At 37.4% G+C, this 72,089-nt stretch overlaps 3 protein-coding genes across 4 annotated transcripts in view; 2 read left to right on the forward strand and 1 right to left on the reverse strand.

Annotated features, from left to right (window-relative positions):
• Window positions 1-410: 410 nt before the first annotated feature.
• On the reverse strand, window positions 411-16,559 carry LOC115928724 (trafficking protein particle complex subunit 5-like). Its single transcript, XM_030996565.1, has 5 exons — window positions 16,437-16,559; window positions 9,553-9,641; window positions 8,634-8,760; window positions 7,902-7,959; window positions 411-706 (listed from the first exon to the last, which is right to left on the reverse strand). The coding sequence occupies exons 1-5, from the start codon at window positions 16,500-16,502 to the stop codon at window positions 426-428; spliced, it is 621 nt and encodes a 206-aa protein (XP_030852425.1). The 5' UTR covers window positions 16,503-16,559; the 3' UTR covers window positions 411-425.
• Window positions 16,560-24,339: 7,780 nt separating this feature from the next.
• Window positions 24,340-38,517, forward strand: LOC115928714 (A disintegrin and metalloproteinase with thrombospondin motifs 6-like). 2 transcript variants are annotated; one of them, XM_030996539.1, is made up of 4 exons: window positions 24,340-24,446; window positions 25,458-26,601; window positions 31,324-31,751; window positions 38,056-38,517. In XM_030996539.1, exons 2-4 carry the CDS (start codon window positions 26,505-26,507, stop codon window positions 38,341-38,343), a joined length of 813 nt encoding a protein of 270 aa, XP_030852399.1. In that variant the 5' UTR covers window positions 24,340-24,446; window positions 25,458-26,504; the 3' UTR covers window positions 38,344-38,517. The 2 variants fall into 2 exon arrangements, with proteins under 2 accessions (XP_030852399.1, XP_030852398.1); XM_030996538.1 differs by having other exon boundaries at window positions 24,342-24,625.
• Window positions 38,518-71,561: 33,044 nt separating this feature from the next.
• LOC594564 (A disintegrin and metalloproteinase with thrombospondin motifs 6) overlaps window positions 71,562-72,089 on the forward strand; it is a 38,069-nt gene continuing 37,541 nt past the window's right edge. The window contains exon 1 of the mRNA XM_030996275.1: window positions 71,562-71,786. Coding sequence (XP_030852135.1) covers window positions 71,724-71,786 — 63 coding nt within the window. The 5' untranslated portion in view covers window positions 71,562-71,723. The remainder of the gene's footprint in view (window positions 71,787-72,089) is intronic.

The raw sequence follows: 72,089 nt of genomic DNA on the forward strand, positions 1-72,089 counted from the left end.
ATTCTTGCAATACAAAACATGTTTTGCACATATGTGCACATGAATAGCTGGATCATGCATGTTTACACGTAATGTTGACATACAAAATAACATTTTTAAATGTTAAAAGAACATGCTTTTTTGGTAAACATGTTCTTATCTATTATTTTCATATACATATTTGTCATATTTAATTCATAGATAAAGGTCTAAATGACATTCTCAGGTAGGAGTTTATTTGGTAAAAAGAATATTATATTGCACAGAGATCTGCTTGAGAATAAATTGTAATTGCACTATTTAATATTAAGATTGTCATAAAAGTGTAAACAGTGTACATAAATATATGCAACTTGCTTGAATCGTATATTTAAAACAGAAGCGCACACATACTACAGAACAAAATAAACAAAAACAAAGCAAGCAATTATGACATTTCATACCTTTTAATATTCAAGAAGGAATTTACTCCAACACAACGTGCAATCCAATCCAACACTCAATTTGATCAAGAGTATATATTTCAAATCATTATCTTGTCTTTTGTGAACTAGAACATTAACTCTAGATACAAAAGTAGAGTTAACACCTTTCTGGCTCAGGAGACAATCAAAAGGGCAAGCATAGTGTATAAACAGAAAATTAAAACAAATCAAAATATACATACCTTTATCCTTTGGCACTGAAATGAACCTGTTGATAACAGACTCCTTCTCTATGATATAATCTGGTCAATTGAACAGTCAAGGAGTATATTGAAATTGTTGAGATAAATTCATGTGTAGCACATTATAAATTGAAAAACAAAATTAACATGTAAATATATCCAGAACAAAAATACACAGGGGCTCGGGGTGAATTAGCCCCCGAAATGCCCAAAAGAGCCCCCGAAAGTCATTAGAGAGCCCAAATAATTTTGCATAGAGTTCAATGCAAAACAATTGAAGATTGTAATTTTAATGCAAGCAAGCTTGAAAAGTAGCCCCCAAAATTTGTTTAAAATTTGTTCCCCTGTATCACTTTTATCTTCATAGTACTTCATTAAATTTGTCCAACAGACCTACACTACAGCCTAAAGGTCTTAAGTTCTATTGGTATTCATGGGTATTACAGCAACAACCTCCTACATGTATAACCCTTAGCTAAACTAACCCCAACAAACCTTCTACATGACACAAGACCCATGAGAATTAAAAACTTTGATCAACTTATCGGTCTTCTGACTCATTCCCTAAATTCAATTGTCAGATTAAAGATAAAGTTGAGTTCTGGCGATGCCATTGCATCGTGCAGACTCATACTTCTCCCTTGAATAAGGAACACCAGTGGTTACCTCTACACTACAGTTTTGCATTCTGCTTTAGGTCTGCTAGTATGTTTTCAAAGTTCTAAATCTATGGCAACTAAATATCTTAATGACACCCTAAAAATACAAACAACAGCTCATAATCTTTGCTCCAGAATGTAAACTTATTATTCCCAAATCCAGACTCTCATCCACCAAATAGCGTTTTATACAGTGGCTGCTTTGAAAACATGGAACAATTAATATCCCACCTTCGATTATAGAATTAGACTGTCTCGCCTCTTTCAAAAGATCTCTTAAAACTTACTTCTTCCCTCAGTAACTTAATGCAATTTACCTATGTTTATAAGTCTACCGGTATGTTTAATAATAATAATAGTGGGTTCTTGAATAACGCTCATGTCTGTCAGACTTGACACTCCTGGCACTCCCGATTATTACCCTGGCTTTAGCACGGCTGCCAATACGGCGCTCTAGCATTTCAAGGAATTAATTCCTGCCAGGTACCCATTTACATCACCTGGGTTGAGAGTGGCAAATGGAGATCAATGTTTTGCCAAAGGACATTACTACTGCGGCTGGAATCGAACCGCGGACCTTGTGATCCACAGTCCGGTGACATATCCACTCGACCATGACACCTCTATCATGTTTCTCCTTCATGCTCTATAATCTTGTAAGTGATATGACACTCTTTGTTTTTAGAGCTCCTTAATGATCAATAATATTATTATGATTATTATTATTAAAGAAACTGTCTAAAAGAAATAGGAAAAAGGTTTATCACGTAGCACATAAGTATTGGTGAATATATACTGTGAGGTTTTGGAATCATCAAAATGATAAGAAATTGGTCCACTCTTAAACATTTACCTGTACATGCACTGTTGTGACTGTACACATAGTTTTGTATACAGGACTACAAGAACGTGAAAATGTGGTCCATAACCTTTAGCTGCTACTTGTCATATTCAGAACATGAGAGCATTTGAAGAGCCATCCTTTTCATTGGATCCTTCTTTCTATAATGCCTACTTGTTCACTTTTTACAAATTATGAAAATCACTTCATACACTGTAACTATGAAAAAAGGTCAGTGGAACTTAGTGTAGACATCATGAAAAAATCACACTAAGATGCTGCCAGATGATCCAGACATTTTTCAAAGTAATGATCATCTAATTAATGATTTTACCTCTGTATCAGAATGGTGATCAGTTCTTGGGAATAATTTAATCAGAATAGTGGTTATTATTTCTTCTTAAGAACCAAATCAGGAGGCGGCCTCCAATAAATACTTCAGATGTTGAGATCCTGATCACAAATAGAATTATGACTATGCAAAATTAATGAGTTCAAATACAAACTAATGAAGTCATGAACTTCTTTAACAAGTTTTCAATGGATCAGAAGGTTGCAGCAACCATTCTTGTAATGATTTTGCCATTCTGTCAGTGTCACAAGTGTAAATAATTAAACAAAAGATTGTGCTTTAACAAGTCATATAATCATTATCACTAAACATTCCTGACAAGCTTTAACTTATTTCTCAGCTTACCCACTCTGTACTTCCTAATCATGTACGCTTTCAAACCACACTGATCATTCTCAGAAGAACTATAAAGATGGGCCCTCATAAAATATTTTAAAAACACTTGGCAAGAGATGCAATATATACTGATACTGTGTAGATGAAGCTACAGTACATGTACTACTATGGACATGGATCATTGATTGTATCTTGTCTCATTGTTTCGAACAACACTTTTACAAATATATGGATAACAAATTCTCTCTTGATTAGTGATATCAAATAACATCTATTCAAATGAACCTCTTCAAGAGTTCCATGTCTAATATATATTCATTTGCGCCCTTAAAATGTTTCTTATCAAGATTTTCTCTCACTGTTGAATGTATGGATATTTGCTACCATCATATGTCGTTTACTTTTCGTTACCAACTGTCAGACATCCCAGCATGTGAAGTAAAACTGTCACAATTCCAAAATCTATTTAATTCTAATATGAAACATTCACAGCTACATGTTACGTTAAGATTAGCACATGGGAATCTACTGCTCGAGACTCCTTTTCATACCAAAACACATAAAGATCATCTGATGATTATCTTCTACATTTGGCTATTACATTGGCTACTCATCACCTATGGTCTAAAGTAATCTTGACTTAGTCTTGAAATTATGCCAATTTGCAAGAAAACAGTCTTAAAAATCTTCACCACAATGACAAGGTGCATGGTTTCTTTTTTATAAAGACATCGAAACAAACATGCTTGATAGGCATTGAGTAGACATGTTTGATAAACACTTTCTAATTCCATTTCAAGGAAACTGCTTAAATCTCTCTTATGATTTACCCAGTAAAAAAGAAAGAGCTATAGCGCAAGGTAAACTGGATAATTAGAGCATTAAACCAAGAATATTCATGATTGGATTAATGATCTCTGTGAAATCTAATGTGATCAATGGTTCCCTGAATCTGCTTGCATTGTATGTGAAAAGGTTGATTGAGTCATACTTGGGGGATGACACCACTTGACCAGTTACTCAGAAAAAGTGCTCTAAAAGTTGGCAGGTTTTACCGGAAGTATTGAATTCCCCAATTAGTAACGGAAAGCCAAGTAGACATTAATCTCCTGTTTGGACAATCATAATGAAGATGGTCAAGTAACAAGGATAAACATCATGTCAATGTCATCTAAAAATGGACATGAACCACTTAATGTATGGTCACACATCAAAATGTGGTGCACTTTTCACATGCTCAAACAAAGCCCTACTAAATATTTGAGAGGCGACTTCTGTTATAGATAAAACATCACTTCAGCCAAGAAAATGCAGCATCCTTTAATTATCTGATCACACTTTGTAGGTAGTGTGGGCTTCAAGCGTGGGACTGTGGGCTAGACTGTGGGGGTAGACCACACTATCTCCCACACATCTCCCCAAAGTAATATGCTCAAATGGTACTCAAGAGTCAAGCTCCTTGGAAAACCATTCACACCCATTTAGACATATATGCAGCACCCCCCCCCTACCCCCTCTCCTCCACCTCTACCCCTTAACAAATATTGCTGTGGGTTTTTTTGTTCCAATGCTTAAAAAAATAAGGGGAAATGGCCCTTTTAGACCTTTTAGACAGTTTATTGCATGCCTAAACAAGGTTTTACAGTGTGAACCGACTTAACTTCATACTGAAAGTAAAGTCTGGTTGATCTTCCATCTTCTATGGCTTGGAGTCAGAGATCATCCAAGATTTCATTGAGGTGACTCAGGTTTCCATGGAAAAAACCTTGTTATCTAATTGATTGGAAGCTACACTGCCAAGCCATAACCTTGCTATGGGATATACTGTACAGTGTACACTTCACGTTGATACCAGTCAATGCTGAGCCAAAGTATGATGAAAGGCGAATCTTTTAAAATCTGGGCACTGTTTCACAATTACAGTTTTCACTTCATTTTGTTTAAATTGCTCACAGCCAATCAAATACAGTGACTTCAATAAATTTAAAACTTTTGTAATTTGTTTTGATAACAAGTCTTCTAAAATAGGGTCCTGAACTTGATTTCTTAAAAGAACAGGCCCCATTCAAAAAAAGATTAGCATTATTCCAAACTAAATCTTGGACATGGTATTACAGAAAATGTTATATTGTTCATACCGGTAATTCTTTTTTTTAATAAGAACATTTTTTTAAACAGCTATCCGGTACATGTATGTGGAACTTTAAAGATTTGGGTACATGTACATGTGTAACAATCCAGCAGAACAAATTAAATGTATAAAGTGTATGAAATTGCAGACTTGCTCAATAAAGTGATTGTCAGACCAGAAGTGTTTTCGGAAGCTATTTCAATTCCTTGAATACAAAAATACTAAAATCCCCTGAGGGGCCCCATCTCAGACTGTGCTAGTCCATTCCACTAGCCAAGTCTTCATTATCTTACCCGTACAATGTATAGCAACCACAGGTCATTAGTGGGAACAGTCAAGTGCCTCTTGACATTTCAAGAACTAGATGGAACTTCGACTGCGCGCAGTCGAAAATGATGCCTCCGTCATAGAGCAATTTTACAAACCAAAACAGAAGAAATTTTTCGAATTCAAGTTCAATTGTAATCCATTAACAGGTTCTCAGAATATTGTGATTACAAGGTATTTTTGCATACATAATGAGCCCATGACCTTTGACCTTATGAACCAAAAATCTACTCAGTTCATTGGCTCTGCAAGAAACATACATGACCTAAGTTGGCAGGAATCCATCAATCGGTTCTTGAGATAACGCGATCACGAGCTGTTTTTGCATACATAATGTGCCCTGTGGCCTTTGACCTTTGACCTTGTGACCCCTACATCTAATCAGTTCATCGGCTCTGCAAGTAACATACATGACCTAAGTTTGGCAGCAATCCATCAATCGGTTCTTCAGATAACGCGATCACAAGCTCGTTTTGCATATATAATGAGCCCTGTGGCCTTTGATCTTTGACCTCGTGACCTCAAAATCTAATCAGTTTTTCGGCTTTGCAAGTAACATACATGACCTAAGTTTGGCAGCAATCCATCAATCGGTTCTTCAGATAACGCGATCACGAGCTCGTTTTGCATACATAATGAGCCCTGTGACCTTTGACCTTTGACCTCGTGACCCCAAAATCTAATCAGTTCATCGGCTCTACAAGATACATACATGACCAAAGTTTGGCAGGAATCCATCAACCAGTTCTTCAGATAACGCGATCACGAGCTCGTTTTGCATACATAATGAGCCCTGTGACCTTCGACCTTTGACCTCGTGACCCCAAAATCTAATTAGTTCATCAGCTCTACAAGATACATACATGACCAAAGTTTGGCAGGAATCCATCAACCAGTTCTTCAGATAACGCGATCACGAGCTTGTTTTGCATACATAATGAGCCCTGTGACCTTTGACCTTTGACCTCGTAACCCCAAAATCTAATCAGTTCATCGGCTCTACAAGATACGTACATGACCAAAGTTTGGCAGGAATCCATCAACCAGTTCTTCAGATAACGCGATCACGAGAACGGGACGTACGTACGTACAGACGTACGTACGTACGTACGTACGGACGTACGGACGGACGGACAACCCGAAAACATAATGCCTCCGGCTACTTCGTAACGGAGGCATAAAAATAGAGCCTCCTTTTATCATTCAAGGCACTTCATTCTAGCTCTACATCTTTGAATGCTTGCTTTATACTCTCATGACTTATGATCTGTTAAAGGCATCATTTAACAATGTTAAATCTGAGATGCACGGCCCTACATGTTATAGGTGTCTGTGATATTGAAGCCCTAAAAAAATTGCGCTTCAAATTGATCAAGAAGTGCCTCAAAAAAGTACAAAATCTTTGAGTTTTCAGTTTTACCAAACTTGTTTTCCCCAATAGACTGTAGTGTTATGAAAACCGTAAGGAAAACGCAAAATTTGGTTTCGATTTTCGATCATAAATATCTTGATAAACAGACAGGCGATCGGCTTGTAAAACTAAAAGTCATGGGGTTCCTGACTGACCAAAAGGTTTATAATTATGATTGCAGCATGAGCTTAATCCAGGATTTTGTTTCAGAATCTGAGACAAAGTTACCGGATCCCTTTAACATCATGTCAGGAATCGTCCCCACCACCAATCCCCACATCCTTTTCCTTTTGTCCTTTGCCCCTTTGAAACTTATCAAATTTTTCTTTCAAACTGGACAGTCGTAAATTGTTCACATTTAGGACCAAATCATTATCCAGAAAAAGAGAGGTACATAAATCTACTCTGACGAATACAATGAACCAAAATAAATCAAGTCAAATCACATTCTCACAGGTACAAGTACATGTACACTGTATACTGTAGTCCCATTTACTAATTTATTTGTTAGTGTTGATTTTGTTGTTGTTGTTTCTTTTTATTGTCTTCATTAAAAGTCATTCCTGTGTATTGGAGTATGAGAGCTTTGCACGAAGTCACATCATGGAGTTAGGACCAAATCATCATCCAGAAAAATTAAACATAAATGACTCTACTGACAAATACAATGAACCAAATAAATCACATTCTTACAGGTTCAAATACGTGTATACTGTAGTCCCATATACCAGTTACTTTGTTGTTTCTTCTTTTTATTGTCTTCATTAAAAGCCATTCCCATGTACATGTACCAGAGTAGGAGAGCTTTGCACAAAGTCACATTAAATAACTTTCAATCAATTTATCCAACTTTCAAACCATCATTCTCTCTCTCAAGTCTACATCATGCAAGCACAACAGTATTTTAAAAAGACAAATTGAGCAAGTCCAAGGTATACTATTGCTTTTTTAGTGCAATATCTTGCCAACAATAATGACAATGCAGAAGATCAACCATGAAAGTATCAATTCCTTAATGGTGTTTGGTCTGATACAAGAACCAGTAAAGCCAAGTTGATAAAATCTTCAGATAAACTGTTCACATAACATCTTTGATACAAGGTGACAAATATACCTTGGACTGGCCGAACTAAAGTGTATGCAGAATTATGCAGAATTATGCAGAATTATGCAGAATTAAAATACATCTAAAGGATACAAGTTCTTTCATCATCATTTGCATGTTCCAATTTATCTGCCTCTTTTCCAAAGAGAACCTGTAATGAAGAAAAAATGTTGGGAATATTCATCCTAAATGGCCCACCGGTGAAAGGAGCTGAAATACATACTACATCTAACATACTGTTCATGTTCAAAATTGTATACACAGTGGCCCAAATTCACAAAGGAGGTTTGTCGACAAACCTAGGTTTGTGTGCGTCACATGACGCGTTTCAATGCGTTTCAGACCAAGGTTCAGACAAACCTTGGTCTAAAACATAAACCTAGGTTTGTCTACTACAACCTTTGTGAATTCAGGCCATGAAGTTCAACAATGCAATCTGAATTTTGATTTTGATATTACAATATATTGAGATCCATAACTAGCACCTTTAAATGAAGTAAACTCCTCATACACAGTGCTTAAAGATAGCATTAGATAGGCCTACTTTATTCAGAACCTATTACCCATTTTTAATCTACATGTAGTCTAATACTTGCCCAATAAAGTATGATACATTATTACTTTGCCACTTTCAGAATTTCAAAGAGATAAAATGAAGAGAGTTAGATGCAAGCTACACATTTATGGCTGCAAAATGAGCTTACAAAAAAATAATAATCACTAGGTAAATACACCTTATGGATCTCGTACTACTTCATTATTTTATATCTTTACATTCTCTTCTGCAAACACTGATCAATAAACACTACTTCTGGGTGTCCTTACCTTCCAAACATTAGATTTGATAAAGAGCAAGATGTTGAGCAGTTTGGTTTCCCTTTTCAATCCTCTCTCTCGGATGAAAAGCAAGTCCAGAATTCGAACTCCTACGTGCTGCCCCAAATCAGACAACCTGTTACATGTATTGGAAGAGAAGAGGATCAAATCATGAAGGTATTTTCAAGTACAGAAGTGTTTTCTTTTAAAGAGCATCATAGATTTCCTGTGTGGGTTGTGTATGTGTGTGTGTTTGTTTGTGTGTGTGTGTGAGGGTTTTATTTATGTTTTTTCTGAGCTAGCTCCAACTTATATTTTCTACATAGTATGCACCTTCATGATAAGGGATAAGGAGTGTTACTGCTGTTGCACCTTTGAAAATTAACAAGTGTGTTAATCCTAATAGTACTACAAGTCCATAAGGGAAGTACCTTAGCCATCTGGACTCTTTATCAATTCATGAGGTGTTTCGATAGCCCTTGGATTTGATGAAAAATTATACATCAAGAAGCACTACATGTAAATAAGATTATACATTCACCATTGTTTCTTTCAACAGATTCATCAAAACTCATACAAATTCAGATATTTTCTGTTCAAAATGAATCAAAACATGGATAGCCAACCTGTTTGGAAAACAATGTATGGGTTAACATCTTATTGCCGAATAACATTTCAATCTGAGGAGTCATACATGTATGGGCAAGTGTTTTAAAAGTCCTGCTGCCAAACCACACTTCCCTATTTTAAGATTGTAGATTTTGATCATGATTTACAATGCAATTAACAAACATGCTCCATACAAACTTATGCTATCTTTGATAATGTACTGTATGTACATTTTTTCCATTTGCCCCCCTTGCTATGGTCTTTAGGCAGTAGGCTACTGCATGTAAATTGTATGATAGCATAATAGATGGTTACTCACTTGCTCTGTAGTTCTGGCACCGACGAAACTCTGTTCTGACAGTATTGAACCATTTCAGAGAATAGCAAGGCAAAGGTGCTAATGTTAATCTGTGGGAAAGATTGAAACAAGCAAAACATGGACTAACTGTCAGATAAGCCTTGTGCAACACCAGTGAACCAATAAAGTCTACTACTACTACTACTATGTACATGTACTAACTACTATTACCACAGCAAATTTTGAAATATGAACTATATAATATAAAATATAATAATAATAAATACTTATAAAGCGCACTTATCTATTACTCAAGGCGATATACAAAACAAAATACACAAATCTCTCTCCAGAATTTTAATAACATAATATCATTGATAACTCTGAGAAAATTAAACCGTTTGAAGTAGCCTAGAGTATTGGAGGTATGGCTCCACCGCTTCACACCAACTTTCTTTTGAGAAGGTCTGGATCAAACCAAATTCAACATGTCCACTTTTCACTCTTGAATTACGATTAACACAAAATAACATCAAATTTACACTGTAGGGGTTGAATAATTTAGTTGTTAACTATCAAACAGATGACTACAGGACCATGTGCACCTTGCTGGTTAGCAAGAACACAAATCAGTGATCAATGTGGGGAAGGGACCACTACACAGTACTATGCAGAGTGAATGAGTTGTAGCAAAAGAAAAATTTGAAACTTATACAAGGTGCACTCATGAGTAACCTACCGATACCCATAAATTAAAAAACAAAGTAGCAAAAATCCCATATTTTCCATTACAAAAAACTTGACATTTGCCTCAAAATATGATAACTAACGCAAAGTTTAGGTGCAGCCTGCGCGCAAACATAGACGATAGCCCCTGAAAACCCTGAATAAAGGGTTACAAACAAAACCCATATAATTATGTACATAATCCCATCCATATGCACAGGACTACATAATGTGTGTGCATTCTATACAGATCCAATTACAGTATCATTTTAATATTTGGAGACATCACTTAAAGTGAGATCCAGCCTCAATAGAAAACTACTCTAAAAGAAAGAAAACCAATCAGATAAGCAGACTCGTGAAGTTTAAACGAAATCAGACAAAAGATGACAAATCTATGATTGTTTAAAGGTCGTAATCTAATACGTATGAGCACTTCAAACTGGTTGAATTGACAGTGTCACTATCGTGAAGTGCCTGACAACTTTCCTATTTGTTCCAATACACAAAATGACAAGTTTTGAATAGGGCCCCAATGGAGAAGGCCCTTTGGATAAATACAGAAATTTATGATATATTTGTACACCAAATATGTGACACAACCTCTGCAATATTCTAGCGCCTCTGTATTTAGGTATGTGACTAAAAAAATAAAAATTGTGGGATTACATTGTATCTTATATCATTGGAAAGGGCTTGAAAAACCATTTAAAATGGTATATAAACCATAGCTCTAGGACAAATATTTAGCGAGTTATGATTTTTTTAAGATTAAAAATCTGATTTAATTATCGCCATTGTTTTACCATTGAGACCTCTCAAAATCTGTGACCGACCATGACCAATATAAAGGATGGTCTTATCAAAAATGTAAAAATTATTCATTTTTCTAGATAAAACCTTAAGGAAAGAACATGTGATAGGGGAAGAAAACCAATATTGTATTATTTGATGTACTATAGACCCTTCTATAATTAATTAGTAATTAGCAATTAGCAAATTAATTAGCTAATTAGTCGTTAATGAACTCACTGCCACAAAAAGACAGACGAATTTCCGTAATTTCCTGACAATCAATTTTGAGGAAGTAAAAAAACAATGATCGTATGTTCCGATTTGATTTATATTCATCAAGTAACGAGAAAAATGTATAAATAAACGAATTAAATTAGTTTTAGAACTAGAGTAAAGGAGCCGGTAATCGGCCAGCTCCCGTTTTCGGCCGATTGGTTGGATGCAAGGTAAAATCACTCTAAAATACATCGCATAATAGCATAACACATATCCCGCACATACCATACCATGCCAGTGTCACTGAAGAACCACATTTGCAATGGAAAATATATCCTAAAATATCACATTTTAGCGATGTAATCGCCGGTCCCGCTACCCAAATCTGAAAAATCGAGTATCTTACGCGTGTCTGTAAGAAATATGGGTACCATAAAATGAGCTTTATTTCAAGTATTTTTCAGATTTAGAGCCCGATTTTGTGCTAGTCGCAAGCTCAAAAGTATCTCATAGCATGTATTAAATCAATGCAGCCGCACACCGCGACGCACACACGATATCTCTGTCTAATTCAGATTCCAACTTCCGATCACCGCTGTGCCTGTCTTCGGCCAGGCGAGCACCAGGGAGCTCCGGCGTGGGATACCTGCTCCACCCGCTTGTGCTGTACATCAGCGCGGAAACGCACGGCGCGCGCGAGCGCTTCCTATTGACTTTGTACATGCGGCCGTAAACTGAAACGCTCGGCCGATAACGGGCTCCAAAACAGTTAAAATTGAAATGAATATTGTCATGGCAATTCGTGATTTTTTTCTGGGATTCTTTTTTTGTTTAAATAATAATAATATTTGCTTCATTATTTGAACAAGCAATGATAATAAATAGGAAGTAAAGAGTCCTAAAAATAGGATTTTGTCTTAAGTGGCCGAAAACGGGCTCCTTTACTCAATTAAAACTTATCTTCAGGGAAGATTACGATGGTAAAGATGACAATGAACTTTGACTTGAACAAAAATGCACTTTCACATGTCCGTTTCTGAAAATTCGAAGTCGAGGCGAAAGGAAATTTTTCCAATGACGTCATCAGACAAGCAAGCCTTCTTCTTCACCTCCTCCTGCTCCAACTTCTTCCTCTTCTTCTTCTTCTTGAACTTTTTCCTGTTCTTTGTCGTCTTCTTCTTCTTGTTCTTTGTCTTCTTCATGCATGTCAACAGTCATGACAGTTTCAACAAACTCCCCGATTTGCAACTCTACTAAAATCACATCATGGGCATGGGCGCGGCGTGGCCAATGAATTAGAAAACAAGCTCTCTTGTCTTGAATTCTTGTCAAATTATTTTAGTTTTGATGAATGCAAACAGAATTTATAGCTGTGCTTGGGCTTGGCCTCTATCCACAGACTGAGAGTGAGATCGCCATGGAGGACAGATGCAAAGGACAGTCACAAGCATGACTCATTATAGTCGAATAGACATACCGACTGCCGAGGCCGAGGCCAGCGCCAGGGGAGAAAATAGATTGATGCTCCACCCACTAAGATCATAGACGTTAGACGTTTGGGGAAATACAGCAGGGAAACGGCCGCTGGCAAACCACGCCCCCTTAGAGTTAGCACCGAAACAGTTAAAGAAAGGGACTCGATCATAAAATCAGCTCCGCGACTAAAACAATTTGTTAACACAAAGAGAGTTGTTATTCGTAGAGACTTAACCCCGATCCAAAGAGAGGAAGAAAAAAACTTATACATGGAATTGCAGGAAAAAAAGGGAGAGTCAGCCCGTCAAGGGGATATGAATGCACAGTGGGTGAGAAGGAGGGGAAGGGTGACCAACATCGGGACATATATAGAAGCAGCACAAGCAAAGAGAATGGAAACAAATGTGAGAAGAAAGACAAACAAAACACCCGTAGAACAAGTAAAAGACCTGGAGAGCCGCGAAGACTTCCCAGAAATCAACCAGTAGGTTGTAAACTTAATAAACTCAAGTGCATTTATGCAAATGTAGATTCATTATTGAATAAAAGAGATGAATTTAAATCAATCATTACTTTGTATAAACCACAAATAATTGGCATTACAGAAGTTAAGCCAAAGAATTTACGTTACAATGTTGAAGTAGCTGAAGTGAAGCTAGATGGTTTCGATATTTTTCATAATCTCCACGAAAATGGCCGTGGGATTTGTTTGTATATATGTAAGAGCCTCAAAGCAGAGGCCTATACATGTTTTTCTGTTAGTAGCTTCAAAGAAGCAATTTTTGCCACAGTTGATTTTCAGGAAGGTGGTAAACTCCTTGTAGGTCTTTTTTATAGAAGTCCAAATGCAGATAACCGTGTAAATGATGGGTTGTGTGCACTTTTCCAAGAAGTGGGTCAGAGTACCTTTCAGGATGTTTTGTTAATTGGGGATTTTAATTTTCCAGACATAGACTGGGGATTAGAATCTTGTACAAAGGGTGTAGAGCATCCAGCTCATAAATTTATTGAGAGCACTAAAGATGCTTTCCTAGTACAGCACCAAGTTCAGCCTACACGGCACCGTAGTGGCCAATGTTCCAATGTCCTAGACTTGGTTTTCACAGCTAATGAACATGCTATTGCAGATATTACGACCTCTGCCAGTCTTGGCAGAAGTGATCATTATACATTGATTTTTGACATGAAAATAAGAGGCCAAGGCGCCAAAACTGGAGAAACAAGATACATCTATGATAAAGCAGACTATGATACTATGTATGATAAGATTATGGAAATTGATTGGAATAATGAATTTCGGGATATGTCCATGGAAAAATCATGGTCTTTCTTCAAAACTACACTGTTAGACATCTGTAATCGTTATACACCAAAGAAAACACTAAACGTAGGTCAGAGGAAAAAACATTGGATGAACAGAGAGACTCTGGAAGTGGTTAGAGAAAAACATAGACATTTCAGAAAGTGGCAAGAGATGAGAAGCGAAAAAAATCGGGAAAAGTATTCTAGTGCAGAAATTGAACAGCAAAGACGTTGTTATAGTAGATCCAGCAACCACGCAAGGTGGCAGTGTAGGAAGGCGGTGAGTTCATATGAGAAATATATAGCCTCAGGAGTTAAGAAGAATGCAAGAGCCTTCTGGTCATATGTAAACTCAAAAATAACAACTCGGGAAAGTGTCTGTAATTTAACCAAACCTGATGGGAGTAAAACGGAAACGGATCAGGAAAAGGCTGAGGTTTTGCAAGATTTCTTCTCTTCAGTTTTCACCCAGGAAGATTTACAAGATATCCCTCTCCCTTTAGATGTTGAATTTGACACTCCACTAGACGACATACAGATTACGTCAGGAGATGTGTATGAACTACTGCGTAGACTTAAGCCTAATAAATCTCCGGGGCCTGACAAAATACATCCCCGTCTACTAAAAGAACTAGCAGATGTGTTAGCTCTACCGATTTCTTTGCTGTTCCAAAAGAGTCTTGAAAGTAAACAGTTGCCCCAGGACTGGAAATCTGCAAATGTTACCCCGATTTTCAAGAAAGGTAACAAAAGTGATAGTAAAAATTATAGGCCAGTTAGTCTAACAAGCATTATTTGTAAAATGATGGAGAATCTTGTGCGTAAGCAATTGCTTGACCATCTTATGACGAATGATTTGATTTCAGTTCACCAGCATGGGTTCGTAGTTGGTCGTTCTTGCATCACCAATCTTTTAGAGGTGTTGGACCAGTGGACACAGATTTTGGATGATGGAGGCACAGTAGATGCCATATATTTGGACTTCATGAAGGCGTTCGATACGGTGCCTCACCACCGGCTGCTTCTCAAATTAGAATCGTATGGAGTTCGTGGGAATGTACTTGCATGGTTAGAGTCTTTTCTGAGTGGACGGCAGCAAAGAGTAGTGGTCAGAGGCAAGCAGTCTAAGTGGGGCAAAGTCCTGAGTGGAGTGCCGCAGGGCAGTGTGTTGGGTCCATGTTTATTTTTGCTATTTGTCAATGACCTTCCAAAAGTTGTCAGCTCAAATATTTCAATGTTTGCAGATGACACTAAGTTGTATGTCCGTGCTGATACTGCAGATTTAAGAAAGCAACTTCAAGAGGATCTGTCACGGATGGAAGAATGGGCTGAGAAATGGCAGCTTTGCTTTCATCCTGATAAGTGTACTGTTTTAAGGCTTGGGAAGTTACCGGCAGAAGCCTCTACAGACTATTGTATGAAAAAGGGGACAGACTCTGTAACACTATCTGTTACAAACGTAGAAAAGGACCTAGGTGTCCTAGTAGATTCACAACTATCATTTAAAGATCACGTTTCCCAAACAGTTCTCAAAGCGAATCGAGTACTTGGAGTTATCCGTAGGACATTTATGTACCTAAATACTGATACTATGCCGTTTTTGTTTAAAGGCCTCGTTAGGCCCATTTTAGAATATGGACAAACCGCATGGTCCCCATACAGATTAGGAGAACAGAGGATGTTGGAAAGCGTACAAAGACGTGCAACAAAGATTATTCCTGGCCTTAGAAATTTAACATACCAGGAGCGCTTGACCAAACTCAAACTACCAACTCTTGTTCACAGGCGTAAAAGGGGGGACATGATCGATGTGTATAAGTACGTGAATGGCTTGTACACTGTGCAAGAGATGCCCTTTAAGATGAGTACAGAAGATAGAACTCGAGGTCACTCTAGAAAACTTGAAAAGAAATATTCAAGGCTAGATATAAGAAAATACTTTTTTAGCAATAGAGTCGTGGAACTGTGGAACGGTCTCCCAGAAAACGTTGTGGCAGCTGGGTCGGTAAACTCTTTTAAGAATAGACTTGATAGTCACTGGTCAAAGAGTGTACCGGTAAGCCTGCTGTATGAGCCGGTCTAGGTGTTGTCTATTGTCTCATGTTATCACACAACCTCCTCCCTCCATAAATAGCAGTAATCACGGAAGAATCCTGGATCGATGAACAGGCTTAGACCTACAACATCGTGTATTAAAGTAAAGTAAAGTAAAGTAGACCTAGATTTAGTCTAGGCCTACGTGCAAGTTAATCCAATAGTATACAGCACACACACATACATCCTGGTATGTGGGACTTGACATTGTAAACGCCACGCAAAATAACCTATGTAATGCACTCTAGAAAGTAAAATGTTACTAAATTAGATAATAATAAGGGTCTAAAACGAACCTCGCCTTTCCCTTTGCTCAAGGGCCGGTCTACTAAGCCTGTCTTCTGCAATTTTCGGTCAGCCATTCTGTCGGGTTACCAAAAGATTGACGATACTCAAACGATACCACGTCCTGGATATCGCGATATAAAAGACATTCACTTTTGAGGGATGTACAATTTTCTTTATATTTTTATATGTTATGTAAATCAATGAAGCTGTATGTTTGTTTTTTTTGTACTAAATGAATACAATAAAAATGCTACATAAATAAAAAAAATCCTCAAGTTTTTAAGAAAACAACTACAACAACAATTAACAAGCAAACAACAACAAATAATAATTTCTTCTCTGAACACACGTTTTTAATGTAAAATTTATATGTCTTGCCATGAAAAATATTTCTTATGCTTTCAATCAAATTGATGAACTTATATGGGCAAATGAATGGATGAGCACTAGTAGTAGGTAAATCAAATTACCACAAAATGGCTGAAAATCATTGTAAATGCAGGCAATAATGTCATCAAGCTGGATCGAGAGGGGAAAATATGGAACAAACACCAAGCGAGGATCGAGCCCAGGATCTCTCAAGAGCCTTCGACATAATAGTAGTAAGAACTAAGAAGTGAGGAGATAAAAGTCCACTTATAGTAAGCCTGAAACACCAGTGCTAGCTCTCTCTCTCTCTCTTTCTTGTCTCTACCTTTCTTTCCCTCTCTCTCTCTCTCTCTCTTTCTCTCTCGCTATCTCTCTCCCTCTCCCTGCTTATAATATAATTTATATTATGATTTTGTTTATCTGTCAATCATTCGAATCGCTTTTCTACATAATTTTGTCTTATTTTTTAAAAATGAAGACGCATATTTCTGCCTTCACTGCTGACGGTTTCTGCACGTGTGTCTTCAATCAGTCGTGTCCCACTGATACAGGCGCGTATGCAGGATTTCTTCAAAGGGGGGGGGGGGGGGGGGGGGGTTAACAATTTCAAATCGGGCCGAAAATTTCGCAACGCCTCAGCCTGCCGCTGAATAAGTGGGGGAGGAGGGGGGGGGGGAAGGGGGGGGGGGGGGGTAAGAGGACATATTTGTTTTGTTTTGTTTTGGTCCCGAAATTTGAACATTTGACCGATCAACATTTTGTGCCGTTTGGGGAAGGGGGTAAGGTCATCTTTTTTAAGTCACCGATAAGCATTAAAAAAAACGAGGGGGGGGGGTTCCTCCCAAACACACAGTGCAAACACACACATTAAAAAAATGACCCCCCCCCCCCCCTTGCGTCCGCACCTGATAGCACGTATGTGACTAGCTTCTTTGAGAAGATTAATTTCACCGAGACATCAACGAAAAAAGTGTAATTTTTTTTTCTCGAATATTTGTACATGACAACAAAAGAGTCTGTATTCGGATAGTTTTGTTTGACGTTTGCATACGTCATTTGGGTCAGAGACATTGTCATTGTATGGATTTGGATTAATTGGAAATGCGCTTCATTTTCTATCGGATATGACGAGACAATGCACAAAAGTCATAATGGATACAGAAGTAAGTACCTTATAAATGTAAAGGAGGATATACCTGACAAATTAAATGAAATACATAGAACGAGACAGAACGATTGTTCAGCAGCCAGGCAACAATGACGTCATGAATCCTTTTCACCGAATCATTATAAATTAAAGTCGATTATTTGAGAGTGAAAAGTTTCAGCAATTTCTAGACAATTATTTGGGCTAAAGGATGAAATCTCCGCCCCAGGCAGAGAAGCTCCTGCGAGGAAAGAAGAAACTGAAAACTACTAGAGAAGAGGGAACAAATAGGAGGGGAGAATGAGAGAAACGTGGATATGAAAAGGAATATACCCGGGGATTACCATCAACAAAGCATCAATTCATAAATAAAACATTGAGTGCAATGATATCAGTCAGGTTTCCTCTTTTTCCAAAAGAAATGAGAAACAAGCAGATCTTTATTTTAGTGTTATCAATATATTTTATTATATATCGAGCGTTTGTCATTATTATACAAAAGTCTACTACTTGTTTGGAGGAGTCACAAGAATAAATGATACGCATCATAATAGATATAGGACTACTATCACATTGTAACGTAACAGTAATCGATTTTGTATTTTTTTTTCCTTTTAAATATTAGATCGAAATATGTGACTATTTCGTTTGAACGGTGTATTCAAAATTCAAACGCAATGGTCTATATAAATGGGGGGGGGGTGGGGGGTGGGGGTCATATTAATACACTGGATAAAACGTTTCTTTTTAGGTCTCGTCAAAACGCTATTCTGGAAAGAAAATATGATGATTAAAAATAGACGTTATATTCCCGAATAAATTTTGACAAATGGACATGTTATAACCGGATATAAAATTACTGATTTAAGTGCTCATCATAATTTTTGATTTATGCAATGAATAGAAAATAATTCAACGTACACTATATATAATTACCCAAACGAATTTCGACAAAAGACGCGTTCTTGTTCAATAAGTTCAGTGGAACAGGATCTACAACTGTATCCACATTGTAATCTTGATTTCTTAATTGACATGAAGAAGAAAAGCCTTTCAAATTAATTCCTAATAGACTTCTGTTTACCATTATTCCTTTTTAATTAAATGGTCTCTGAGCAGATCTTTATTTTAGTGTTATCAATATATTTTATTATATATCGAGCGTTTGTCATTATTATACAAAAGTCTACTACTTGTTTGGAGGAGTCACAAGAATAAATGATACGCATCATAATAGATATAGGACTACTATCACATTGTAACGTAACAGTAATCGATTTTGTATTTTTTTTTCCTTTTAAATATTAGATCGAAATATGTGACTATTTCGTTTGAACGGTGTATTCAAAATTCAAACGCAATGGTCTATATAAATGGGGGGGGGTGGGGGGTGGGGGGTCATATTAATACACTGGATAAAACGTTTCTTTTTAGGTCTCGTCAAAACGCTATTCTGGAAAGAAAATATGATGATTAAAAATAGACGTTATATTCCCGAATAAATTTTGACAAATGGACATGTTATAACCGGATATAAAATTACTGATTTAAGTGCTCATCATAATTTTTGATTTATGCAATGAATAGAAAATAATTCAACGTACACTATATATAATTACCCAAACGAATTTCGACAAAAGACGCGTTCTTGTTCAATAAGTTCAGTGGAACAGGATCTACAACTGTATCCACATTGTAATCTTGATTTCTTAATTGACATGAAGAAGAAAAGCCTTTCAAATTAATTCCTAATAGACTTCTGTTTACCATTATTCCTTTTAATTAAATGGTCTCTGAGCAACAAGGATGTCGTTTCATTTCGCAGTATCAAAATTCATGGAATATAAGTAAAGGGAATCAAGTAAAATAAAAATGACTAATAGATGATGATTGATTATAAAAATCCCCTTCTATTTACAAGTAGTTGGTTTACAAATTAAAGGCTTTATGTTGCGAATTGTTATTGTTCTGCCTGACGTTGCCATGCAACCTTAGTTCTTTGCCCCAAAAGAGAGAAATATTGCGTAACAATCCTATTCACATTTCTTTGTCGCTTGGGAGAACGTTTAGTTCTTTCTAATTTTAGATGAAGCGGATCCATACTTAACCACAACAAATAAAGTATGTTGTTAATTGAAGTGGGCTATTTGGAGACCGTGTAGAGTAAACAATGAGGAAACACATACCTTGTAACAAAGGAATTGATATTGTATGATTTTGGTACCCTGTCGCAGAAAGACAACTGAGATCTGAAGGAAATCTATGAATAAAATATCAAAATATAAAGGTGTTCGAGGTAGAAAATAAAATCGTCATCCAAATGGATTATAATTTGAAAACTTGAAATGCAGTTTGTTCAGCAATAATGATCCCTATGTGCCCCTAAATTACTGTCCCTCGTCTAACTGGTCCTACGGTCATTAGTCCCAAATAAGAACCAATGGTCCTAGATCCTACTAATCCTATACGTACCATAGAGAGAGAGAGAGAGAGAGAGAGAGAGAGAGAGAGAGAGAGAGAGGAGGGGGAGACGGGGGAGAGGGGGCGGATTGAATGGGGAGGATATGGGTCAGGATATGATCCCAAGGGCAGTTGTTCTGTAAGAAATGAAGAAGAAAATGAAGATGGAAATTTCGTCACAAAAAGGTATCAATGTTTTGATTTGTATGATCAACCAAGCGGGCAAGGAGTCGTTTTCACCACTGGAATATAAGGGCATTTCTCTATTTGGGATAGTATTCTACCTTTCACATGTCATTTATTTGTAATCTTGAACATTCAGTGTAAGTTTCCTTGGATTCTGTGAGAATTTATTTTCTATAATATTTTACCAGAACTCAAGTCTATCTTAAATGACCTATGCAGAGAGTCTAAAGGGAAATAGGGGCGTATCTACATCATTTTGAATTGGGTGTAGCCGACCAAATTTTATATGGATCCAAATGGTCAAATTTGTTTTGTTTTTTAATAAGCAAGAATAAATAGGAAATAAATTCTGTCATATGCCGATAGCCCATATAATTATAATGAATATGATAAATTGAAAATTAACCAGCAGATATATTTCAATGGGGGCGTCACGCCCCCAAGCCCCCACCTCCACGGCGCCAGTGAGAGGAAGCTGAATATTAAGCTACTATGTAATCCTTGTTTACCTGATGACTTTGCAACAATTACAACAAGGAGGATAACGTCACGAAGCTGGCGTGTCAAATTCTCTGAAGAAAGATTCTCGCCCATCTTATTGTTAAAAGTAACTGCTTTGTTACATCCTAATAAGATCTGAAACCATTGCGAGTCACAACTTAGCCTTGCAAGCCGACACCAACAAAGATACTAAGCCTGATTTGTGAGGGCTCCTTGTTTGCAACATAAAGACAATCCCTCGCTCACCCAGTCCCTTTGACAATTTTGAGGGTGTTCATTTTGTTCCTACGTATTCTCCATGTAGAAGGTTCTGTTCAGGGACAAGAAATGGTTCAATAAGAGCCAGAAGCTTTCACTTTCCTTTCTTCTACAACCAGTAATTAATTATGTGCTCCAACTCGACATAATCTGGGATTATGCATTTGTAGATATAGGTTTTTTTTGTTTTTTTGTTAAGTATGTGTGTGTGGGGGGGGGGGGTGGCAGCCGGGGGCAGTCAGTTAAATTACTAAAATCGAATCCATTGGTCAACATTCTACATAGTACTGTATATGGTAACTTCTATTGCTCTAATAATGTCCTGCAATATCTGGATATAATAATTGCAAATGATAGTAAATCTAGCGGTACCGTCACTCATCAGTGTGGTCAGCTCGATCTCTGTCTTCACCTTGCCTTCACCTAGAAACTGAAGGACCCCGGTTCAAAGCAAGTCACTTCTTTCAGACTGTGACGTAAGAGCTTGGACCAAATAAATAAATCATTAAAGTAATTACATCCGATTGATGTATGTCGGTCATGTCGCTAAAACCCCAATTACGCACAGACAAACACAGAAACACAAACAAACAACAACACTTAAGAAAAGGGAGATGACGTATATAATATGTGTTCATAATTTCTTCTAAGTAGACAACATAAAGCCTACAAGAGATTCATCGAGAATGATAACTGTTTATCTTTTCCTTGAAATATTTCAATCATTGACAGAAAGCCATAGTCTTTCTATGTCATGTATATAGGAATTATACAAAGTCACATTACCAAATCGGAACATCAAAAGGAGAATGATTTCCGATATCACGTGGGTCTTTGTTTCCTGTCAATATCCTTTTTTTCTCGAGAAAAAAAAATCATGTGTGTACAACATTATCATACTAATCTTCCCATATAGGAGCATTAGAAAGGAACATTTTAAAAATATTGCTGAAACAGTCCTTTTGGGAGACGAGTTGAGGAAGGAAGTATGATGCATGATTCTGTTGGCACCTTCTTCATCTTTCATTTTGTGGCGAGATGGGGGCGGTAAAGAACCACTCCAGTTTTCCGCAATCCTTGTGGGGTCGTCTGCCTGGAAACTTGAAGGTATAAAGATTAGAGGCCTTCATTTCAGGACCAACCTCAACAAATTGAAAGTTCGAGAGTCCTATATGACCCTCGATTGTAAAACATGGAAATCAAATATTAAACAATGAGCTATAAATGGTACTGACCAGTCTCACAAACCCACAAACAAAATAATGTCGGGATATCAAGCGCGGTTGTCTTCAACGGAGAGGGGATCGTCTTCGGTTAACCGCAGTCATCGACGTCGGACTTTCAGCCTCAATATGGTGGCGCCTATATCACCTTGGTCCGGTTTCCACAACAAACAGGAAGATTTATGCCATACCACAGTAAAGACCCCCACCCCAAAGGAAAAAAGCCTCAAATAGAGCACCTAGCAGACTACCAAGAAATATATGTCATAGGTACCATTAGAAAAATCATCGACAATTATTAATTACTATGATTATTCATTCGACATTCATAAATTACAATACAATGACATATGATATAAAGACATGAGATAGCGAGAATTAATTTTTCCCCTCGAAAATCTTAAAATCGCACCCCCCCCCCCCCTTGAGCACCAGGGGAGGGGGTCCGTCTAAAAAAAAAGGTACCATTAACGTGTTTTTAGAGGCCCGGGCCCCCCGCCCCCCCCCCCCCTTGATCCGCCGCTGTTAGTACCCTGATCACTGGATTCAATTCATATGCCTCACATTTTAGTGCACTTTCTCCACTCCCTGGGGAGTTTTTCAGCTAATCGCCTTTGAAATGGTGTGCATATGCTAATCCAACCACAATAACGTTCGCACCCTGAACACCTGGGTGGGGAGGAGCAATATAGATATAAATGCCTTGCTCAGGACTAAAGTGCCGTATCGGGGCTCGAACCCCTGGCCTTTGCATTTCCATTCAAGGGGTAAAAACCACTCAACCACGACACTTCTGCATTGTTTTGAACTCCCTGGATGGAGAAACGAAAATGATTGAAAGTTATAGAACAAGAAGCCCTCATGACAATAGCTGTATGAATGATGTGCTTATTTCGATATACCTATAATTTTGTCTCTCTCTACTTTATCGTTGCCATTGTACGTTGCCGTGACTTCGTAACGATTCAAACGTGTCTAATAGGTTGGATGGATGTGATATGTTATCGTCTACGAGTATTTATTGTTTAGTCTATCACATTCATGGTTCATGAAAGTCACATACTTCTCTCGATGAAGCGGGTCCTACACACGACTGTCGATCATTAAATACAACGGGATGCATGATTAACGACGATAATCTCAAGTTCTGCTGGCCAACTTACATTTCATCTCTATCTTATACTATTCAAAGTTTTGGAAGCTGTGTAGAAATGTTCATTTCAGCTATCTGGGACAGCCAGAAACTCCAGACAACAATGAAAAAAAAATGAACAAACCTTCATTTTTTTTCTAAAAAATAGTTCCAATGTATATACCTTTCGGTTTTAGGATCCAATATCAACAGCATCTTGAAAGCGGGTGAAATAAGTACCAGTTAATCAAACTAACAGTAATATCTAAGTTTTCAACAGTAGTAGTAGGAGTATACATGTATAATTTTGCCAGTGCGAGCTCTTAATCTTATATGTATATTTGATATGAGGATATAACCTTGTTATTGTCAGTCAAATTTTGCAAAACCTGAAGAGCGATTTTTTTTTAAATCGACAACATACGACAATTCTCCCGCTACTAGAAGATATTTGCCTATGTGATGGATTTGGATGCATGCTCTGTCCAGAAAAATATGAACGATTCGTATATAACTTTCCATACTGCACGGATAATGTATGATGACGTACATGTAGAAATTTAGGTTCCAAGCAGCGAGCGCCCTTTGCGGCCAACTCGATCAAATCTGGCGGATTACTGCCGATGTTTCGTATTTCAACCCTCATTCAGTGTGTTGAATCTACTAGGGGGTGGACGTGGCAAGTTGGTGCTCACTTACAGGGGAGACGAACACAAATAGGAGTATATTTACTATCTACCGGGTGAGCACACATAGTTACTCTTTGTACTAACAGGTGTATTTTTGCGAGGCACAGGATTGAAAAAAGTGGGATCAATCTTTCGGCGCTATTACATGGTGAACTTGGACTTTGGATTGCAGTAAATTCATTTGCAACACATTAACAGAAACAACCAGACAGAGTAAACATTATTTTTTAACGTAAGTGAACGATCGAAGTACTAATTAGTAAAACGCCGAAGTGACAGAAACACAATTTATCATTGCATTTTCGTTTTTGCGAAAACTCCTGGGAGACTCAGAAAATTGTAATAATAATGTTACGAAGCTTTTTCATTTTACTTCCTAAGAATTGCTCATTTTATAGTAGTATGTCATGTATCCTCATTATACTTTGTAATGGCTTGAACTTATCCTAACCTGCCTAAGCGCGGATCAAGCTAACCTTCAACGGTTCAGAAGTTTACTCTCTGACTAAACACAATAATTACCTGTAATCATTATTATATTCTGTTTGTTTAGTGTAAGAATAAGAAAGGGTTGACAATGCATCAAAGATCGGAAACTGGTCGACCGCCTGTAACACAATAGTCATTCTGGTGGAGTAGATGATATTATTATGATTTTCCCAAAGCGTAATTTGCCAACGGCTCTACGGGTTCATTTCATTTCCACTGTAATGACATTTATGAGCATTGTATTGCGACCTTTAATCACCATCAATTGAACACACGAGTGATCAAAGACTTGCGAATTGTTCCCTGAAGCTCCCTAGCCTTGCCTTCTCACAGAAGCCATAAAGGCTAAAATATGATATCGATGAATGCATGTCTTCAAATTACCACTCCGATAAATATAACCCGACATACCGAGGAACGGAGCATGTAATTGTCGTTTGTGTTATTTGTAGTAGTTCAGCGATATTTGAGCCTTAACCAAAACCTCTCACTCCCTCTCTATCTCTATCTCTCTCTTTCTCTACTCAATCTTATCCTCTGTTATACTTCATCCTCTATATTCTTCTATGTTACAGATACAGGGAGGCGTACATAGAAATCAGGACCAAAGTAAGCGGTTGTTTTACCTAGGATAAGACAAGAGAAGACGGCACGAAATTTATTCATTGCGATATGAACTTGTTACAGTGAGTTACTGGAGTGGTGCATACAAGTTCAACAGGTGTATTTGTATCTATTTCCAGTTGATGTGTTTCTTCGTGTATCGCTTGAATCATAATTGCTCTGATCAGAATCATCAGTGAGAGACCTAAGCCAAGCACGCTCAGGATTAAAATGTGGAAATAAGCGAGACAAATTACTCCGGCAACAAATTGAAAAATCGGAACATCAAATTTCCTCCTACATTAGAAAGGAAAGAGGCACACGATAAGGCTAAGGGGATCGAATCATCTCGGTGTGTTTTCGCTTGTGGATCATAGAGCGAAGAGAGTTTGCACAACATATTACTTTTACCAAGTCGAAGGAGGATCATTCGCGCCGTGTATTTAGAGTATTTAGAAGAAGTATATCAGGAGTGCGATTGTGGGTCAATTTGTTGACCGTTTGTACCTATACCAGGCCTGCCTGCAAGGTGAGAAGATGTACGGCAAAGTTTAGCGAGGGTGAGCTGAGTGGTCTGAGGGTAACCGAGCAAGACAAGTGACCTTACGACCGAGGACTGCCTGCTGTGGCACTCAGTTCCGGGAGCAGTCTACCCAACACACCAACATCCAGGATGGATTTATGAAACAAAAGAAGATATGATAGATTTATAGAATATGATCAAACATCTAGCCCGCTGCCTCTTGCAGTTAACTAACGAAAATTCACATGAATCGAATGTACTCCGATTTACATGTATGGAACGTATACGACCCGCAAAAAATAAGCTACGGAACAATCCCTGCACCACTGCCCATACCCTCTCGCATAGTACATGTGAGCCGAGAGAGACGTGAGCGTAAGTGACTAGTAAGAAGAAGAGAGGGGACTGTACCCTTTACGTACAATTCAAACAGGAATATATGACGATATAATAATACATGTGACTTTACCGATGGTGTGCACATAGACACATCGCAATGGATATAACGGACTTTGCCTTTATACTGGTGTGCCTTCTAGGGATCCTGACTCAATGTCTGGGTGGACGGATAATCCCACCCGCTCATTACCACGGTAAGAAACTATTCATGAAGGAAACTATTGGGTCAACCATGGTCCCCAAGTACTCGGTCCATGGGTAAACTGACTTTTTGATACGTTTTATAACAGTTAGGGTATTGTCGATATTATACTCCCCCACTGCAGAGGAGTTGAAATCAACTTTGTGTAGGAGTCATTACTATTTTAGGGATCAATTATACTACGATCTGTTCCAAACTTAGTGATTGAATTTCTCTTTGGAGAGTGGTTTCCATTCCATTCCCAAAATATCCCTTATATTACTCCCCAACGAAGATTTCCACTCATGTGCAGGTGATTTACAATTAGGATATGATACCAAACAAGTGTCAAATTCAAAATAATACGAACGTGGAATCAAACTGATATAATTCCATCGCTATCTCACCCAAAAGTGTTTCAACGCCACCAACATGGACACTAACATGTTGGAATTAGAGGAGTTTACTACTTTAATTAATTCCATGTAATACTGGTGTTGTTCTATTATTAAGCAGCGGCATTTTTGATGTTGTCATTTGTAGATACCGAGGTAGTGATAATTCTAAACCCTGGCTTTACCGTTCAATATAAAAACAAAATCACGGCGACATGGGAATTCTTCCTAAGAACGGAACAAAAAATAGTTTCACATTGAACTTGTCTGGATACCTGTATATAGTCTCTTTTTGCTACCCTCCCGAGAAATGTGATCGTGATTTACGTCCTACGATTACATCGTGAACTTTGGTAAGCGTGCCCACTGCCTGACCTCTGTAATAAGAGCACATTTCCAACCACCTTTTCTTGAAGTGTTTATTTTGGTTATAATGCGTCAAAAGTATCTAAAAATATACAAGTCGATACACTTTAACAATGAAATTGACGATCTTGCTTATTTTGTCGCCGAAAGATAACCTTCCAATCTATCTTGAATCTTCCAACATATCAATTGAATTATCTAGTGTTTTGTTTTCTTAAGTTAACACCATTGGTTTCACGTCAATGCACAGTAACTGCATAACGTTTTGTAGGATGACAGTTTCAACACCATCATCAGGATGACGGTATATTGATTACGTAACAGTTAGACAAACATTTCATGACGGACAATAAATACATCGTCATTTGTTTGGGGCGAGGTAAAAAGAAGCTAACTGAACTCCCTGCATTCAGTTTAGAACAAATTGAGCATGTTCTCACGTTGTCAAAGTTCGATGAGGTAATGTTAATAACAGTTACACCATTGCTTAAAGATAAAGTTGAGTTCTGGTCATGCGATTGCAATGTGAAAGACACAGTGTGAAATCGATCAGATGAAGTTGATCATAAAAAAGTATTGATATGTACTGCAAGGTTCTGGGTTCATCAAAATGATTAGAAATTTGGCCTAGTCTAGGTAAAGTAACAAGCACTATACACATACAGATGTATATGGGACTACACAATCATGTGGCATAAAAATCGGGCTTCATTTGTATGCTATTATTTGTCATATTTAGAACATGAAAGCATTATGAAGAGCCATGCTTTTCAGGGAACATTTCTTTCTCTGATGTTCCTCCATACTTGCATAATAACAATGATAACGCTCACAAATTATTTTCACCTCCCCCATAACTCAACATTCTCTTTAACTCAATAAGATACCAGTAAATTTCAACTGAATTGTAAACCCGTCTGTAGCGCCGTATATATATACTCATGATTATCACCGTCTACTGCACTCAACCTTTTCACCTCTCATCTCTATTCATAGGCCTCTCTTTTTACCCTCTTTCTTCCTTCCTTAGTCATAGGGCTTGCACATTATCAATAGCCTGCATCACTCATCTATACTCTCAGGCGTTTATTTCTGTTTTGAAAAAGGGTAAAGGGATAAAGGAGACAAGGGGTGGATGGGAATGAGGGGGGGGGGGAGAGGGGTGTTTGTATAACAGAACGTGCTTTCAAGTATCCTCATCCCTTCTAAACGACGATCATAAAACCAAAACTTCTAAGGTTTTCGCCTCTTTTTAATCGGGTGTAAAATAATGATGAAGGGGGTCAGGTAAAGAGGTTTCCTGGTGCGTAAAAAGGTAAATTGCCCTGTCAAGCCTTTCTTTGAAAGGTACCACAGATAATGTACAGGCAGAAATATAGAGGAATACAGAAGAGATTCTGTTCTTTAAACTCAATTACTCGGGAGGTGGGCTTTCGTTTGCTGGACATCTGCAAGCTTTTGTGTGACAAAATTTGGTCATAAGAAGCTTGCAGAGCCTAGGCAAGCGAAAGTATACTCATGATCATCCAATGCAGTCGAGCCCTAATGCTGACAGTAAGAAGTGTTTATTCGACTGATATAGTAGTGAAAAGGTCTTTCCCCCTTCCTCTTTTGAGCTGAATTTCCTCATTCCTGTGGAAATGCGGGGTTCGTCTATGATCCGACATTAATAATACAGGAAGTTTTTCAATATTTGATAATAAATTTATGAATTTTAAATTCATCAACAAATATTTGGGAACCTAACAAATTTATATTTCGACCTATTCATTTATTGTTTCGTACACGCAAGGAGTACAGACATTTGTTACTAGACAAGAATTGAGAGCCCCTACCAAGGGCCACGCCCACCCTATGCACCGTTTACTACCATCACCATGCCTGTATATTGTCTGGTCCGTCTATACATTCTCATAATGCTTGGATCGCTCGGGGGAATATAATATTATAATAACATTGCGGTCATACTCTTACTGACCTGGAAATACTTTGGAAAGGGATTTAGGGTCGAGTGTTGGACAACAACGTAAACGAAGACGACCTTAGGTTGCTCCTTGGTTGCATAGATGACACTCATGCCGTGAGGATTCGAAATCTGATATCCAAGCATCGATAATGATGGGATGTTTATACAAATATGTATGTAATTGTATTATCAATCTGTTTATTTGGGGAGTGGGACCAATGGCAGAGGGACAGGAGTATACTTGGGCAAGACAGGGCTGATAAATATTACTGTTCACTGCAAGGAGGATTGGCAAGGTTGTATCTACGGGCGCTTGTCCGAGAACGATACGCAGAGAAAAGAAGAAATGAAAAGGGGAGACGAAAAACGAGAGAGGATGGGAGGAAGGTGATAGGATCCCCTCCCGCAAACTATCTCTTTTCACTTTCTTTCTTCTTCTTTTGCATTTCATTCACCGCAGAAGACCAATGTCCTTACCCCCCCCCCCCCCCCCCCCCACCCACCCCCTCATTGATGTCACTTTCACCTTACTCACCTACGCTACTCCGTTGGCACATGGTACGATAGCATCCGTTGCTACGGGAGCACAGGTGCTGCACGCAATGAACATGAACAAGACAAATATCGAGCGGTATCTTGCTCTTGCAAAATTGCAGCCATGTGAAAAATTGATCTTGCACCAGTTGCTTACCTTTAAATCAGATAATATTCATCGGAGACCGCTATGAATATCAAAGCGATTTTCTGTCATTGTACTCAACCCTGTCTCCGTGAAATTTCTTGTCAATAGAGAGCATTGTTGTCACACGCATTGTGAAAAGCCGACTGAAGTCTGTTATCCCCCAAACACCTTCATAGCCGATACCGATACCCGACAAATCATAGCAAATGTCTGGCTACAACAATGCTCACACAAAACATATCCATGGAATAAGGTTACATGAGAGGACAAGTTACCGCTTTAAAAAAAGACCCGTTCCCTCTGATTTAGAAGCAATTTAAAGCTTAAATGTGCATTGTAAAGCTTCGATGTGTATTGTAGACGCCGTCAAAACGACTGCGATGTTTCCTTGCATAAATTGATTTGTGAATACAGTGTAATATAAAAGTGAATACATATTGAACATTGGGAACATTGTTACTGCCCTCTCCATAACCTTTTCGTTGTTTAACCTCTCACTATACATAGCCTGCCACATTACTCTAATACTCTTATTTTCTCTAAGTTTAATGAAATCGATGTTCATGCTCGCAAGTTGTAGCAAAATTTGCACGGCTTGCAATTATTGATTTCATATTTCTTAAAACCTAATTTACTGTAGTAAACTGTTACTCAAGATTTTTAGGGCCATCGGTGTTTTCAATTGAATAACATTGGTACATTGTATGGAATCCCCATCCACGAATGTAATTATGTTCACGATTACGAGAAGAGTATAGGTATGTATAACTTTTAATAATGAAGTACAGTAATGTCTTTCCAAAAGAAACAAAGTAATGAATCTCAAGTGTAAATGCAAATCAACATGTCTTAGATTTGAAGTGTATTATACAGTGATATGATATTTAGTATTTCTAACCAATTTTTTTTTAATTAGAATTGCTAATATGAACAGGGCCCGCAAAGGCGCAAACTATGTATCATTTATGTATTTATAATGATTGTATGCGTGTGTCTTTTAACCTAATTTTCTCTATTTTTTCCTCTCTTATTTTCGTTTTCTCCCACTTTTATGAAATCGACGGATGTGGATCGCACGAATATGATGCCTGACCTCGACCTACCAAATTGATTTTGATCCATTTATGATGCGGATATGGAAAATGGTCATCGTGCTCGTCATGCTTGTGCGAATCAATGGATGCTGACTTCAATGTCGTCGTCCTGGACGATGTCACCGCGTTACGATATTGATTTCGACCTCGGGCTCTGCTGGTTGGTTGAATAATTTGCCGTGAATCTTTTCTGGATGTATTATTATATGGGATTAACGTCAAATAATAACAGACGAACTACAAAGACGCGTGGGCGATCACGAAATCATCATCCCAACACTTGTTGATCACAGGGGTGACTTCTTATCTTTCGATGTCATAAACAGCAGGAAAAGGACTCGAAGGCATGCTCCTAGCGAGAATGATGTCGAGCAAGAACACTCCTCGCCGTCATCGTCAGGCGTGGTCGGCGAAGATGGTCGACCACATCGCTATGTTCCGCACCATGGTCGAATGAACTACAAACTCTCTGCATACGGGAATGAATTTCATTTGAACCTTACGCTAAACCATAGACTCACTTCCAAAGCATTCGTTGTCGAATATTTGAACTCGACGGGGGTTGAGAGACGGCATCGAAACGTCGACGTGTGTCATTATCATGGCCATATCGTGGGTCATAGGAAATCAAGTGTAGCTATCAGTAATTGCCGTGGATTAGTAAGTATTGACTATTTTATATATAAGGAAGCATACAAGTGCCGGCGAGATGACGAGATAATTTATGACAAGAATAAGAGAAGACGAGTTGTTGAAACTCGCCAACTTCGACTTATTTAGGACGAGAAGACGAGAAGATGAGATGACTTCTCGTCCTAAATTATCTTGTCATCTCGTCGATATATTTATTTATACCTCAATCACACCGCTAAACTTACTCCACACCGACTCATCTCACTGAGCGTCGTATGCTTGCAAACGTAGCGAATTTGGGCTTTCGCCAGGGTTTGTAACAGGTCGTAAAAGGTTGCAAGAAAGTTCGCCAACAGTGTTAATTGTCGCAAACGGTTTTCTTGTCGCTTTACCGCATACAGTTGCAAGCCTTTGCAAACGATTGTAAGACGGTGTCGCTGAAGTTCTTTTAGATTCGCTAATGCTAGACCACGTGACCATATGGTTCCTATATAAAAACCGATTGAGTACAACCAGGAGTTAGCAAAACATTCACAAATAGTGGCAAAGGATTGGCAAATAGTTGCTAGTTTTGAGAAAAGAAACTGTCGCAAACACTCGCTCAAATGTTACTAATTGTTGCTAAACATCGCTAAAAGTCGCGAAATGTCGCAGAGGCAAACCCTGATTTTCGCCAACATTCGTCAGAGAAGTTGGCGAATCCACAATTCGCAACGTTCCCAAGCATTCGCCGCTCATTGAGATCCTTGCCATGAGGGGGTAATGCAATGTTGTGACGTCAGTCAGGTGAGGGTCTCGTCTGTGTGACTGGGGTATCACAATGGAAATATTGAGATATGAAGTAAGAATATTGGCGTAGCCAGGGTTATGTATCAGGGAGGGTAGGTCAGGGGGGGGGGGGGGTAGCAAACATCGTGATATTAAGTGTGTACAATTATTTACCTGATAATCAAACATTTTGATTTTTGTATGTAGACCACCTACCCGTTTCTTGTTATTATATATATATTTTTATTATATATATAATATTATTATATATATAGTACCAGAGGGTGGGGCCCATCGACGTTGGCACTCCTTTGGCTGACATTACCTTTATGACAAGAGGAAACAAATAATCTTTGATTGCGAACGAATTTGTGTCTGACTCTTCAAGTTTGTACCTAAAAATCGAGACGATCAGCCAGAAGCAAAAACGTACATTATTTTGAGGGGGAAAGGTAGAGGCTTACAGAGTTCCATATGGGGACCGTGTGTCGGCTTATGAGTTTCAAGCCGGTCAGAGACCTCGAGCTGTAAATACGCTCGAATAAACAAAACTGGTCTTTCTCAAATATGAACAGTCCGATATACTGTGTGCTACGCGTCAACATGATACATTCCAACAGCAATTCAGGCAGACCCCAATCATTCAGTTCGCTTTGATTTAAATCCACCGGTAAATCACAAAAATATTTTCATTTCATTTTCATTCATTCTCGTGATAAAGTGGCTGAGTTAGAGCCACGAAGCTTATGAAATGCACCGAAACTGCCGAAAAGAAAGACGTACAGCCTTCAGTTCAGGTTGTGACAAAATTTAATTCCATGTTTCACAGCTCACACACAGATACTGCATACCGCAATCAATCACAATATTCGGTTATTCAGTGAACAAAAGTGAAACCTTGGCTATTGCAGTCCCAATACCAAAAGGAAATATCTCACCTCCCTGGTTCGAAGTAATAAATAGGGTCTTTACACCTCTCCACCATATACGTAGCTCAACCGGCTTTAATAGGAGGGGGGGGGGGGTGGGGGGAGGGGGTGTCTCAAGCGAATGTGCCGAATGAATTATTGTTGAACAAATTCTTGACACAATATTCAAAGTGCGAATGCGCTAACAATTCAATTCAGTTTATTCAAGATCTATTCAAGATTTATAACAAGATCTAAAAAGCCATTATTTGGATGAGGACGTGGGAAGCGTAATAGCTCAATGGTAGAGCAGTGGTCTCGTAACCAGGATGTCCCGGTTCGAAACCAATTCGATGCGCTATGCCTATTGCCCTTTCGTAATACATTAATCTGCATTTCCAAGTCCTTTGAGAGGACTTAAAGCCGTAGGTCCCCTGATTGGTTACTTACAAACATACACATGCTTTTTTTAGCAGTGAGGTAAAACAAAATACCCCCCAAAAGGGATATGAAGAAGGGGGCAATTTGCCTACCCCATAGGGCTTCACTATAACCCCTCTCTTTCTCCTGTGAGGGGGAACAACTTTCGTGGCTGCTTGAACCATACCCTAAAACCAGGTCATATTGAGAATCGAGATTCAACGGTTTGTGAAGGTACACTTGAGGAAATACTTACATTCTACAGTTAACTGAATGGCCACGTAAACATGCTATATTTGCCAAAGACTTGAGCAAAAATTCACTTCTATTGGAACGAAATTGAAAGAAGAATGTGGTCATGTGATATGTCCCCTTCTCGTATTAAAATATGCACTTTTTGGTCATACATCCATCGTACCAAATCGCTTTCCGCTCCTGCTATCATGCTATCACTACTATTAAGGTTTAGTAGGATTTGGAAGGCTTGTGTATTGATGAATTTGTTATCCCTGTGTAGACTAGAATAATATTAGTAGAATATCACATCGCATAATAGACTCGTAGTTTTGCTTTATAATTATGTTAGTACATCAGAGGAACAATCGACAACACGAAACTTTGTTTGGAATCCCGCATTAACCATAGTAACCATGGTTACCATCATCTGACAGCATAGACAACACAATAACAGCAATGCAAAGATATGCCCAAACAGGACGATAACAACCGTAATTACTGACATTTATTTTCATCATGGGATTTACTATGAGGACACATTTGAAGTTTATGATTTCCTAATGATATTTTCCAATCGAATGGCAGTAATAATTATGTGCCGAAGAGGAAATTGAATGAAACAGAGGAGGGTAAGACGGAAAATACACGGGGTGGTCATGAAGACGTAGCTTCAGTTCATCGGAGTAGCCGTCCTTTTCCATGTTAGGGGCACCGACTTTTTTATTGAAGAGGAATAAAGGCTCGATATATGCCGTTAGATTGTTGTAAAATGAACCGTTTGTTAACCCAAGGGGTGGGGTGGTAACCTCCGACACCCCCCCCCCCCCTCCTCCTTGCTTACGTCAGCAAGTATGAGGACTCTATCGTGAACTAGATAAATACAATGGATTAACAAAATCTCTGTATGGGCTTACATTCTTCCTAATAGTATATGGCAAAGAAAATACATCATTCTCGATATGGCAATATTCTTGTTACAACTGTATCTTAAAGGCCGTATGTACTAGTTTGGCTTGAAGGAATTAGATCACCCAGGAAGGTCACTGACAGGTGGCTATCTCATCAATTCAGCTCTCACTTAACGTTTTAAAAAAGAGGATCATGGGGGACCAATGGTCACCGATTAGGCATTGTTTTCTATATAGAGGGAGCAAGTAGCTACACGTATAGTACAGTGGGCCTTTGATATACGATTTACAGTCACAAAGCAAAACACCATTTTGAAAGTAGATTCTGGATTGGTCTGTGGAGAGGTGAAAGCTCGTACCTGTACCTCTCTATAACCCCAGTCCCAGCCATCACATACCTTCAAACGGAGGAAGGTGATTGGTTTGAAAGTGATATGCAATCAGGATGTCATACGTGAACATTGACAGAAAATAGATTTATTACCATCATCCCACGGGATGATTTTAATTGGCTGTCTGCCGTCACGTGCCTCCAATAAGTTTTGGACAATTCAATTTCCAGGGGTGGAAACTTAAACTTTACAATTTCCCCTTCACGTCGGGGTATGTTGATTGCCTTTTGCTTGACTCTGTTCCAATGAGCGTAATAAATCATAGTGATTTTATATTTCCATTACGCGACAAGAAAAAAAAGAAGTTTAATTTACGGACGGTTTAATGGCGGCTGATACAGAGTAAATATCGTTTGCATCTTGACATTTACGTTATAATTATAGGTTTCAAATTAGAGGACGGCAAAGTGCCAATTGAAGAACAAATCACACTTATTCAAATTTATATTATTTGTTTGAACATTGTTCACTGTTCTCATTATATTTAGTGAACATGTGTTTTGTGCAGTAGGCCTGATGCCTCAAGCATCTTATGGGCTTTGGGGTGAGACGAAGACGATGAATTACAAATCATTTTCTTGAAATACAGTTTATCGAACTTGACGTTGAGAATGATATTGAAATCCAAACCGGAGACCAAACTCAACGTATGGCAACAAATTTTCAAGAATATCTGTCATTGAGTAGGAATCACTTCACTGAACTTACGTCGGGAAAATGTCGAGCGGGGCTGAAACTTAAGGCAAGGTTTGTGCTTAATGCTTTGATCATGTGATAAACATCATGACAGACTGGTAACTGAGAAAGACATGCGACTCCTTACCTGCCTGCCTGCAGGAGGGTATCTTGGAATATAATCAAACTCAACTGATTGGACTAAATGACGCAAACGGGACTTGAATTATCTCTATTTCCGAACCTCAGGTCCCACGTTTCCATGAAAGACAATACTGTAGGTCTTAATATTTTAGGATATCCAATATTTGGGGAAAGGGAATTGGTCGAATTATTAGAAAATCAATCTTCGAATAATAAAAAAGAAGGACATATTTTAATGCAAATTGCAAAATGTATAGAATATCACAGTTTATAACACACGAAGTCGATATAATCAACATACACGTCAACAAAAATAAATGGCTAATATGAATTTATAAGCAAACGCAATAATAACAAAAACAAAACAAGAACAACACAATAGATGCCGTTGCCGCCTTTGTCGTCTAGCAAGATATTGTTCAGATAAGAGGTTAAGAAAATGATGAATATCTCCAATTAATTCCGGGAGAAATCTTTTGTTGTGCACTCGACAGTGACTCCATAAATCAGACACCTGAAGTCATCACAATAAAATCACCATTTCATACATCGTCATCCGTTACATCCTCTATTGTGACGTCATGATTTTTTCGTAGAATATGAAGAGAGACTGCCCTTCCATTGTTGGTTGATGAAATAATTGAAAAGAGCCACACAGGCCCCTCCTACTTTGCTGAAGAAGATAGAAATAGCGTTTCTTATATATCATATACAAATAATAATGATGTCAATACAAGGTTTACCCAAGTGAAGGCAGAAAACATAATCAAAACAAAGAAATTGTGGAAGTTTGAGAAAAATTCAGACACAGAATATTAATTCATTTGTTTCTGATTCGAGGCCACTTATATTATGGATGTGGAAAAGGGGAAACAAATTGTTAGCAGACATTTTACCGCTAAAAATATAGGCCTAACTGAACATTTTTGGGCCTGAGGAAGTGGCTATGTTTACAGGGAATGATAAAAAGACTGCAATACACACAACCCATGTACGAAGTGTAAAAATAACCCTTTAGCAGTACAGCTTTTCTTATTGGTTGATAGTTTTTCACCATGCCAACAGAGAACTGAAAACCCCACGCTGATTGGCTCACATTTTAACCTGTTGCATAGTCGCGATCGTATCGCAAAACTGGTATTGCTACCTGCACTGACAGATGTCGGTGGATGGGACTTGTTGACAAATCTGTCCATTCTCAGTTCTTGCGACCAAACTTGCGACTATCTACTGTAGATGTAAACCTACTTCACATTTTAGATAAGGAATATCAGGTAATCCTCTCCCGTAATCGTGTTAGAATGGTCTTATAAAATTACTGCATACAACTTGCGATGTAGCCATGACTGACTGAGTGGAGACCGAAGGCGAAGCTTAAGGCTGCACTTGTTATGTTCAGTCCCATGTGTTGTTTTTTTTGTGTAGAATTCAATGGGGCTGTAATGCGTGATTTGCATTCTCATGTTATGGCACAGAGCTGGGTGATCGTTGTTAGAGTTTAGGCCTAGAAATCTACTCCTTTAGCGATACAAAGATTTTGTTTCCCCGTTATTTACCTAACTAAACAAGTTCGCATAGCCATTTGGGATTAAGCTGTAGAAGTTAGAAGCCTTATGATGAAATAAAAAGAAGATAAAAGAAACTGATTTAACTTTTCAATTTAACTAAGGACGTTTTTTTTCAGTCTAAGCCTTGGAAGTTGAGGAGTTTTTTAAATACGGTATATCCCCGAGCAAAATAGAACAATTTTTTTGTATGTAAGTCTAAGTAAGATTAGGTTTTAAAGTTATTGCAGCTACATGTAGTAACATTACTGAATGATTTGATTGCATTTCTTCATTTAATTTTTATTATTTTCATTTTTTTTCTCCATTTATAGCATGGATATATCAGATCACATGATGGGGAGGAGTATATGTTGGAACCTGTGGACCATTATAAAAAGTTTGTGCGGGAGGGACATCCTCATATTATTTACAAGCGTTCATCACCCCCTCACCAAGAGGAACCTGAAGAAGAAAAGGTGGCATGCTCAGTTAAAAGTAAGTCTTCATCTCTTTTTTGTTTCTTTAGTATAATGAAGATGAACTTGATATTGCATTTGTGCATAGTGAGACAAGGAAAGCAGTTCATTGAGATGGTATCAATAAATGTTAAGTTAAGTTAAGTTTTAAAAAAGTCACTGGCTGGCTGTCAAGTGAGAAGGGAGAAAGTGTGTGTGGGTAAGTAAGAGAGAGAGAGAGAGAGAGAGAGAGAGAGAGTGTTGAAAGACAGACAGAGAGTTGAAAGACATACAGGGGCACAGAAATACTGATTGCAGAAAACTAGTTACAAGAGAGAAAGAGAGAGAGAGAGAGAGAGAGAGAGGGGGGGGGGGGAGATGATATCACCATAGTCCATGGAGAGAACACATGTATCAAACTTTCCTTATCTGATAAACTCATTCCCATCATCTATATGTGTCATCCATTTAAAAAGCAATTTCACCAGTTTCTGAATTCATGTTTTGCCATGCATGTGTAGATACTTCCTCAGAACATCTATGACAAAATGTAGTTCTGTATTTCCGTTCCTCATTTGATGGCAGTTACTATGAATCACTCCCTTCCCACACGCTGCTGCCGCTCACATGAGGTTTCAGTTTTCCTAATAATCAGAACCACGAGACTGAGGCACATGGCCAGGAGTATGTTTTAGATATTAAGACTGTCATGTTTACAGGATATACAGTGTGAACATGTTGTCTCGTCAGCAGAATACTTATCCACTGTGGACCACTTGGGCTTAGCCTAACCTCCTTCCACTAGGGACTTTGCACTGTGATGTTACCGTTGATGTTCAGTCTGTGGGCAGAAATATATTGTCTGTATTGAGGCTACAATTTTACATTGGACATGCTTTATTTGAACAACATTGGGGCAGTTACAACTAGAATTTGAAGTATGACTAAAATAATATGTTTTCAATTCACATGAATAGTCCATTTAGGAAAATGATACAGATTTTAATGCAATATGTCATCACATTTTATTTTACATTTTAGGGGAATGATGGTTCTATTCCAAAGTCTTTTGATGCTAAATGAGATTTCGTTATGATTTGAAAATTTATAACAACATTAATTTCACTTTTCTAAACATATGTGTATACTCAAAGGCACAATCTCCTATTCTGAGGAAAGAGGTATTTATGTACACGGAGGATGATTTTAAAATACAGCTGAAAAAATCTTTAAAAGAGGGAAAGACAGAGTTGCTGAGAAAGATTGATATTTACACTCGTTCGCTATGGGAACCAGGTCGTTCCTATTTTAAGTCTGTTTGTATGACAAAATTCAGTCATCAGTTGTTCATATTTTGAGAACACATAGAACAAAAATCTTCATTTAGGTACAAGTATATTACAGGGGAAAATACTCTCAGTAATGCAGATGGTGTGATCGATAAGCAAGCATAAATAATCTTCTTTGGCAAGTTGTAAAAGGCTTTGCGTAACTGCAAGTAAAAGGCATGATGCTAAAATAGACTCTACATTGTGAATCAGATTGGGCTGAAGGAACATGATTAAAGCACGAAACAGGATTGACTGTGATTGTGAAGAGGAGCATGGAAAAAGATTTCTAAGGGCAAGGATTTAGTCATTCATGTCTGTTTTTAAACCACTTGAGTCTTACGCTGAACTGTTGGTCCCCTCCTGGTACAAGTCACAGGGAAGATAGACCCCAGCTAGCTCTCAAGTGCCTTTCACTTTTAATCCTCAGTAAACATGAAGAACGATAATTACACAGGCTGGCTCCATGACTCCTATCTAAAGACTCTGACTGCTGTAAGAAGCAATGAGAAACAGACTAGTCAGTGGAGAGCTCATCACTGTAGTTATTAGGCCTGCTTCATCTGCTCGAGATTGCCAAATATCCCGCTATTTCACCTATCCAGATCGCATATTATCCAGTTAGTTTGCATCTTCATCAGCCCGACATTGCAATGAGCGGGATATTTGGTCGGGATAATCATCCCAAGATATCTTGGGATAATTTGCAAAATATCCCACCATTTGGCAAAATATCCAGCTATTTGTCCGGTGCGTCTTCACCAACCCGAAGACTCGCACTATGCGCGAACACTTAGCAAAATATCTCGAGCTAATTTCTCATGGTCGAGTTTCAAGTTTTGAGGTCGAATCTCGAGCTGATGAAGACGCGATTTGTAACTTCCGGATTATTTCCCAAATCAGAAATAGCGGGCTGTTTGGCAATCTCAAGCTGATGGAGACATGCCTATTGAGTGTGCTAATCCACAAGGCTTCCTAACATTACAAGAGCACCTAGGGCTAGGATAAGCCACTCTCATCCCTCTTTGCTTTCACTTGATTTTAATGCACATAAACTGCACCTGCTCAAAAAACTACATTAACACTTTTAAGTCCAGGTAGATACCTACTGTACATAGAGTGGTAGCACAAAATGTTCATCCACCTTCATCTATAGAAATCTACCTTGCTTAGACGTAGAGTCAGTACATTAATTAGTCTTGATTGTTAAATGGATCTTATTGCTCTCTAGGGATAGGTAAACAAAGTTTTGGGTTGTAAATTGGTGACTGATTTGATAGTGGCTTGGTTTGGTAGTGGCTTGTGTTTATGTAGACGAGTGAAGGGTTTCTTTGGGCTTGGGTTTTTGTGGATTTGGAGGTCTATGTGTAATGGACGTCATGGCATGTCATTCCCCTTGGTTAAAAGTGCATTCATTCATTGTGGCAAACTCGGTTGTCATTCACAACAATCATCCATGGTGTGAACAGAATAAATCATCCCTCTGGAGCCAGAAGGGCTTTAACTCTGTTTACAATGATATGAGTTAATGCCCTTTTGGCTCTAAACAGACAAATCTTAATCCCAGAATGATTAATTCCTTGTCAGCCGTAGGCTTCAGAGTATCACTGTCATTGAATCTCATTCATCAGAGATGAAAAAGTCTAGTCATTTCAGTATTAATTCAGGGTATCATCTTCACAATGTAAATCACTGTACACTCTTTCACCCAGATAGTCACATGACATTGCCACCTGACATGTTTGATAAAACCAGCCTCATTTCCCTCCTACGATGATTTACTGAGAATCTTTGTTCAGTACATTCATACAACAATAACATAGCTCCAGGTTATATCTTCAAGTTATAAGCCACACAATTGACACAATATCCTTGGGTACAATATCTTAATTCTATTCAACTTTATCACCAATTTCAAAAGGATTGTTCATCACTAGCATCTACAATTCCTGCTGTGCAGCAACAGTGTGTTGTGTTGTATCTCTTGTTGTTGATATTTGTATGTCTTTGGTTGTAAATGACATGAACTTTGAAGCCAAAATGATAGCAACAACAAAAACAACAACAGTGTAGTAAGGCAGCTTTATATCAAAATGTAGTGGCACAAAAAAAGGCATCAAATCAAAAACGTAAAACGTGCATACATGTACACTGTAATAGTTACTATTTAGTGATGTTTGTTGATAAGAAGTTCTTTTTTTAAATATGTCCAAGTAAAATTTTAGCTAACATTAAGCTTTGAGATGGTACATGTATATTTATTTACAAACTCCATATCCTAACATTGCGATTCTACCTCTGTGTGATGAAATTATGATTTTCATCAATGATGGGGTTAGCATTCCGCTTCATTTCCACTACTTCATTTTGCTACTAACATAACAACGATAGTGCACTGTACGTGCAGCAGTAATCAGATCATGTGAGAACACCTACAACTTGAAGATTTTCACTTATATAGATCAAAGTTCAAACTGGCGATACTAGAATCAAATTCACTTTTAATTCAAACAGATCTTCGTTTCGATTTTTGCATTTCCAACCAGTCCGAAACTTGGAGCAGTACACATCTTGTCTTGATTAATTTTCATATTATAAATAGTAGCAAGATCGAGCTACTTTCAGACTTGGACAATGGTTTTTAGGCATTGCTCCAACCTGTCAGTTTGATCAATTTTCGCATGCATTAAGTGTTTCCAGATTTATGGTTTTGGCTGCTTGTACTAGTGTTATTTCCCCTATTTCTTCCTTCCCCCTAATCCTTTTTCCTGCCAAATCAGTCTCCTCTGCAGAAATGTAAATCCTGCTGTTGAGAGTCAAGTCATTTGGTCAAATTTGCAGAGATTTCCTGGGCTTTGACAGATGTAGAGGCCTAACTGCGCAAGTAGTGTTGGAACAAGAAGATGTAGAAGGGGGTAGGAAGAGAGGGAGAAGGAGAGAGAGAGAGAGAGAGAGAGAGAGAGAGAGAGTGTGTGTGTGGGGGAGAAAGAGGGAGAGGGGGGGGGGGGGACATATGAAGATATCTAGATTCAGACCCCCACCTCATCCACTATGGATATTGCTCTTTATACTCTTTCGCAGCATATACTCCAAGTAAGAAAACAGCAAAAAGTTTTGACTGATTTCTCAATTTTGAAGAGTTGTTGACTGCATATGTTCATGCTCATTATCAATACTAATAAATACATAATAATAATTAAAACGTTGCTTATAAAGTGCTTACCACTGAAGTCTCTAAGCGCTATTATTGACGATATATGATTTGTTGATTTAGAACCATTTCGATTTGAGAAGAAAGAGGATAGAAATGAGAGGGAAAAAAAATCCCCTCTGATCCTACCACCCAGTTTATTAGATATAACATTCCCCAAGGTTATAATTTGTTTTGATCAGACAGTGGGAGTTTGTCTGGTAGACCCATAAATGAAAATCCTTTTTGTAAGTCTGTCAGCAGAAGATTGGGCTTGGGCAGATTGATGGAAGGTCGAAGGTCAAAACCATTATTTATGTATGTTTCTTTTACAGAGAAAAGAATAGGGTCACTGACAACAAACTTGAATTCAAACTGAGAGAAAAAAAAGAGGTATATATGGTTTGTTGAGATCTTTGATCCAACATTCTTGTCAGCAGAATTATCTTGTTTCTGTTTTTTCTTCTTTGATAGATGAGAAGTTAGCAGGGGAATCTGCATTAATTGTAAGAAAGCAGCAGTACTACACAGCAGAAGAATGAAATAATATGTCAGAGCTTGGTTCATAGTATTTGATGGATGAAGTAGAAAATAGAATTCAAGTTTAATCAACATTTAATCGGAAGATGGACTGAAAACGTCATCAGCTTGCTTGAAATACAAGCCTGCATGCATCACCATTGGATCAAATCTCCAATCTCCAATATTTAAATAAAAAAGAAAAAGGAAAAATTGTGAATAACTGACAGCAGAAATATTCCACCTTCAAAGTTGTTTTGATTCTTATTGGTTTGCTTAAAACCAACAGATTTGCAAATGTCCCTTACTATGCATACCACCTGCAGACTGAAGGGAGAATGTGAAAAGTAACACTGCATGGCTATAACAATACTGATGCTGTCCATTCCCTTTTGTAGAAGATAATAAAAGAGGAGTTGACTGTAGTTTTCCTTTCTCTCAGAGTTTGGCGTGATTGTGCCGATGTGTGATCAGTATTGTGTGAATTGATCACACATTTCATTAAGTGTCCACTTCAAGCTGCAAAGTTTGCCTCCATTTCTTTGCTTTGCTTTTGTACTCTTTTGGAGTATGGTTAAACCTGTAGATTGCGAGTGTGAGCTTTACCGGTCTGAAGTGGAGTTCTTTACACTCAATAGTCGAAAGAGAAATAGGTTTATAATGGAGTGGAGCAGCTATACCAATTCATTTGGATTGTCAATGACAACTGAATTTTCCTTTTTGGTTGCGGTGAATGAACCACACGAAAGCACAAAAGCTTTTTACAGATTTGAATGACTCCAACTCCTCATTTTCTTTTTCTAAATCTCAAGGCTCAACCATATGAAACCTCTTCAGAGATTTGCTACACGCTCCTCCCTCCCACCCCACCCTGTACCGGTGTCATAATCCTTTGAAAATCAAATCAATTGATTAGGTCTAATCTCTTTTTAAACGGTAGGTCTACAGCCAAAAGAAGGAAAATTAAACCAATGTTTATTTAAATCTTGTACCACCTGAAGACTTTGAAGAAAGGCGTTTAATTTTAATCTTTAATTTAATGGATATTAAAATTGGGAGGGAGGGGGGTGATAAGTTTACCATACAATTCTGCACATTTGTTGTTGTTGTGAGTTTTTTGTTACCACTTACCATGCAAGCTCACATGTTAAGATGGAAACTTGACAAAGTTGGTGAAGTTTTTTTTCTGTGTCACCGTGCCAATGCATAGTGTCAGGAAGGATACAGACATGAAAGTCATTTCTTACACACCACATTCCTCAACATCTTGGATCTTCAAGAAGATTTCAGCTTGAACCCTACATGACCATTGCTTGACGTCAAAGAATAATAATGCCATTGGCACACTGACAATCTATTCAATTTCCAATCTAACTCTTTGTCTGTAACACTCTTTACTCCTTCTCTGTCTGGTGTAAGACGAGATATAGTTTATCTGTCAGCTTTGCAAGATGGATTCTGTCATGAGCATTTAGAATCAAGCAATCTGAAATGTTACATTAATGCTTGGGCAGAACTGTCACAAACCTTAAAGTTATTTATATGTTTTGTCCATTGTTCATTGTGCCATCGAACTGGATCGACCAAATCAATTGATTCATAATATATATATGCAATATTTTTTCCCGTAACATGAGAGTAATTTTAATAGTTTCATACTATTAATTAAATGTAATGTTAACTGTTATTGTAATTGTTTTAAATGGGGGCACGCTACAAGAGTCCTATCTCGCACCCCGGGGCAACGTGTCTGACACGGCCGGTTGTAGCAACTACTCCGAAGATCAAGATTACATTAATCTTGATCTAAGGAGACATGAATGAACGATTGTGTTACTGTATCTTGGTAAGAAAGGCAGACTTTCCCATATAAACAAAGATTTATTTTCGTTGTCATCATGGACTTCATGGCTTTTCTGTAATAATGTAATTTAAAAATTTTGCATTATTAAACTTCATTGAATTTCAACGTCTGTTTGGGTAACACCAACAAACATAACATTGATGAATAACCAAAATATAATGTTAAATATGAGATTGCAATTAACTTTGTCAAGATTTGATTAATGAGTTAATGGAAATTAAAGACACAAGACATAATAAGTATATGCAAATGAATGCTCAGCCTAAGCCTATTGAATAGTTACTTTATGCAAGAAGATCTAGGCCTGCAATTGATGAACAAATTAAATATTTAGCCAGTCATAAATGCTGATTATCTAGTTTGTAGAGTCCCTCCTTTAGTCTTGGAAGCTATGAAGATAAATCAGTCGAAATTGAGACAAGACTGCCTACAAAAGTCATGAAAATCCTCCATCCAACAACCCCGCCCCCTTCAATGAAAATTTCTTTAAAATTAGTTGAGAGTGTTGACTTATGGTTGCAAGCATCTCATCTCATATCATTATTAGAGTGAACTAAATAATTAGAAAATTATTATGTTTTTCACATAATGAAATGATGTATTTTTGTACTGCATTTTGTTCAGAATGTGTTAACTACTAACATGTTACAGCAGCCTTGTCAGTGCCTCGTCAGTGATTCATAGAAAGGGTGCGTCCTCTCTCTCCTCTGCAAGGTCTCTGTATACTCCTAGTCAGTGCACTTCTATCATACCATAGGCTGCATGCCTACATACTGTATGTGCTCACATATTATACAGGGGTACGTGAATTCATATGCTACACCTATGTATGTATAGCATCATGGTCTTTGAGTGTATATTCCTGTATCTTTCCATTTTGTCTCACTTATTTCAAGAAAGTGCATTCCTTGAAAAGTCATATATTTCCAATTCCGACTCTTGAGTTTGTTCTTACAAAGTGGCAAATTGCCTCATTTGCTCTATAAAGCAATCGTTCTTACAATTAATATTGACAAATGGGGTTTTGTAATTTGATATCTTGATCAATATTTCTTTATGAAATACTACATGATTAATCAACCATGTAAAGTATAATCATTCTGAAATGAGGTCTTAGAGATGGGGTTTGAATGCTTTATATGCTTCGTGTGTTACATTGTAATTCATATAACATACATGGTCCTGTGTAAATGTCATTTATACAGCCACTTAAAGTGTAGTGTGTTTGAGGGTGTACACCAAGCGTAGTTTCTGCAGTATCTTGGATTGAGGCTCCTTAAGTACATGACCACATGTCTCTGCAGATTCGCATTTAGCGACGGAACCCTGTACACTGCAGTATAATGCCGGTAGTATGTGGTCTTATATTGAGTCAGACTGTCATTAGATCAGAGAGATAGAGAGAGAGAGATAGGGAGACAGGGAGAGAGAGAGAGAGAGGGGAAGAGTCAGCTAACGGAAGAAGACTGACCGACTCGCAACAGGTGATGAAAGTCTCTCAGCGCTCAAGAGGAAAGTTTTAATCATCACATTTCACTCTCAAGGACACCATAAGACTGCTCTTGCTCATCTTCAGTACATGTAGTATCTCTGTATACTTGGCTGAGACATGTATGCCAGAACGAAATGATAGGATTTTGTAGTGAGGGTAATATTTCTTGTAAACTAAACAGGAAATGCTTCCAAAGCAAGACCCTTTGATAGTACCTAAGCTAAAGCTGTAGAGCTTTAGCCTGTTTTTGAGATTTGACAATAGGCATTTTATCAACCTCATCATTCCCTACTCTGTAATAAAATATACACAAATATGGATATGATTTTTAAAAAGCTTTGTAATCTAACTTACCTTCTGGTACTGCAGTTCAATATTCTAAGATCATAAAACAATGCAAGCAAAAGCAAATACAAATTGAAAGTAGAATAAGAGAGAGTCTTTAAACTTCACTTTACAACTTTTCTTTTAAATTATGATTTGTGAAATAAATCAATATGATTTGATTTGTTCATTTAAAATATAAATAAAATAGATTACTTATTTTTAAATACTGAGATTTCAATCAAAAGAGAGTCTTTGTCAGGAGAATTAGCTAATAAGTACCAGGTATCATATGATTACCAAAATATAAAATTAATGATGAAAATTCCCATTTGCTTTTTGTGTATACTAGTATTTATTTCTTGGCAAAATAAAGAGACATATGTAACGGGTTTGATAACGGAGAGAGATCATGGGTACTGTTTGTAAGTTCAGATTACCCCTTTGCAAATGACCTATTTGTTCTAGAGGGAGCTAACATCTGATTCTAATACCCAAACCATCTGTGACGATATTAGCCGATTAGGCTTACTTTTAGATGAAATATTAAACCTCTTCCTGCCAGATTGAAGCACATCTAACTCTGAAATTCTAAATGATGATGCAGCTTGTGTAAGATTATACTCGTACCTACTTTAACTCTTTTGACTCAAAACCATCAGTTTCTATCTGTAAGTCGATACATGGAAGCTGATATATTGAAAGTAAATTTCTGTTTTTCCTTTTAACAAATTAGGTTAATAGAAAATAAATAGTATTGCCCCAGAGTCATTTCTATTTTAGCTTTTAGGCGGTATCATGTGTCTTAATGTTTTCCATTCAACCCCAAACTTTTTTAAGTAGGCTTATTTAACATATTCTGAAAGACAAGTGATATCACTGCTATTCCAGCAACTTTTCTTCTGTATTTAGAAAGAAAAACAAAAGATTTGGTACTTTCTAGGATGACTGTTTAAGTCCCCATTTAAAAGCCCTACATGTACATGTGATTATCTGACTTATTTGTCAAGAAATAAGCAATTGCACTTTTTGCAACAAATGAAATGATTTAATTTATTTCTATTTTATATTTTGTCTCATTCCTTTTTAATTTTCTTGTTTACATAATATCATATGCCCGGGTAGATTCTATAACATCAAAATAAATGAAATGAAATTAAATGAAAATGAAATAAACATTACAAATAGATAATGCTATCATGCATCCAGGTATATATATGCACACATGGATTCTGCATTCACCTGTGTGTACAGTGAGATACCACTTTCACACCAGAGAGAATGATCCTCCTTACTAGTCTCTCCATTATGATGGTAGAGAGTGTGAATGAATGTCTTATAAAGTCCACATACTGTGCATCAGCAACTAAGTTGAAAAGATATGGGAACAATAACTAGATCAATTATGGTAAGCTCTAAAATAGCCGTCAGGTAATTTAAAAGATATCTCTGTAAAAATACATAAAAATAACTCACAGTGAATGTGATCAACTAGTCCGATAAGGAGCTTACAAGAAAAAAATATTTCAGCTTTTAGCTCCTGTGCTTAGTGCATGTTAGAAGACAAATAGACAGATGCTGTTTAGTAAGGGTACTGGTAGTCCAATTTTTTTTTTTTTTGGGGGGGGGGGAGGGGGGGGGGGTCACTTGAAGTCTTTAATGTGAGTGCTTTTGTGCTTGTCTGTTTGTTTGTTTGTTGTGTTGTGTTGTTGTGTTTTTTTTGTAGTGTAAATGTAACATCATATCAACCAACTGGGTGCATGTTTACTCTGCAGGCATCGGTTAGCAAAAACCTGAGATGAATTCCATACAGTCTTTAGGATATTTTCCCACCATGATACCAGTTGGTGGTCACTTTAGATGAATTAGTATGACCTTGCACTTCCAGCCAACCATTGTATCAACATGCAAAACAAATTATCCCGTTTACCCTGGTATTTCAGAGAATCCACATGCATTAATCTACATTAAAGTGTTGCAGAATGTATGCCAGTGCCATGCTGTAGCAGGATTTGGTTCTGAGAACTGATGTCTTCATTCAGAGAATCAGAGAATTGTTATAATTGCCTCTTTCTTCCTACATGTATCTAGGTTATCAAGAAACTTGAACTTGAATTGGCATGATGCTGGATTAGTGTTAGATCAGTGGTCTTGTATCGAAAAGTACATGTACATTATTTTGCGTAGGTTGTGGGTTCATCAAAACTAAACCAGTGCACTAGTTCCCAAATTATTAGAAAGACATCATTAACTTGCAAATGTAAGTTGAATAGGACTTTAATGAACTCTCTCACGCAATAATTACTTATCATCGTGGACCTACTAAAGGAAGAAAAACACATATATGTACATCAATCAATGAGTCATCATAACCTCATATGTGACTAAGGCTGCGTTCATGCTTAAATTTTGAAGGCAGAATGAGCGATCTGAAACGCTCATCGTAAATGCTCATCGTGATCGCAGTTCCACTTCACTGTGCATGCTACGTAGACCCACTAGAGGTCAATGCTCATCGTGATCGCAGTTCCACGATGTAGTGTTCATGCTTACTTCTCTGGCTCCCCAGGCAATTCTGCTTGTGTGGCCTTAATTGGTCTTCCAGCTGGATTCGCAAACCTTCACTGTGCATGCTACGTAGACCCACTAGAGGTCAGTGCGTTGACCCCATTTAAACGCGTTTACAAATTGTAAACGCATCTTTTTGTGAGTTTACGATCAGCGATCGTGATCGCCGTTTTTCGGTGATTCTACAAAAGTGAGCATGAACGCAAGCGTGTTTTAAACTAAACGCGTAACAGATGCCTGATTCTGGCCGTCAAAATCAAGCATGAACGCGCCCTAAGACAGGCAAACAACCTTTTTACCTCCCCCCCCCCCCCCACTTTTTGTTCATTATCAAAGATCTGCCACAAGTAGGTAGAGACATCTAGCTCTGCTAAGAAAAAGAAAGAAGAATCAGAAAGAAGAAAATTACTTCTTGCTGATTGTGCTAATTTGAGCAGGATACTGAAGATCAACCTTGTGATGTGAGAAATGACATATTTGAATGTTACCACTCTTCTAATCAAGCTAAGCCAAGAAAATATGACATTGGCCTTTATTCACCTGTCTACAGTAAGAAGGACTGATTTTTGTTTTCTCACAGTTTTTCATAAACAATTTCTGAGCTTTCGACCTCTCCCCAAATTGGATGCAAGGCTTGTGCCCAAGGCTCCCAGTTACCAAGACATGGTGAAAATGAATGAGAGGAAACGTCAGACTAGTGCAAATACATGTACCAAGGTAGAGAGAAGGGATGGGAAGGGTGCATGGCAGCCCTATAAAGATGTCTATCATCTCTAGCACAGCAGCCTTTAAAGGCTTGAACTTTCGTCTTATAATTCTCATTATTGAATGACTTTCAAAGTCTTATTTGACTTATTTTCAACAAAACCAATTTAAATTACATGAAATATTAACAAATAGATAATGAACTAAAAGAAAAAAGAAGACGACCAGTGAAATATAGTCATGTTTTGTCATGCATTTCATCAACAGAAGCATAAGAAATAATTAATTGTTCTCTTTGCCTATGCTATTCTCATTCACTTAATATTGATCATACATTGTTTTTCTTTTTATGCACTTTAGGATAGCACAATTCGTGCAAAACCAATCTTTGCTCCAATTCAAAATAGTAATTTTTTGATAAGATACTTTGCCAATTAAGTAATCATTTTAAATAAGAGTAAAGAGTAAAACTGGAAAGTCTTTTTCAAGTGAAATTTAAGTATCTGTGTGTTCAAAATGTGAAGCTCTCCTTATTATTTATCTTATACAAGAAGTTTGATAATTGTTTACCTATTGTGAAATTTAGTGCACTAATGAAATAATTTGTGTACAAATTGTTTTTTATGATGAGGGCTCTCCACTTGTTGATAACCTGGTCCTTCTGCTGTGATATGCTTGTAGTGATTTTGTGTCATTTGATTTTATATGTTTAATCATACCTTTAAAAGCCTAAGGGGTAATGGCAAAAGGAGGAAGGTGAAAGGGAAAAGAAAAGTTGAATGTAAACTTGGCAGAAAGGGTAGCATATGATATGTCAAGGTTGATATGCTGGTCTCATGTTTGTCTCTTCTAGGGAACTGGTTTGGCTGCAAACCCAAGGATAGGCTAGGCCCAGGATATATGAATGCTGATTGACTATGAGCCATACTTTCCTTTAGTGTGTAACATGCTTCTAAAAATCATTCTATAAATGTGAGACTGGGTGTAGCAAGGTTTAAACAGGGAGAATATCCTCACAGACAATAACCCAATTATGAAATTAAGGCATGACTGATCCTTGCCATAACACAGTGAGAGCGTGAGAGAGAAAGAGGGAGGGAGATATTGAGTGGGAGAGGGAGAGAGAGAGAGAGAGAGAGAGAGAGTGAATGAGTGAGATAGAGAGAGAGAGAAAGGGAAAGAGAGGGAGAGATAAGACAGAAAGACACAGAGAGAGAGAGAGAGAGACCATGTTGTGATTGGTTTAGTATGTATGTATGTATGTGTTAAGGTGATACTGTGCAGACTATTCAAATTCTCACATGTGGTAATTCATATCATTTTAATCAAAGAATTGTTGAAATAACGTAACAGATAGCAGATAATAAACATAAATAATGACAGACAACACCCCAATTATGAAATTAATCATCGCTGATCCTTGCAGTGACACGGTGTGAGAGATACGGAGAGGGAGAGAGACACACATACACACACTGGTCTGACGTGTATTATAGTAATTCTGTGCAGACTATTCAAACTTTCCACATGTGGTCATTATTTCATTTTAATGAAAGAATCATTAGAATTATGGCCCATAGTACGTCTGATATTAATGCGACATGTTACTGGTGATATTTTCACAGTAATAAAACAGTATTTTGCAACATGCAGTAGCCTAGATGTCAATAATCTTATGATTTCAAAATGATTTCAAAATTCTTAATTGTAATAATAAGGATAATGGTAGTGATAGTAATGATAATAATGATAATAACAATTTTAAAATATTTATTCATTGTTTTACGTTACAAAATCATGAATAAGTAAGCTCCAGAAGAAATGCTCCACAATAAACTTTATAGTCAACAGATATTCATGTTTGGAAATCCATCAAATATCAGCACGTAACAGTAATAAAGGAGTGTGACTAGTTTAGAAACGTAAAGGAAACGGCCTCTCAGTGACTCATTATGTGAACAATAATAATACCCTACATTCTACCAGGGTAGGGGGTTTCTCTAGGTTTGAAGGTCGAGGCTGCTGCACGTAGACATACATACATTCCCAATTTTGAATGATCACAAATATCTTTCTAAAACCAGGGCATAATGTAGAGTTCAAATGAATCAAATTATATAAGCCTACATAATTATAGCATTTCTTTAGATCATTTGTTATATACTGGTATGGGTTTGCACCAGAATGTTAGCCTACTAATTACTGTTGTTAATTATTTTTGAAATTTCTTGCGAATATTTATTGCTCAATTTAGCTCCCCATAAAGTTGAAAGAAGTAAAGGAGGGCATGGGGAGGTGTCACATAATCATAACATTGAGGGGGAAATAATATTATGTTGGCTTATTGACTGGAGAGGCAGGTTTTTTTTTTTACTATTCCTGTGTTGGATTAAATGTTAGATTATCTGTGTGATAATGGCATTTGTTTGAATATGATTATTGATGAAAATCATATAGTAGATTCACTTGATTTAAATATCCAATTTACATCATACTACTCCTTAAAGCATTTATGCTCTCTGCAGGTAAATAGCGTTGAAGTTGTTTGTTATCATATTGGTAATTTGTTTATAAATTGAAATGAACTACACTGTATATGCAGGTCCTCGATCTGCTTGTGTATCAGTGCAGTCATGTAACTGAGACTGGAACAGTGTTTTTCAGCGCAGTTTTTCGTACAAACTGCCAAACTCTAATAGGACTGTGATGGCTGAAAGGTCAATTGGAAAAGACAGTCAATGTCAAAGGTCATGGTGTTATCTTGGTGTACTTGACACAAGAAGTATGTCTTCCATAGAAACCAGCTGTGTATGACATAGGTCTGTCCAACCATTATACTCCCCACTCAACCAAGGCGATTCTCCAAAATCAGAATTGGTTCTGCTGGAGATTAGAAACTCCTAAGATTTTGCAACATCATCATTTTTCTTTCAATGTAAATAAGGAACAGTATGAGTAAAATAGCCCTGTTAGAGTAAGCCCATGGTCTGTTTCATGAAAATTTGTCCAGGCAAGACATTAATCCATATTTGCCACTCTCCACCCAGGTGTAAATGTTTAGCTAGCAATTGATGGGGTAATGATAATTGCCAGGGCCCTCAGGAAGAACAGCATTGATGCTCATGATGCTTCTCTTGGTAAACAAAATTATTACTGTAGTACATTGTAATTTATGTTCTTTTAATGTTAAACTATCATAACATTTCATGATTGTTTATCTTTAGTTGTTGGGTATACATGTATAAGAGAAAGAAAAAAACTAAATCCCTTTGCCAGAATGAATTTTGTCATGACATTTCTTACTTTATTAACTGTATAATAATAATAATAGTGAACATTCATAATGTATCAAGAATAGAATGCACTGGGCATCACTCATGTTGGGATTAGTATGCTCACGTACTAGTAGGTGATTTTCATCTTGGATGAGAAACTTGATGTGATTTCCCTGTGTCTGTTGCATATCCGGCAGACAGATGCTTTCTTTACATTTTCTTGGGCCATTCCCTGTAGTGTTACACCTTAAAGGCATCGTTTAACAATGTTAAATGTGAGATGCACGGCCCTACGTTTTATCAGTGTCTGTGATGTGGTGTAATATAGAAGCCCTACCAAAATTGCGCTTCAAAATGGTCAAGAAGTGCCTCAAAAAAGAACAAATCTTTGAGTGACCGGTTTTACCATACTCGTTGTCCCCAATAGACTGTAGTGTTATGAAAACTGTTAGGAATACGCAAAATTTGGTTTCGATTTCCAATCATAAATATCTTGATAATAAGACAGGCAATCGACTTGTAAAAGTCATGGGGTTCCTGACTGATCCAAAGGTTTATAATTATCATTGCAGCATGAGCTAAATCCAGGAAATTTGTTCAAAAGCTGAGACAAAGTTACCGAATCCCTTTTAAGCAGGGTGTTATATTGAACTACATCCATCAGACTGCATGTTCAGACCTGGGACATGCATTATAGGCCCATTTACACGTCCCAAACACCATTTTGAAAAATTATTGATATTTTGGACTACCTCTTACTGTGTACACTACCGTGGAAAAACCCATAAAACCAATTTCCGGGTGAGTTGAGCACATATACGCGACTTGTCGCTTCTTTGCGTGCAATTGCACACAATAGTGAGGAGAGTCACGTGCGAGAGAATGGTACAAAGTTTCAATTTACACTACAAAATCCGTGAAATTTGGGCAGGCGTTTCACAAGACCACACTGCAGAGGTGGATTTTCCAATTTTGCATATTCATTGTGAAACACACTGGAACGTGAGAAAAATCAATGGTTTTTGGTTACAGTGTAAATGCAGCTAACGTGATATGAAATTCTACTTTCATCTTGTCCCTCAGAACCTCTAGCCCTAAGCGCATTGCAAGACCATTTTTTTTTAACCATAAAGCTAGCCAAACACTTTCCAATGTCATGCAAAAAATAAGTTGCAAAAGTGCCCCACCTACTTTATCCTCCTTTAGCAGTGTTACTTCTGTACCCTTCCTCAAGACACCATACTCGGTATGCCAATCATGTTCGAGCCCAAGCATGGCTGCCATATTTAAATGTACTTTTCAATTTCTCTCGTCCTCAAATTCTCACTGTACCTATGCAGTGCCCCCTTTACCTTACTTAAATATATGTGATAATAATATGCAGCTTTTGTAAAGAACATGTTGTCACAATTTCTCAACATACTATAATGAAAAGAAGTAAGAATAGGATACAGCAGATTAGAATTAACAAGTAATAAAAGAAAAACAAAACTTCAATGATACTTAATAATAATACTAACTAGTTCAAAAGTTGCCACACTTTTATGATTCTTTGCAATCCTTACAATAATACATTACATAGTAAGTAGTAGTATGGTGAGCCAGCTAGCACCCATAGATGGGGGAACCCTGCCATGACTCAGTTCAGCCTAGATCCCCCTGGAGGGCCAAGACCATGTCATCACCTCTGCTGTAAGGGGTGCAGACATAGGTTCAAGGGTGTCACAGGGGTCATCCCACTGCTTCCCTTTCAAAGTAAAGCAACATTGGCACTTACTCAGTTTTTCTATCAACTTTTTTTTCCATGATAAAAACCATTTTTCGATATTGTGCTATACGGTCATGAAAGGAGTCTAATTCATCGCCGGTTTCACAACCAATATATCTTCTGTTTTTCACTCTATGTGCAGATGTCTGTTTCATGAAACCAGCAATGAATTGATTATATTTTGGCTGAGAATTTAAGAAAAACATCCCTGAAAGTTTCAGAGAAAGGATCTACATCTAGTGAGAGAAAAATGAATTTCTTTTCAATGAGAAAGTGAAGGCTTGTGCTTGGACAGCATTATGAATGAACCTTCAAATCACAGATATCCTCACAACTAATAGGGTAATATCAAAGGGCTTTCATGATATCATTGGCTCCTGCTGTATCTTCTTGCTTCCATCATCTTGGTCGGAACTTTTATTTAAAACGTAACTTCTTTCAAACATGGGACTGTGGGTAATCCAACATTGCAAATTACTAATTTTGTTTCGCTTCTTGAGTAGGTGAATGTATTGTTTTAACTAATTGGTGTCTACCAGGAATCTCTTGGTCTCAGTCAGACACCGGTAGAAAGCACCACCATCTGGAGTGGAGTACTGGAGTTAGTACCCCTAGAATGGAGTTTGTACCCCAAGAGAGAGATTGTGTCTAGCCTTCTAATGGAATACATCTCTCCTCACCTTCCTGTCACTGTTTCTACTCACTCCTTTTCATTTTCAGAGACATATGAGGGATATTAGTAGGTTTGCTGTGTCTGATTTAACCACTTTCATACCATAACACCAAAGCAAGTTTTTTTCTCTTTCTTTCTTAAAAACCCACTTTTGGGGGATTCTGTCTTTACTTGAAGTAATTCTTTGGGGAGGTTCTTGGTGTACAGACCACATCCATATCGCTTTATATTGTGTTTTGATTGCATTACAGCTCTTGTTTTCACAACTCAAATTAACTTATTCAGTTGCGAAACAAAGAATCAAGTTTAGTTAAGATTGAATGGTGGAATTACTGCCTGTTATTTACATTTAGTTTGAAGCCCGCAGAATGATATCTTGTTCTGTTTCGGCTTGCATGTAAGGTGCATTGGTGTAAATGTTGAAAATTGTTCAATTATCTAATTATGGTTAATGGACTTGAAAATTAGCAGAACTCTCTTTGCTTGTGAAGTGTGTATTTAAGGACAGAAGTCACAACAGTGAAATTAGGCTAGTTCTACTTTTGAAATGAACTCCTTTTGGCTACTACAGTTTTTTTCACAGTCAATCCATCAGTGTTCTTTCATTTGTTTCAAACTACTTTTTTGATACACATCCAGACAGACTGCATGATGTTTCTTCTTCATACAAGTATTAGTATACCCAGTATTTTAACCTATCCATCTGACAGTGTTTAAATGTATCAATAATTTGTGTCTTCTTTTTTTCTGAGTGCATTACATAAATGTAAAGGTCGGTGAAAAAATCACTATAAATTTTCTCATTTTAGGCAAATAGTTTGGCTTCCTTTTTTAATTTTTTTTTTATAGATATCTTTTAGTTCTAAACTTTTTCATCTGATAATATTTTGTCACATCCTACAAACTGTTAAATATCAATGTTAACCTACATCAGCCATGCAGTACCTGTATTACGCCCATGGGAATGATATAGTTCAGTGGACATACTGTAGGTTATTGAGGATGAACAAGTCAATGAACAAGTCAACCTCTTCTCTCACTTTGATAGATAAAGATTGACGATTGAGATGGAATGGATCTATTATGTAATCCATTCCCAATGACCTGATTCAGTCTGACCTCACGCAAGGTCCTAGAGATAACATCTGCTGTGAGCAAGAAGGGCATAAAATCACTTTATTTAACATAGAATTGCTGCCCTTTTGCTTCTCAGTAGATGATGAGATGAAGAGGAAACATCAAATTCTTGAAAGATGTGGTATACACTGCAAGATCAGTGATCAACCAATTAACAGTGACATAACAAACCATGAGAAACTGCAAGATCAGTGATCAACCAATCAACAGTGACATAACAAACCATGAAGGAGTGCTGAGAGATTTAGATGAGGAAATTGGCTAAAGGGCTCTGGCAATGATAGGAAGATGTAAAGATATCCTCTAGGGAAACCATATCTTTTAAGTAGGAAATTAATGCAGTAAAATAGTTTATTGCAGGTTTGTGAGAGTGTGAGCTCATATGTTTCACAGTGTTTCAAAATCGCAACATTCACACCAGAGGTTTTTTTGCATTAGTTTCCATATTTCATCTTGTAGCGAGTGTTTTAGTGAAACATGAGAAGGCAGACCTCACCTGATGCTATTACAGTTCCATATAGTTTTACTGTGATTGTTACATAATGAAGGTGTGTTCACATCTTACCCAGATGTGTTCACATTAGACTAATCTACCCCATGTAAACATATAAACATACCTGTAGCTCAATATGCTTTCATAAGAGTCTGTGAAGAAACCAGCATCAGGCACATGAAGGACCAATCAATTCACCAATGTAAAAGAGGCTTTCACAGGTTCATGTGCTGGGCAGAATCTGTTTCTAGATCCATCGGTATTCAGACAAAATTTGGAATCTCTTGGAATCGTTTCTGTGGTTTAGAAAGTACAGATGTAGTTATGAAATTTAGAGTCACAGGTGACAAAAAATTACTGATTAATATTGTGGCAAGATATTGGTCTCTATTCACCTCTAGATTCTCCTCCAAAAAACGTTACAAATTGTTAGATCTTTTAAAATATTCTAGGAATTCTTTATATGACTCTTACCTCTCTAAATCCCAGTTTTTCATCTTTTTCAATGTCTTAAAAATGCAGGTCAATGAACACTCCACGTTAAAATAAACCTTTCACAATTCAGAATATTGGTAGCAAATTCCAAAGCAAGTTGAAGATCACTTTGAGAAAAGAATTTAGAGCCTGGGGCATACATGGGAATGGGTAAAGAATATTTCTTACTCAAAGTTTTCATTCAAAACATATTAATGTATCTGCTATTCAAGCAAAAATGCGAGCCCTAGTTTCAGTTACATATTTTGGTATTCAAGAAGCAAGCGACAAGTTGGTTGAGTATTGTTGTATGTGAAAATCACTTTGTATTTTGAAACAAAATCTATTTCTTGCTTGAGGGTGTCTGGAGATGGTGTTTTTTATCTTTTAATGCTGCCCCGGCCTACTTTTACAATATGTCTTTCACCAAATCTACTACGACTTCTCTGTTTTTTTTTTCTACAGCAGTGGCACTTTGAATTGTTATGAATTATGAATGGACATACATGTACATGTAGCTTTAAGATTCGGTGTAAACATACAACACAATATGGGGGAATTTGAAATTGAACTTGATAATAGATTAGCACAAAATGGTGTTTGTGGAGCAATATAAATGAAACAAAGTATTATCCAGCCCCCCACCCCCCCCCCCCCCTCTCTTTTTTTTTTGTTTTTTGTTGGTGTGTTTACAGCAGCATTTAGAGATGCCTTAAATACATTGTTTAAATTTGATGATTTATACAAATTTGTCTTTAGGAAATGACACAAAGTTCACATATACATGTATCCATTCCATGAATAATTTAGAGTACACGATCTTTTTAAGATCAATGATAAAGATGTTTCAATCAATCATGCTTTTCAATCGAAGGTTAGTCGTAGCAATTTTTTTTGGAATTGCAGCAATATTTTTAATGCACTGTCATGATAAACGGTGTATATAAGATGACTAACAAAACACTGTCAGGTATGGATAATGGAAGGTAGCAATAAATTGACTGATGATTTGGAAGTTGTTCGTGCCCCAGAGCAGATTTAGGAAACATTCCAAGCTGGAGAAAGATGAAACAGACATTAAATATCCATTAGTGATAAAGTATAACCTGTCATGCTATTGGTAGTTTGTTTCTTTGACATAAAGCTAACTGTTCCACTATAGAGATGTATATGCTTCTTTGTTTACTCATCAATCTTTGTTGATATGATTTACAGTGAATACTTGTAGATCAAATATCAATACAGTGACCAAGTAAACTTTATATAATATCTCACTCATATCCGATCTTATTGTGAGTATACTACAGCCTGCAGACCCTGCACTGTCGTGTGGTTGGCAGAAGGGCACAATGGATGCTTGGTGGGGGGGGGGGGGGCATTACCAGATATCAGCATTTTAGAGTTTTGATCATTCTTTGATGGCACAACACATTTTGGTGTGTACTTCGTAGACTCTTTACTACGATACTTCTTTATATATATTATTTCATTTTGCTTTGCATTACAAAACTAAGAAATGATGAAAAAAAATTCCCAAAACAGCGCCATTCTGCTTTGCATCCATTGGTACTATTTCGGGAGCAGAAACAAGATTTGCAAAAGTTTTGCGCGAAAAAAAAATAACAAGTGATGCAATACTGAAGTTTGCTGTGTGAGTAAGACTGTCAATTGCAATTCAAGAAAGTTTGCTGTGCAAGTTTGACTGTCATTTGCAATTCATGAAAATTTCATGTCATAAAGTTTCTGGTGTAATACATTATGTTTTCTTCAGACTGTAACAAATAAGGTGAAAAACACATCCATGATAATCTGGAAAAAGGAGAATACAATCTTGTGTAGAAGGATAAAGTTTCCAATATGAGACAGATTTTGTGTGTTTGAGAATTGGCTCCCTATTCAGGCCCTTTCTCCGTCATCCTATTTTAGAGGTTTCACCACTCATTGACCCTGACTGTGAGACTGTGATCCTATATTGAGTTTCCCCTCACTTCCGTTCAATACCCTCAAGAAAAGAGAGTTCGAAGGAGGGGGGGGGGTGATGAGAGGAGAGAGACATTGAGTGAGGGGGAAGGTAGAGACAGAGATAGATATAGTGAAGGAGGGGGAGGAGAAAGAAACAAAGTCATATAGAGGGGGAGAGAGGAGAGAGATAAAGAAAGTCTGAGAGAGAGAGAGAGAGACAGATAGAGCGAGAGGGACAGAGAGAGTGAGACAGAGATAGGGGGATAGAGAGAGAGAGAGAGAGAGAGAGAGAGAGAGAGAGAGAACATGTTCATGGGAGGGGGGGGGGGGGACTTCACAACCAAGTGAATATTAATCATGTGACACCCCTAAAGTTTTTAAAGTGATGAGGTGAAAATTGGAGGGGGGGGGGGGTCTTTTTTATAAATATTCAAGTATGTGAGTTATGGAGACTTAACATTCACAAGTTAGGATTATAAGTGTTGATTTAAAGAGGGAAACCCTGCTAACCTATTCTTGTGAATCATGGTGATATATATATATCTCCAAGAAAGGATCGAGAGTGGTAAGTTTTTAGACAGGGACCCATAACTAAGTCAACTAAGTGAATCACAGTGAATCAGAGTTACTCATCAAATAATGACAATTGGGGCTGCCACTCCACTATACCACACCGAATAGAGCAATGCCATGTAGCATGTGAACAGTACCTGAACATTGCTATCAACAGTCATGTGTCTTGTCATGTTGGATGTAGTTTGTGAGATTTAAAGTACACTTTCAAAAAGGCTGAAATACCATCTAAATAATCTGAAGTGAACAGAATCGGACAGTTGAAGAGTATAGGCTGACACAAAAAGCTCCCCCTTCATAATCAGAGTGGCATGGGTGTCAGTCCGTTGAAGACTAGAACTCAGACATCCTTTCCCGGGGATTCTGGGATTTATGTTGAATGTGAATTATTCCAGAGATCAAAACTAACTGGTGGCCAAAAGCTACGTCCAGGGTCCCCAAAATTCAAAAATAAAATGTTAACATGGCACTCGTGCATACTAACACTTAAATTGTAGTTTTACCCCCATATAATTTTGGAGCCATGCGGTCATCAAATAGTCACATCATATTCCATGGGTTGAGAAGGCTCCATTGAAATGTTTCATTGTGACAAGAACCTTACATGGATGTTCAGATATGTGGTAGGTTGAACCAGCTAAACAGTCAGGTGCGAATGGAGCCTGCCATAGGTGTTGGATGTACCTGGGAATGAATGCATGCATGCAAGGCAGAGAAAGTCAGATTGCATTTCAGAAGCCGATCTGTTCATTTAGTCTTTCCAGATGTGAAACAGTTATGCGTTGTGTATAGTGTTTCAAAGTATACCCCATGCGGAACGCATTAATTCACAGAATGTATACGGCCTTCTTTGCTTTCGCAGGATGACTTTAGCAAGAGCTACGTGTATGATTTAAGTTCTAGAACACTATCGGATTAAGCAGTCTGTTGGTTTCTTCAGTCTTTTGATATATTCTTCTAATGCCCGATAAAAATTTAAATCCTAGAGATTTCAGAGAATGATACTCCATTACTGCAGCAACAATAGGTACAAAACAATTCACTGGAACTTGACAATAGTGAAACAGCTCCCTTCACTATTCACATTCACAAAAGGGGCACCAACCATTCTTCATAATCTGGGTGGGATTACAAAGTAGAAGAAAATAACAGTTTTCTCTGAATGTGATGTTTTTATTTCCCTGGTTCTTTCTGGTTTATGATTTACTTCCAAGGAAAGGAAATTCCATGGAGCAATTAAGTGGAAGTTGAGATAGAGTTGAAAGGCCTTTCTTAAATTCTATGTTTGTTTGATTACCAGTATTGTTTATCATTTACTTTGTCCCTTATCCTGAATTCTCCTTGATGGCATCTTGGCAATCCTTCCTAAGCCTCAAAAACTTTAGCAGAAATCTGTCATAAATCAAAAAGATCCATTAGTAAAACACCTCAAACTCTAAGGTGACTGTTCTTGTAGCAATGTCGGAGATTGGTCAGTGGTGAAGTCTTTCCAGGAATAGAAGAAAGTAAAAGTTTAATCTTCAGATCAATCTATTGCCAAGCCCTTGGACTGTCAAGTACAGTCTCTCCATCTGGGAAGTCATTCATCACTCTCTTGTGGTATCATACCATAGCTCCGGCAGGAGTCATCACATTCTTGTAGTCAAGACATCAACATTATTAATGACAGGTTACTAGGTGAAATAGAAAAGTAAATGTGTTTAGAGTAAACCTACAGGAAGGGAGGATGATACTGTTACAGCATCTGAACTATTGAATTAATTATTTACCCAAACCAGGGTAGCCATATCAGTATTAATACTGCTCTTCCCTTGGGCCCTGCAATTATTATTACCAGAAATTGCCAGGTACCCATTTACACCTGGGTGGAGAGTGGCAAATATGGATGATTGTCTTGCCTAACCCTATACTCACTTGACTTGAGAGTCAGTTGAATGAACCACTATACCATGGCACCTCCACTTATTCAACTGGATGAAGATAGAAGTTAGAAGAACTTCAAGACTGAGTAGATAGGTACAGTTGGACGGGGTGATGATACAGTAAGAGCATTTAACTGGGTAAAGATAAAGAAAAGTAAGATTGAAAATAGAGCTACATGTATATGAAGGTGAAAAAATGGGGAATGAATGAGATTGTTAGGACATGTGTATCATTGAACTTGTTGTAGATATGGTGTAGAAGAACTGGAGGTACAACTGGGCAGGATCAAGACATGGGAGCCTATCTGAAATGGGAAAAGACAGAAAGGTCGAAAGATAGATTATTGTAAGCTAATTAATAACCATTTAGAGGAGACAGAACTTGTAGGACAAGATGACAGTCATAAGATAGATGAGGACAACAAGTTATTAAAAAGAAGATAAGTTTAAGACAAAAAACATCTGACAAATTTTGAAAGAAGGTGCTTTGGTGTTCATTCTTCAAAATATTTATTGCACATAAAAATATACATAAAAAGTGCAAAGTATTTCTTCTTGTATGCAAGAGGACATTTATAAAAAATGAAGCCCGTCCACTCATAACATCTCCTCCCCTGCTTCTCAATTTCTTTTTTCTTTTTGATTACTATTTGTATGTATCTGATGTATCCTGTGATGAAAGAAATACGGAACATAAGCACTGCAAGAGGTAAATGTATACTCAATGAGGCAGGAGAGTAGTTGATAATGAAGCTAATCTGTATCCCAAGAGAGCAAGTTTGACTGGATGTCACAGGGGTTGAAAAGTCAAGTGTATTTCTAGCTATTGCTATCATGTTTTATCATTGGTGTTAAGTTTCTAGACTTTTGGTTGAGAGGGAGGTATCATTGGATTGTGAATTTGGAAGAACATGAAAGAAGATAGACAGTAATCTGGTTTAGACCTTGCATCAGTGGTGTGAGGGGGTGGCACTGAGATGCAGACACTCTTGTAGGCTATAGAATGATATGATCTATTTATTAGGATTGAACAGGGTGATACTTAACCGTGGGCGGGAAGAATTGAAATAAATGATTGATATTATTCCGCGCATAGGCAGCACGTAATAGTTTCTTAGAAACCCAACGGCTCCATGGTAGACATACCAGGGTGTATATCTAGGCCTCTCTGATATGTTACAATGCAACCTTGCATTGCCCTATTTTATACTACTAAAACATTAAAGGTATACTAGTAGCTGTATAGGCTTACACAACACTCCAAGAACTTAAAGTTAGGTAAATGGTTTAAACTTCAAGGTTATCATGTAGTCAAGGACCATGCAAATACACTTGTGGTTATGGAAACATACCGTTTCTTTGATATTTTTTTTAATCACATGTGATCTTACGCCTCAAAAACTTGAGAACCAGTGGTGACCCCTCATTTATTCAAGTTATAGTTATAAATACTTTGAGGTTTCACCTGCTTATTACTTTGATATTTCAACTTTTACAAGATCTATGCATTCATTACCTGCAAGAGATAGTTAATTACATACCAGGCATCTTGCATTTTGTAGCCACACATCCCTTCTTTTTTTTACCAATCCCTTTTTTTTTTACAAATCCCTGTGTACCACTAGTAGGTGGTAGACACATTTCCAATTGATATTTATTTAGTCTCTCAAGCATGACCATCTAATGAAAGAAGATTCTGGAAGAAGATCAACGTTTTATTACACTCCTTTCTTGTAACAGATAATCCATCACAATATGTCTGGTTACAAGGTGCGTGTAGATCCATGGACCTCTATAATAGCCTGTTCCGACTAAACGCAATTCAAACAAATAAAGATACATTGTATAAAGAATCATCGTATAGCGAAAGGAACATACAGACCAGACAACAACTTCATTCAAATAAACATATCTTGAAGAGGTCAATTGAAATGACAGCTAGCCAATCATCATTGATCGCTCGTGATTAGCCCCCCCCCCCCCCCCCCCCCCTCCCAGTTATGATTTTCGTATGATATGACATTGAGACTAGAGCGGGTAGCTGATTCTTTATCCAGTTTTCGTTTTGAAACGATGGTCAAACATGTATTACGTTATATGACCTTTTGTTATGCGTTTCATTATTCTAGATTCAGACTAGGAAAAATTTGTTTACTTATATCTTATAGCTATACATATCTTGTACAGCTATACCATGATTTCTAGTAGTGTGAATGCATTTAATCTACAGTTATGGGTCCACAGCAGATCTACTTTCATCTGTTGAGCAATAGAATAGCGTGAAATCTGTGTTAAAGGATACCGTAATAATTACTGCCCTCCTAACTGTCAACAGAAGATGTATTGTTATTTATCATAATGGTTTAAGCGAGACAAATATGGATTAAGATCCACTTTAATTAGGTTGATAAATAAGTAAAGCTAGGCAGAAATTGTTTCGCTGATTTCAATGGTTTTTTGTTTGTCATTTAAAAAAATTGTGTGCCTGGTATATATGTCTACCTGCATGTACAACTATTCAGAGGTATGGGGAAAGGCTTTTTACATAAGTGTTGGTCATGGTTTTCAAGACAATAATAAAGAGAAAAGTGAATTCCTGATCTATTTTCTCTTAGTGATTAGAATAAGGAGAGAAACAAATCATCAACAATTGCAATTAGTTTTAAACAATAAGAGTAAAGGAGAGTCAACCTCTCTAATTCCCTTTTCCAATCTCCAATTCTTGAAGGAAGTTTTTACTTTAAAAACATGCCAGTATGATTTTTCCAGCATATCACATATGAACTATATATTTTATTGAATTTTAAAAGAATTGGTTAAAGCAAAATATGACAAAGTTAACCTTTAATATTGACATCCAATCTTTATGTGATTGATCTCAAACATGTGCTGTAGTATGTCAAAAACAACAGGAGCAAGAAATAGAACATGAATATTTGTTCTTTGGAAATTGAATTCCGCAGGTGTGCATGCTAAGCCTGGGATAACAAGGTGACGACCCTTGACCTGCAGGTCATACATGCTGGATTTCAAGACCAAGTTCTTGGGCTTTACTCGCTGAGTAACATTATCCAAGGATTCAACCTTGATGTTTTTGCTTTGTAAAATCGCTTCTGCTCAGCTCTGTAATATACTCCTGCCTTGTTAAGTAGCAGTGTGTAAAAAAATGCAAATATATGATCGAAAAGGTCTTTTTGCAGACAAAAGACTACATATTGGGGTGTAGGGTGTTACCTGTAAAGTGGGATAAGTTAACACCCTTCTGGTTGCAAATGATACCAAAATGATATCTAGATTTTAACCTAAGAGCTTATTTATAAAGGTAACTATTTTTTCTTGAAATGAAGATAAAATCATCATTATGTAATTGAATTCATATTGCATCTGGCATGGTGAAATGTAAACAGCATACAATGTTCTGTATTCAAATGTTATAGGAAATCAGTAAATTAGATCCATGACAGTAGGCCTATTGCTCTGCCCTCTTTTGCAGGCAAAAATTAGACGGATCTGTTTTGAATGAAGGAGAATTCGTAGAATGCTAAGCTCACTTTCATTATAAAGAGCAAAGAAAGGGAGAAACTTTTAATCACCAATTGCACCTGTTGGACATTGGCCAAATAGTGGTCAAACAGAGGACTGTGGTAGTGACCAAGTAACAAATTGAGCTTATGTCACCAATTTTGTTAGTCAGACGATACCCCAAGTATGTGACGATAATATACAAGCATGTAGCTTTTACTTTTATAGTTCCCTTCACATTTTACTCTGAATTTAGCTCACTCTTTGATTTAAACCAAGCAAGCCAAATGGAATTGATGCTGTTATTCTGTATTAAAACAGTCTCAAAATCAATGACATGACAATGTGTTGTGCAAATATTGTTAGTGAACTAAGAGACATTACATATTTTAATTAAATGTGAAATATTATAGGGCAATGATACTAGCTAAGTACATATATGAGACCTTTTGTAACAAATGCTATTTTGTCAAGGTAGTTCCTGGGAAATTCTTCATACATTTGATTTTGTATTATTGGTCTTGTAAAGATAATGATGCAGCATAAGAAAATGTTTATCATTTTAAAATAAACTCCCCTGAAAATATTTTGTGATCATCAGGTCTCCCACAGAGGATGTTTGATAAGCACATGGATGATACACCTACATTGTTATTGTCATAGAGTAATGTGAGCCAGTAAAACAAAAATTGGACTTCCCTGTCTGACATTTTTTCATTGAAAGTTTGAGAACATTTTTGTTTGTAGTAGAGCTTTTATTTATTTCTTCCTTTTTTTCGTTCTCTTTTGGATATAGTGCTAGAATATTATTTTAATTATAATGAAATTTGCTTCAAATTAGCTTCACTTAAAAAAAAAAGGGAAATTCTATGATAGATCATCACACAACTCCAGTTTGCAATGTGCTGTTCATCAGAATACTCTGTGAACAGGTGTATAGCTTTTGAGGGTTATAAGTTCTCACAATTTTGCGACACTGACCTGAAAGAAAAGATTTACAATGCTAGATACCCACCAAGAATTAATTCCCAAATTACCGAGACACTTGTTTTCGGGTACATTGCACCGCATTAGACGGAAGCTTAAATCAATTGGAGGCATGGTTTGAATTAGTTCGAGTTGACCGGTGGGACTAGGGATAGGTTCCATGCACCTGTTAGGAGCAGAAGTTTAAGTGATATTAATTGATTGGTAAGTTGATGTTGATTGCATGGGTCAATCTCACGGCCATCAGGAGTGAACATCTAAACCTATATCTCTCTATCTCACGGATATGTCGTTAACCCTTTCTGTGCTGTAGCCAATAGAACCATCCCAAAATGTAGTGCTTATTTTATTGCAGACATAGAAATCCTTGTTTTTCTTCTTGAAATTGAAGACAGATTTAGGAATGTAGAATGAGATATCATGGTACATTGATCAAATTTAATAATAAAAAAGGAACTATGATTGGAATTTATCTCCCAAAATTTAGTTATTAGTGGAAGGTACTTTTGAAATTTGGTGACAGGTAAAGGATCAATAAATTGTAAAATAATGAACGGTAGTTTATAAAAAAAAGGGTTTTTTAATTTTTATGAGTGCTGATGCAAATAACGCTGTCATTTACATTTCTTGCTGTACAGACAACAATCATTACCAAATAGAAATATGCATTGGAAGTGTATCTACACAATATCTCTTTATGATCATAAGCCTAAGCCTAAGCCTAAATTAAGTAGCAAGCTGTATTTAATACTCCACCCCCCCCCCTCCCTCCCTAAACCCTCTTACCCACTACTGCTACTTTCTACAAGATAGCTTTATGAACTTGAAATTATTCTAGAGGATTATCAGGAGAGTACATTATATAGGGCAATGGAAAGTAAAACATTTAGCCTGGCACTCTATTCCTAGAAACAACTTATAAATATGCTCTTAGGCAGTATGAGCAAGCTCTATGTTGATGTTTCTTTAGACATTCAAATAGCCCCTCCCTTTACTTTCTTTGGCATGACTATTTTAGGACTACAACTCTAACATGAGATATTCTTCAATGCTGAATAGGCGGTTTGTGTATGTCTTTGCCAAATATTTTTACAAGCTGAAAAGGGGACTAACTCAGGAATGTTTAGAGACTTGAGGGGGAGGGGGTCAGGTTTATTTTTTCTCCTGCCAGGCATAAAACTTTCAATATTAGAGAGAGTAACCCTACATTAGGCGTACAACGGATATTGGTTGAACTTAACCTTATAAGAAGCAGAAGTGTTGTTCCTGTTGAATTAATGTTATATGTTTACATGAGAGACTATTATTAAACTTAATAGGGCAGAAATTTGCTAGCCTGTAATTCGGTCAAAGAAGCTGTGAGAACCTTTCAAGATTATACTGGCATTTCTTGTGACATGTTGACCTGTGCCACTACTGCTTTCTGTTTATTTACTTCTTGTCTAGACTAAAATCTCATAAATGGAAGCAAACAGGAGAGATGCAAGGAGTATACTTACACACATATATACACTGTTTATTTTAAAATTGGTCTATTACTTAACAGAAACAACTGTCATCCAATGGCAGCCTTTCTTTATTTAATTATATTCACATATTTATCCAAGCTGACAATCACCAAAAGAACCAAAACAACCAATCAAAGTCAAACCATCTGATGTGCTCTTTTTAGGATCTCCGTGATTGTTGATAGTCACCAAACAACAAATCACAATCAAGCTTTCTGATCAGGGTTTATCAAGCTCGTTATGATTGGTTGTTGACTTTGATGACAATCACACGACAATGTCAAAAACAGCCAAACATATTTAAGCCTTCTTTGAGATCTATGAGAGGGTCTTCCTGATTCATATCAAATTTTTCCAATCTCACAGTGGATTTTGGGATAGATATTAGACAATTAGCTCTTTAGAATCTTTGGAAACCATTCATCTGGATAAGAATAAAAATGAAATAGGTCACAATTGTTCATCAGCCTTTACTTCTGTTTTCTCTCATATTTCATAACAGCAAAGCATGTTCTATCTGAATAGGTTTTATTGTGAAAATTCCATTACAACTTTTATTCTTTATGGTCAGTCAGGATAGATTACACAGGCACTGAAAATTAATTTGACCATGAATGACAAAAAGGACGCTTTTCCAGTTATTCCCATAAGGAAGAAGGAACTGTTTTAGAGGGAGGACACTCGGTAGTTGAACAATCATCCTTAATACATCACATCCACCTCTGTTCAACTTCCCCTTGTCAGACTCCATTCACATATGACCTCGCCTTTGACATCCCTCCTGACATCATTGTGTGCCGGCTACCAAACAACAATCTTTGATAGTCCCCTTGTTTCTTCTGTTTATGAGGTCTTGACAGGGATAGCCCATGGCGAAGTGATCTTTCTTGAATGCTTGAGTTTTCCCCATCGGTGTTCCACATAGTTTGCGTGTTTGTGTAACGTCTGGGCAATTCTGTCTGTTCTGTTCAGGTGTGACAAAGTCAATGATATTTATCAATATTTTACAATTTAATACCCCTAATCACTTTGAGTCACAAAGAACTAAAGCAAATGGATTAAGTGCTATTTCAGATCATAGTGCATGATACCGGTATATATATGTTAGTATATTTATGCAGTTTTATTTATTGCTGATTGCTGAATTTTGAATACTAGTATAGTGGTTGCCACTATGAAGTTGTTCTGATGACAAGTTTTAGTTCAAAGGCTAAGTGTTGGTACATGTACTGTACATTGATTGGCCATCTGTGATTGTCGTTAGATGTTTGATGGTAGATGATTTCATAATAATGATTAATAATGTCAAGAACTTGATTGGACTAAAACTGCAAGAGTGCACCAGAATGGCAGAAGATATCGTCTCTAAGTGCTTTACAGATATTAGTACCCCAGTCATCGGATTCATTCATGCACAATGTGCACCATCTCCACATCGTCCATATGTAGTAGAAGATCTCATACCAGTTTTACATGGACATCATAGTTTTTTTTGCCCAACCTTATGGAATGACCCAGCTTTTAAACCGATATGAAAACATTCTTTTCATTCATGACCTGTACTGCATGAATGGAAGCAATGCTTCAGAATGTAGAACCATGAACCTAATAGAACCAAACTGACACTGCACATTTAAATCTTACCACACAGAAGAGACTAATAACATATCAAGTTTGTAGAGTGTCATTATTTTAAAAGAAATCAAAGTCTGGTCTATCTCATGGACAAAGGGAGAGAGAGAGAAGAAAAAAAAGACAGGGAGAGGGGAAAGGGGAGTAGCTAAAGTTTTTAGTGAGAAATGAGGGATAAAAAACGGGAGAGATGGAAAAGAGAGCTGGATGGGATATAGGGATAGAGAGATTTAAAGAGAGTGACAAATTTTAGATAGAGCTAGTCTAAGAGAGAGAGAGAGAGAGAGAGAGAGAGGCATGATATTCTGCTATCTTCAGTAGACAGAGAAAGAGAGAGACAGAGAAGCAAGCAGAGAGGAAACATAGAGACAGATGGATGGGAAAAGGATAGATAGTTGGCTAGAACAGATAGAAGATAGACAGAGAAAAGGTGGGAAGAGCTAGGCAAGGGCAAAGGTTGTGCTATAAAGTGTGATGCCCTTGCTTCCTCCATGCGAGTTACTCCATGCGGGTTACTCCATGAATGCTATCTTGGGTTAGGTTCCTGTAAGTTGTTTCCGGCATGTAAATCCCACTACACCTGTTCCTATATCTCATTAGGGAATGATGTGAAGATGTGTGTGTGTACATCGTGGAGTATCCAACTAATTGATAGGAAATAGCCTGTTCCATAAACTAGGAAACCAATCACATACTTAGGTTTCCATCCATCCATGTACATGTCTTCATTTGCCATGAGGATATCTTCAAATTGCACTTAAATTTCCTTCCGCTGACATGAAGTGGAGGAAAAAACAGGGAATTTGTTCAATGCACAGTGAACTGAAATAAAATTGCTTATCAAATATACATGTATATTTGGATACACTTATTAGGATTTCAAAATAAAAGTAGAGTCCTTGCATTATTGCTAAATCAAAAAGATATATTGTTAGAATAAGTGTTGCCTTGCCCCCCCCCCCACACACACACATACACATACCCCACCCTTACCTAAATTGATCTAGTGGCGTGCATGTACATTGTAAGTATTTCTGAGGTAACAAATGTAAAGTATTATTATTATTAAAGTGGAATCAGTAAAGCTCTTTTCCTTTGAGTGAGTCCCAATTTTCCATTATCCAATTTATCACGTAATGTATAAAAACAAACTATTAATGTCAGATTGTTAAAAATGGACATTTGTAATTGAATGAAGAAGCAGAGAAATATGATATATTGATACAAAGCCATCTATACACCGAGTTTATCCAACTTGGTTTCACTGGGTCACAACATGGCATATATTCTTTTGTTTTATGCTTGCCCAACAAAGCAGTAGTCGCCATATTGTGTCCAACTCGAACCGAGTTGGCCAAACTCTGTGTATAGTTGGCTCTGCATAGGTATACTATATGCTGTCATCAGATTACTAATGTATCATGATCATTAAGTAGCCATTTTTGGTTTTATCATCTTGCAGAGCGCGAGGAAAAGCAGGAGTGGTGGGAATCCGTCAGTGATTTCTCTCTGGCCCATGATGTGGAGAAGAAGCTGCAGGATCCTGAATACCTGGCTCACTACCGCAGGAAACGAGTGAGCAGTCTAAGCACCGAGAGGAACGTAGAAACACTGGTGGTCGCTGATAAGATGATGATGGGTTACCATGGAGAGACCAGTATTGAATCTTACCTCCTCACTCTCATGAACATTGTAAGTAACCTTACCTGGGTATTGTTTCACAAAACTGTCCCAAGTACAAGTTTGCTGACATCGCATAGAAAGATGTACCGGGGTATGTTAGTTTCTTTACAAAGTCTAATGGTATGTCAGCGAACTTAAACTTATGTTATTTCCTTGAAATGATGCCCTGACAACCACAAGATTGCATGAAAAAAATCTGATTACGAAACTCTTGTTTTAATGTCATTTTTTAAAATATGTTTGGAAACTATGATTCCCTTGATACCGATCCTCAGTTCTGGTTATAGCGGACAGCTCTGGTATAACCTTCTC

The sequence above is a fragment of the Strongylocentrotus purpuratus genome, unplaced genomic scaffold (assembly GCF_000002235.5).
Source record: "Strongylocentrotus purpuratus isolate Spur 01 unplaced genomic scaffold, Spur_5.0 spur5_scaffold_3, whole genome shotgun sequence".
Lineage (NCBI taxonomy): Eukaryota > Metazoa > Echinodermata > Echinoidea > Camarodonta > Strongylocentrotidae > Strongylocentrotus > Strongylocentrotus purpuratus.

What these genes read in the sequence shown, in the direction of transcription:
- LOC115928724 (XM_030996565.1), bottom strand. Translation starts at nt 16,502, where the DNA reads ATGGCTGACCGAAAATTGCAGAAGACAGGCTTAGTAGACCGGCCCTTG. An exon ending in TGAGCAAAGGGAAAGGCGAG is followed by an intron (nt 9,642 to 16,436) that starts GTTCGTTTTAGA and finishes TCTTTCCCACAG; the next exon opens with ATTAACATTAGCACCTTTGC. An exon ending in AAATGATGATGAAAGAACTT is followed by an intron (nt 707 to 7,901) that starts GTATCCTTTAGA and finishes TCAATTGACCAG; the next exon opens with ATTATATCATAGAGAAGGAG.
- LOC115928714 (XM_030996539.1), top strand. Translation starts at nt 26,505, where the DNA reads ATGGATATAACGGACTTTGCCTTTATACTGGTGTGCCTTCTAGGGATC. An exon ending in CCCACCCGCTCATTACCACG is followed by an intron (nt 26,602 to 31,323) that starts GTAAGAAACTAT and finishes AAATAATAACAG; the next exon opens with ACGAACTACAAAGACGCGTG. An exon ending in TCAGTAATTGCCGTGGATTA is followed by an intron (nt 31,752 to 38,055) that starts GTAAGTATTGAC and finishes CTCCATTTATAG; the next exon opens with CATGGATATATCAGATCACA.